This window comes from Cajanus cajan, chromosome 11 (genome assembly GCF_000230855.2).
Source record: "Cajanus cajan strain Asha chromosome 11, NIPB_CcT2T_4, whole genome shotgun sequence".
NCBI lineage: Eukaryota > Viridiplantae > Streptophyta > Magnoliopsida > Fabales > Fabaceae > Cajanus > Cajanus cajan.
In genome coordinates, this window is record NC_138527.1 from 7,705,802 (window position 1) to 7,777,890 (window position 72,089).

Consider the following 72,089-nt stretch of genomic DNA (forward strand, 5'->3'; position numbering starts at 1 on the left):
ACTCGATGGCACCTAAAAGAAAAACAATTAGTAAAATAAAGTCTTAAGAAAGTAAATTAAAGAAGCTTTGATACAAAAAATACCTCTTTGTTGATTATGGCATTAGCAATGAGAGGGTTAGACTCTTTAAGAAAGTGGGTGCGTGATGAGAAAAACTTGTTGAGCGAGAGATAGCGGTACACAAGGACGGCCAGTTGATTTGGATTCATCTTTTGATCCAAAGAATCGATGAGCAGAGTCCAGAGAGAGAGAGAATGATCAAAGACTCTTTTCTTTGCACTCCGCTCTGCTCATTTTATACGGATTCAGGGAAACGCCAAGCTTCTCTTTTCTTTTCAAAATCTCAATACCCTTCCTTAACTGGATAAGGAAATTAGTGGTATTTCCCGCTACAAATATTTATTAAATTTTTCATAAAACAAAAATATACCTAGCAAAATAATAATGATAAAAAATGTTCAATTTAAGATAGAAAACCTAGTAATTTATAGTTTTTTGTCCCCTTATATCTATTTAAATATAGGATATTTAAATGAGAATTAAGTGTTTGATAAATTTATTTCTCATTAAAGTGGCTAAATTTTTAAATTTATTTAATTTCAAATTAACGATGATTTAATTCAATATGAATGTTAAATAATATTATTGTTAGTTTATGCATATATTAAAATTTATTAGTATAAATCATTTATGGATCATCCAAAGGTTGATCAATTGTTTTTATAATTAATGAATATAATTATGTATAACTTATGTGTCACATTATTTATATATCCAAAGGTAATAGACAATTTTAATTGGTGCATGTTTAGTTGTTAAATAATGATTAAATTTTATTAGTATCATTATGTTTGTATGTTATTTTTAATATATCATCCAAAGGAAAACATCAATATACTATTAGTTATTGCTTGAATATATTATATGTGTAGAGTGTAGCATGTGATTTATGTTTCAAAACACTTATGTGAAATTTTATTATGTAATAATTGTTTCCACAACTCATTAAATTTTCATGTAGTGTATGTTCCGATTTTTAATAGGCTCAACTTCTCTGACTAGAATGAGCATGTAACACCCTATTTTCATAAAATAATATTTTATTAATATTATTATATTTTTATTACATTTTTGGGGTTAGAAATATTTGATTATTATTATTATTAAAGGAAAAACATTTTTGTATTAATATTTACATGTATTTTATTAAATTATTTTGAGAAAAAGGAGAAGCAGGTCGGGAAGGATAATGAGTTAGGCTGATTCGGCCTGAGGGAATGTAATAGTGTGTTTAGATGGAGAATTTAAATGGAATATTCAAAAATATTTTTAAAATTATTAAATATTATCTAATATTAATTTTTTAAATTATTAAATATTTAAAAATTAACTAATATTTATTTTTATAAAATTTAATTTAAAAATCTCAACATATAAATATATTTTTAAAATCAATTATATCATGGTGTAAAATTTAAGAAATTTCAATTTGACTTATCTAAACAAAATATTTTAAGAATGATAGAAATTTAAATCAAAGTAATTCAAATATCAAGAATTTAAAAATCCTTGAATTTATAAAATTCTTCATCCAAACACACCATAAAGGAAGGGGTTAGTAGGTTAACCCTCATTAGTCTCATTTTGACATTTTTGAAGGGGTAAGAGAAAGAGTAAGGAAAAGTAAAAGCTTTGAGTATGAGTGCTTAGGAAGAGATCAGGAATGACTTTCACTACACCAGGAATATTCCAATTAACACAATCAGGTACAAGGGAAAATGAGATCTTTATATGCAGAGTTACATGAGGGAATAGGTAGGGGAAGAGTTCCCTAGGATTTTTAGAAATTTTATATGTTTTTTGTTTGGATATTTAGTAATTTCAATAAGTTCTATGTGGGTTTTTGGCCATATTTTTTATATTGATTGTTGGAAAAGGATACAAGGGATGTGAGACAAAATGGTTTTGAAATGTGTCTGTAGGCTAGGGTTCAGAGAAATTGGGATCAGAATGATGCATGTTTTTGGATAATTATTGTATGTTGTTGTATTTTTGAGTAAGTATGATATGACCGATTAAAATGTAAAAAGGGTGATTGTATGATGAATATGGGGTTGGGTACGTGTTGTTCGTGTTTTCTGGGTTGTAGAAACTAATGATGGTGTCATGCCTAGTTCCTAGCACCAAGCGTACATTCATAGGATGAATGTAAATTTCTAGAATATTTACATCGGGCGAAATTAAGATTTCATCATGCACAATTCCTTAAAGAGGTCTCTGTCAGACTTGAACATCGGATGTGATCTCCTAGTACCGAGCGTAAGCAAGAGCAAGAGCTCTCGAGTTGAGTCTCATTGGGAAAAATTAGAATTTCGTCGAGTGTGAGCAAGAGCAGGAGCTCTCGGGTTGAGTCTCGTCAAGCAAAAACAGAATTTTGCCGAGCATGAGCGAGAACAGGAGCTCTCGGGTTGAGTCACGCCGAGCAAAATTGTAATTCTGTCGGGCGCAAGTCTGAATGGATATTATGGATTTATGATGTGTTTGCTGATTATTTTATGGGTTAATACGTGTGTTTTGGTGAATGTTGGATGTGATGTAAACTAGTTGTGAATTGCAAGATATGTGTATGATTCTTTTGGTTCATGTGGAATTGTTGGTTTGTGTATGAGATATTGGATTGAATTGTGAATGTGGTGTGGTGCTTTGGCATAGTCGTATGTGTGACATGGTACTAGATGTATAATGTATCGATACGTTTGTGTGCATGATACGATGCTAGTAATGGAATGCATTGACACAGTCATGTGCGTGACACAATGCTGGACGTGTGATGCGTCATCATGGGCATGTGTGTGATACGATGTTGGATGTGTGACACAATGTATATATGATTTGTGATGAGATAGTGGGATGGGTTGATTTAGAGTTGATGATGTTAAGCATGTTTGAATGATAGATATTGTGTTTGCATATTATATTAAATTGAGATTGGTTCATGGGAATTTTCTACTGTGTTTTTTATATAGATATCTTCTTTTCTCATTGTACATTTTGTGGTTGTTTTTAAGTGAGGAAGATCCGGACATGAGTGGTATTCAAGGTGCCATTAGCTAAGTCATGGGATTGCTCTGATAATATGACATCGGGACAAGGGATTTTAGAACGTTGATTTCATTGTTATTGGAGTTTATACTCCTTTATTAATTAAATTTATGAACTTATATTTTATAAATATTTGTTTTTAATTATTTGGATATTGAAAGTATTTTAATTGTGAACCATTTTATACTCCTTTGTTAATTATTTGGACTTGAATCTAGACTTTGATATATTGGAAGAGAAGCTTGTTGCTATTACTAACTCAAGTAGTGAAAAAGAGAAATTTCATTATAAAACTGAAAGTGCTATTGAATTTATGGGATTAGTGGAAGAATGCTCTCAAACAACTGATAAGTCTCTTGCTAGGACACTAATAAGTACACTGACCACCATGACATTTGATAGTTCACTTATTATCCTTAAGCATGTCATTAAGATGAAAAAGATTGCAACAAGACTTAAGTCCTTGGGAATGATTATGAATGAGAACTTTCTTATACAACTTATTCTTAACTCATTACCAATTAAGTATGGCCCATTTCAAATGAGGTATAATACCATGAGAAAATGGAATGTGCATGAATTGCACAATATAAGAGGAAACAAAGCTTAAAAATCAATGCAATCACTCAATTCATTATGTAAGTCACCAAATGAATCAATGAGCTAAAAATAAATTTGTAAAGAAACATGATAAAGGCACGGGGCCATTAAAAATTAATTAGGCATTTGCACAAATCCATAAGAAAGTATCAAAGAGTAATAATTACCATTTTTGTGGTAAATATGGACACTTACAAAAGAATTGTCAAAAACGTAAGGCGTGGTTTGAAAAAAAATGTAAATTTAATGCGTATATATGTTTTGAATCAAATTTAACTAAAGTACCCCATAATACATGGTAGATTGTAGGCATGGCAATAGGTCGGGTACAGGTTTCATGATACATGTTCTCGTGGTTCAAACACATCCTTATCCCCATCCCCATCCCTGTACCCGTTGGGTATATAATTTTTGTCTCATCCTCGTCTCTGTCGGGTATCGGGTATACATATACCCGTACCTGTATTTGTCAAAAATTAATTAATTTTTTATTTGCAAAAAAAAAACACATAGCATTTTTAACTTATCTTTTTATTATATTACAATTGTAATTGAGTTGTTTGTCTATCTCATATTTTAATAAAGAGACTTCTTAATAATTAAAAAAACCACAAATATTTCACATCATAATAAACAATCACACATAATTAAATATTAAAATTCTTTAAAACAAACAAATCGGGGACAAGGACGGGGACGAGTATTAAACCAGGGATGGGGACGAGGATAGGACAGGTCAGTATATACCCATTCCTGTCCCCGTCCCCGATTTAATATTTCGAGTTTTACCCATACTTGTACCCAGTTAAACCTGGTATTCTCCATCAAAGTCAGAATGGATTCAGATATTACCCACGGGTACGAGTTTATTTGTCATCCCTAGTAGATTGATTATGAATGTACAACTCATGTTTCTTTTGTACAATGTAGGGATTCATCATAACCCAAACCATAAGTCCAAATGAGAAGTTCATCTTCATAAAGAATAAAGTGAAAGCTGCAGTGGAAGCAATAACAACTTATTGTTTAATCTTTGACACTAGACATCACTTAGATTTATTGGGAAGTCTTTATGTGCCCAGTTTATTTAGGAATTCGGATTATCAAAATTTGATGTTATTGGATGCTCTTTTAATTTTGGTAATGAAATTTTCAGTTTATTTAAAAACTAATCATCTAATTGATATTGGTGTTCTTTGTGGTAGTTTATTTAAATTGAATTTATATGGTTTGTATGCTAGAAACCTCTTAACTTTGCATCATAACATTTGCACTATACATAGTTTAATAAATGGATGTTATGCTTTTTTATGGCATAAATGTTTGGGTCAAATTTCTAGCGAAAAAATGGAAATATAAATTAAGAATGAAATTATTTCAAATCTAGATTTTCATATCTAAATATTTGTATGGATTGTATTAAAGAAAAACAAAACAAAACACACAAAAAAATGAGCTACTAGAAGCATTCAATTTCTTGAAATTGTACATACCATATACGTGGATCTTTTGATGTCAATTTTTTCACAAAGGAAAAATATTTCATTATAAATGACTATTCTCATTGTAGTTATGTCTATTTACTACATGAGAAATCTCAAGTAGTAGATTCTTTGGAATTTTATTTGAATGAAGTAGAAAGACAATTAAACAGAAAGGTGAAAGTTGTTAGGTTTGATAGAAGTGGTGAGTATACTAAAGATATAATGAAACTAGACAACATCAAGGTCTATTCACTACACACCTTTAGAGATGTGTCATTTGAGCACAAAAAATAATGTCAAGTACACTACAACAAAATGGGTGTATCACAAAGACGTAATAGAATATTAATGGATATAATTAGTAATATGTTAAGTAATTCACCTTTATTCATGTACTTGGGGATGTATGCCTTTCAAATTGTCATGTATTTGTTAAACAAGATTCTTGGTAAGGCAAATTTAAAGGCACCTTTTGAACTATGGATTAGTAGGACACCTAGTTTAAGTCACCTGTATATTTGGGGTTGCCAAGCAAAAATAAGAATTTATAATCCACTAGGAAAGAAATTTGATACAAGAACAATTAGTGGATATTTCATTGGTTATCTAGAAAAATTAAAGGGATGTGTGTTTTATTGTCCTAATTGTAGTATGAGAATTATTAAAATTGAAAATGGTGAAATCAATGGGAGTACAATTTCACAAGAAGTGACAGTTAATGAAGTTAGAGTGCAAGTTTCTTTGACTTATACATCTAACAATAAAATGAGTGTTACTCTAATTGTTGTGTCAAAAAACTGTGAAAAATAGCAACACAATAATGAATTCATTATTCAAAATAAAGTTATTATAGAAGAACCGTAAGAAGTAACATTAAGGAGGTCTCAAAGAGAAAAGAGACTAATTATTTTGAACTATATGATATATCTACATGAGTTAGAAACTTACTTAAGCATTAATGATTATGATATAGTTTCATTTTCACAAGCTATAAGTTATCATAATTCTGAAAAGTGGTTAAATGTCATAAAAGAATAATTAAAATCCATGGAACAAAATGGTGTTTGGGACCTTGTAATAAAAAATATCACCTTATCTTGATCCACATCTTGTTAAAATACTCAAATATCATGTAAAGCTTGGTAAATGCTTAATGAAGATTGTAGAAGATTTGCATAACCCAAAAAATGAGAATGGAGGTGTATTCAGAGAAAAAAAGAATCACATCATTCTGTATTATTATAAAATGATTGACATTATAACTATGTTATCTCAATTTTAAATTTCATTTAAGAAAACATCTATCTAACAAAATAGTGTTCCTAGCTATATGAAGCCAGTGCTTCCAAATGGATTGTTATTATGTGGGTGAGAAACAGGAAATGCCCCGTATCCTGCATCCCCAAAGGGATTTGCTGGGTTCATCACCATATGTTGCTGCAGTGGCTGATATGGACCAAAGGGATTTACTTGCTGCTGAGGAGGAATGCTACTTGATAAAGCAAAAGGGTCTTGCACTTCAAATGGATTTTTGGCATATACCGCTTGCTGTGCAGATCTGTATGTTCCTTCATCATATAAGCTGTTAAGGGTGAGGGAATCCAATCCACCAGCCTGATATTCAATGATAAACACAGATGAAGCTAAAGTCACAAATGTTACTCAATTTAATTAAACAATCTAACATGTCAATAACCTAACAATTAACTCATGATTTTGTTTAACAACCATAAAAATAAGTGTTAATATGTCCACAAGGAAAGGAAACACCCGCAAATCACTTGATGGAACAAAGTGTGTTACTTATCAATATGACATGATATTAACTATTAAGCAGTACCAAGACAGTAGATCTTAACAACACCTTAACAACAGATAAAACCAAGTGTAACCTGATAAAATAATGTTATACAATAAAAGATAAACAGTAGATGTAGACCTAAACAATCTTAGTTAGCATTGATAAATAAAATATAGCGCTTAGTTCTTGCAGGTAATGCATATTTATGTCTCTCTCTCTCTTAAAACAGAACTACAAATCCTACACATCGCAAATGTAAGCAGTGCAGTGTACACTGCATTATAGTATACTTCGTATATGACCCACGGCAAATAATTTCCTGTAAATGTCATTTTCAATAATCCAAACTGTTGAATCATGAGACAACTAAAAACATGTTTGGAACTAAGTCAAATTAACTTTGATCCACGTCCTAGAGAAGCAAATTTTAGTAACTTTTGCATCTTTTATCAATTTTAACGTGATTTTTGGGTCTAATGCACATTAAAAAATCCACTCCAAAGGTGCTAAGTTGATCAACATAAATGCTAGCTTTTTTGAAAAAAATGAATATTCGACAGTATAAAATTCAAAATTCTAAACAGTAGTTTCAAAATCATATGACGCATAAGTTTCAAAGGAAAAGGATACTGATTGAAAAATTAACTTGAATGAATGAAAAAATGTAGGCAACCAGAAAATCATATATAGTCGTTGAAGAGTACTAGAAAAGCTATATTACAACTTGCATACAGAACAAGCTAACTAACCTACCGAAAGTGTAAGTGACAGGTCAGTTACAACCAAAACAGAGTACTACACATGAACATGATACCAACAGACTATTCATACAAACCAAATATTGAAACCGAAGACAGCAAAATAAAGAGTAAAACCCTATACTCTAATACAAACCAACAAAAAAAATATTTAAAATATAAAATTTCCTGAGTGTGGTTTATAATATCATCAGCTGTTTAATCCAACAACTGAATTTAGCAAATGCTGCTTATCAATTGCATAACTTTGAACTTACACTGATTATTTCTGAGAAATAAATTGTTTTTAAAGCTTTCATAGGAAGCTAGTAAAAAGTAAGCTGAACCACACACGCACTGAAAACGTTAGAAGGACCTACCAATTGTCTCTCGTTGACTGAAGAAATATTGGTACTTGGAATGGAGACCAAGGCAAGCTCCCATCCAGTTGGATCAAAATCTTTGGCCTGGGAAGCACTTGAATCTAAAGCACAAAACAGTCATGTATGAGAAACCATCTAGCAAACCTCACTAAATTTCAGAATGTTGAAAGCTGAGAAACAAAAACTCACCAGTTTCATTGGGGACTATGGCTAGAGCAAGGGCATTTCTTTCTTCTATCAAGGATACATCAGGTGTACTGTCATTCAATCCCTGCTACCAGGACAAAAAATGAAGATAGTAGAAAAAAATAATCTGACATAACTGAACCTAGGATCAATGTTTCACCAGTAAATCTCCAGTTTCAAAATTGTTGTCAGACAGTGGAGGAGGAGAAGCAGGCTCGGAATTTGAGACAACATCATCAACAGGCACTGATGGCTCCCCTTCAGATAATTTCTTATCTTCAATTGTAGGAACATCTTCTTGTCTGTAAGTCAATTGTAACTGTTGATACAGAAGATTAGTGATTTAGCCAAATCCAAAAGCTAAAAGTAAAAATAATGCATTGATGTCTAGATAATACTACCTCCATTCCTATATATAAGAAACAAGTAGTTAATTCATCAATACCAATAAAAGTAGTTCAATTAGTTAATTATAATTAACAATACCATAATTTGAAATTTTATTCTAAAAATACCCTTAGAATTAAATAGTATAGGTGGTAGTTATATTTAATAATACTACTCAAAAGTCAAATATAATTTTTCAACCAATGAGCATGAGTGGTAGTTGCCCAATAAATGTATTCACTTTCATGGAAAATGAGTAGAAAACTCATCAATAAACTCACAATAAATTAAGGGTATAAAAAACAATTACCAATTAATACATTTAGAAGTATACATGTTTCTTATAATTAGGACCAAAATAAAACTCTTGCTTGTTTCTCATATATAAGAACAGAAGTAGTACCAAACTATCAATTAAAATAAAAACAAACATAATAATAAAAAAATTGTGACAATTATTCTTTTACAAACAAATAATTATGGACTCACCAATGCCTCACTTGGAATTGTAACCACACTCGGTGCCTCCTTTACGTAGTCTTCCATGGTTTCAAGAAATGATTGTGGGGGCTAAAAAACATCAAAATGTAAGCAATGAGAAGAAATTAAAAATGAAACAGAAAACTTGTTACACCAAATTGATGCAACAACGTAGACACGTACCTCTCTTAAAACAGGAAAATGAAAATTCCTAGCAAGTTCCAACCCTTTGCATATTTCATAGAAATCAGAGAGACTTGCTGCCTGCAACCACTCAGGCATCTCAATACAAGCATCAAGAAAATATATTGCTAAAGTCTAGGGAGCCTACAAATAATCACCTGCTGACCCGCACGTTTATAGACATCAATGGCTTTGATAGCTTCATGTCTTGGCATCTCAAAAAACTACAAGGAAATCAAGAAACTATCTCTTACCAATTTTGCACAAAGATTTTATTCAAACCTGATAATGTAGCATAGGTAACATGTTCATTTACCTTATCAACAAGATTGATAATGCCGTCATTAATAGCACAATAAATTTTAAAGCTCTCTTTCAGAACCTAAAATAATTATAAGAACCGGATCAATAACAGCACTAATCAATTTAAAAAGCCAATCATATATGAATTTTGAAAAAAATATATAACTTGAATATAAATGAACAAATGGTACAAAAGAAAAATATATGACACTTTACCACTCAGGAGGGTGATCAGTTAAATTATAGAAATTTACAACTACCAAATGAGGGATAATTACAAAAAAAATTGTTAACATGATTGTTGTCCCCTTCCTAAAACAATGTATTAGATGAAGACGATAGAAAATCATTCTAACATTACCAAGGATCCAACACGGAGAAGAATTTTATCAGTCCCACTAAATTTTAAGGAAGTGGTAGATAGTCTAGATATGTGAATGTTCATTGGTCAATGCTTGAGTTCCACAGCCTAACAATTTAGTTTTACATTGTTGTAACCCACTTAAACAGAAACAAAAGAGGAAGTGTTTCACAACTTATAAGATCAATTGATCAACCAAATTAAGTTTCAGTCAACTGCAAAATAATCTATCATAATTTCCCATAGGCAGCCAAGCAAGTGCCATGTAAGATTACCAACAGGAATCTATCAGAAATATGACAAATTTGAAGAATGCTTTTACATATATAAACTAATTTTTTCCAACCTATCTGAAATTCGAAATGAATAGCTTGGCACAATACATACCAGAGCCAGAGCATATTGTATCAAATAGTTACTATTGGATGCTCCTTCTGGCTGAAAAGTTGCAGTACAATGTTAGCAATTATTTAAAAAAACATATAATTGATACAGCAATATTTGGAAGAGAGGAGAGGAAGATACAAAAAAAGAAAAAGACAATGAATATCCACAAGTTCCAGAATGTTACACGACAACCAACAAGTCGATAAAGTAGCTGCTGCAAAGCAGGCAATTGCTCCAATAGCTCCTCACTATTCAAATCCCTGGTCCTGCTGTACCCCTGCTTGGCAGAAAAAAACATGAAAAATGTTGTGAATAATATCATGATATTTAGTACTTATTGTATAGATACACAATATCTTATTTAGGGTAAACAAAATATTTCCTAATCATGTGTATTGAATGAATTGAGCACATATATAAAGCTGTTCTCTGAGGCACACGATGTCAGCTCATCTTTTATGCCTCTGCTCTTTACTCTCAACATGGTATTTAGAGCCTCACAGAAGTACACCCTTTTGACAGTATCTACCCAGCAGACCCACTGTTTCCCATGAACAAATTTTTTGGCAAACCATGTTCATCTCGAGTTCCCCTCTCTCACTCCTCATCGTTTGACCCTGTACTGGCGAATTTTTCCATGGCTACAGCTGGCTAGCTGGCTTTCCACATCCTACTAAGCCTGATGCTCCAATTTTCTCTCACTTTCTGTTATCTATTGAGAAATTGGATGGCTCTAATTATTTGACACAGGCTTCCGAAATTCCTACATCACCCTATGTAGCAGTTTGGGGTACCAAGATCACCTCACAAGTAGAGCTGAATTTGTTGTAGCGACTAACCAAGCACATTGTGACAAAATTGATGCCCAAATATGCAATGCTATCAAGAACACTCTCCACACCTCCATCAAACCGATTTTTCGGCCCAATATCAATCGTGAATTGGTTTGAGAAGCGGCACATGCTCTAATTCTAAATATTATTACTAAATAATATTATTGATACTAATTTACTAAATACTAGTATATAAATACTACTATAGAGTATTCTATATTCTATCAATCTATATATGGATAGATTTGATAAATTTGTCTAAATATTATTATATATTAATATTAATTGTAGAAAATAATAGGGAAAATTTTCATACATAATTATGCAGTAAAAGTACTGCCTACATAGAAATATTACATTAAAGACTATTCCTTGATTCACGGAATAATAAAAGGAAACAAATAAAAAACAATAATAACAAAGATCTTATTTTTAAAACAGAATAAATTAAAGCCTTATTTCTTCTAATAACTAAATCTACAGTATTTTAATTCCTATAACACCCCCCTCCCCTTTCAAGTTGATGCATAGATGTCTATCATACCCAACTTGCTTATCAAACATTCAAAAATGGATCTTGCTCGACTCTTGGTCAAGATGTTAGCTGTTTGTTGATTGGAAGGCCCAAATGGCAAGCAAATTATTCTAGCATCCAATGTTTCCTTTATAAAGTGACGACCAACCTCAATATGCTTTGTCTTATCTTGCTAAATAGGAATGTGAGCTATGCTTATTGCAGTCTTGCTGTCATAGTATAGCTTCAATGGTAGTTCAACTGTCATCTTCAGTTCTTCAAGGACTCTATAAATCCATAGACCTTCACAAATTCCTTGGGCCATTGCTCTAAATTTCGCTTCTACCCTGCTTCTAGTAACAACTCCTTGTTTCTTGCTTCTTCAAGTTACCAAATTTCCCCACACAGGTGCAATACCTTGAGGTAGATTTTTTGTGAGTAACAGACCCGACCCAATCTGCATCAGTGAAAACAACATTCTTTTCACTGTGGTTTTTGAAAAATAGACCTTTACCTTAGTTGCTTTTTAAGTTCCTCAAAATTTAATAGACTGCCTCAAGGTGTTCTTCATAAAAAGAGTGCATAACCTGATTTTACAACACTCAGAGAAAAAGCAATGTCAAGTCGGGTATGAGATAGGTAAATTAGTTTTCCAACCAACCTTTGGTATCTTCCAACATCAATGGGAACACTTCCTTTTTTCCAAAGTTTCACATTGGGATCTATGGGAGTATCTACTAGTCTACAACCACTCATTCATGTTTCCTCCAAGAGGTTCCAAATGCATTTCCATTTGGAAACAAGAATTCCCTTTTTGAGCGAGCAATCTACATGCCAAGAAAGTATCTCAAAGGTCCCAAGTCCTTGATCTCGAATTCTACTACCAAGCTCTTTTTCAACCTCTCTAATTTTACTTCATCATTTCCGGTGAGGATGATGTCGTCAACATAGACTATTAGTGCAACAACTTTTCCTTTAGAGGAAAATTTTGTAAATAAGGTGTAATCTGCTTGCCCTTGTCTTTTCCTTTAGAGTATCCTTGTCTTTTTACTGATTGAGTGAGCCTTTCAAACCATGCCCTTGGAGATTGTTTAAGTCCACATAGAGACATTTTTAGTTTACATACCTTTGACCCAAATTTGTCTTTGAAACCAGGAGGACTGTCCCTATATACCTCTTCCTCCAAGTTGTTGTTGAGGAAGGCATTTTTAACATCTAATTGATGCAATGACCAATCTAAGTTGGCTTCAAGAGATAAGATAATTCTAACAATGTTCAAATTTGCAACTGGGGAAAAGGTCTCTAAGTAGTCTATACCATAGGTCTGAGTGAATCCCTTAGCCACTAGTTGTGCCTTGTATCCTTCCACCGAACCATCATAATTTCATTTCATAGTGAAAACCCATTTATAGCCCACAGTTTCTTCCCAGCTAGTAATGGCACAATACTCCCAAGTATGATTCATCTCAAAGGCTTTCATCTCCTCAAAACCAGTGTCCATCCACTTTGGAACCTTTAGAGCTTCCTATACATTGTTTGGAATAACTACACTAGACAATTGAGGTAAATGCAACAAAGGATGAAGATAAATTTGAGTATGACTCAAATTTGGATAGGGGATGCTTAGTACAAGATCTAACACCTTTGTGAAGGGATAGGCATATTTATTTTGGAAGACTCGATTTGATTATTGGATTTAGGAGATTTACATGTACCAAGCTCATTGATTAAATTCTCCCTCAGTCTAGACTCATGGCAATGTTGGAGAGTTTGTCCATCTTCAATTTCCACATTTTTCTTTCTCATATAAACCTTTCCTTTCCAAATTCAGCCACAATTGTTTAACTCATTTCCTGTTTCTTTACAAGAATTATCATGTTGTTGCATTTAGGCTAGTTCTTCCTTATTTTCGATATTAGAGGGTTGTTTAGAACAATTTTGCTTTGAAGATGTAGCGCTAGATTCGTTGAGAACCTCAATCATTATGAGAGTAGGTTTAGAAAATGAATCTTGGCAATTTTGTTTTGGGGCATCGGTGCAAGTCTCAAAATTTTGTGAAATAAGCATGTCATTTGAAAGATTTATAGTTTCAAAATAATCTTCCTTTGAAGTCCCCCTGGAGATAAATGTCATGAAAACAAGATTGGTTTTCGAAGAAGGTGACATCCATAGTTACAAAATATCTTTTTGATTTTGGATCAAAACACTTGTATCCTTTTTGGGTGGGAGAGAAACCAATGAAAAAACATTTTATAGCACATGGGTCAAGTTTTCCAATTTCTTATGTTCATGAACTATTGGAAAAAACCCAAGTCCCACATCGACTAGAGATTAGGCAATTGAATAATATATAAGTGGAAAGCAACCCTCACCTTACAAGCCGGTTTTGTAGGGTTGAGTTAGGCTTAATCCACTATTCTAACATGGTATCAGAGCTTAGGTCTATTCTTTTAGATTTTTTTTTTTCTCTTCTTGCAGGGGCATTCACCGGCTGCCCACCACCGCCGGCCGACCACCGCCGCCGGCCGACCGCCGCCACCGTCCGACCGCCGCCGCCGTCCGACCGATCGCCGCCGACGTCCGACCGTTTGCCGCCGCTGTTTGCCGTCGACCGCCGCCGTTTGCCGCTGCCGCCGTCCGACCGATCGCCACCGACCGACCGCCGCCGCCGTCGACCGCCGCCGTTTGCCGCCGTTTGCCGCCGTCCAAGCCCAATAGTGCTGGACGTGAGGGGGTGTATTGGGAAAAACCCAAGTCCCACATCGACTAGAGATTAGGCAATTGAATAATATATAAGTGGAAAGCAACCCTCACCTTACAAGCCGGTTTTGTAGGGTTGAGTTAGGCTTAATCCACTATTCTAACATGGTATCAGAGCCATTTAGATCCACTTTAAAAATGGGCCACCCACCATTGATGCATGCCTCATAGGCATGAGGGGGTGTATAGGGAAAAACCCAAGTCCCGCCAATCCTAGATCATTAAAAAGGGCCACCCACCATTTATCCACGTACCAAGCCCAATAGTGCTGGACGTGAGGGGGTGTATTGGGAAAAACCCAAGTCCCACATCGACTAGAGATTAGGCAATTGAATAATATATAAGTGGAAAGCAACCCTCACCTTACAAGCCAGTTTTGTAGGGTTGAGTTAGGCTTAATCCACTATTATAACATGAACAAAAGTAGTACAACCAAATTTTTTTTTTAATGGTAAATCATTTGAAATACATTTCAAAGGAAAATGCTCTTCAAAAGTAGGAAAAGGAGTTTGAAATTGTAAAACCTTGGGTGGCATGTGGTTAATTAAATATGCAATAGTCAAAACAGCCTCAGCCCATAAATATTTAGGAACTTTAGTAGAGAAGAGTAAAGCTCTAGCCACTTCTAGAAGATGTTTATTTTTTCTCTCTGCAATCCCATTTTGTTAAAGTGTATTAGCACAAGAACTATGATGGACAACCCCATTTTCAAGAAAAAAATTTCCTAAGATTATTATAAAATACTCCATACCATTATCACTTTTGAAGACTTGTATATTTGTTTGAAACTGAATTTGTACCATTTTAAAGAAATTTTGTACAGCTTGTTCAACCTGAGATTTTTCTTTTAATAAGTACACCCAACAAAGTCTAGTGTGGCCATCTATAAAGTGATGAACCATTTTTTGTTGGTGAGTGTCCTTATTTTGTTAGGGTCCCAAACATCACTGTGAATAACAACAAATGGTTTTGATGGTTTATAAGATTGCAAAGGAAAAGAAGTGTGATGATGTTTTGCAAATTCACAAATTTCACAATGAAGCAAAGAGGGGTCTTTATTACCAAACAACTTAGGAAATAAGTGTTTTATATATCTAAAACTAGGGTGGCCTAACCAAAAATGTCATAACATGATATCCTCATTATTATTTGAAATAAAAATAGATTCAAAAGCAGGAACTAAATGTTTGGGTTTGCTATCTTGATTCAAGTCCATCTTCAAAAACGTAGAGTCCTCCACTCACCTTACCACTGCCAATTATCCTCCCCATGTTCAAATGCTTAAACTGACAATGAGATTGAAAGAAATGGACTTGACAATTTTTATCTTAACCAATTTACTAACTGACAATAGATTACAAGACAAGTTAGGAACATGCAAGACATTTTGGAGAGTTAATGAGGATAAGACAATAGAACCTTTTCCTACAATGGCTGAAAAAGAGCCATATGCAATCTTAATTTTTTGGCTACCTGAGCAAGGAGTATATGCAAAGAAAAAACTAGACTCTCCCATCATGTGATTGGAAGCACTTGAACCAATAATCCATGTACGATTGGAATTAACACTATGAAGGGTTGTTGTTAAGAAGTTACCTTTTTGAGCTATGGAGCAAGGAGTTTGCGACTCAAGGAGTTTGTCCAGTTGGTCTAATTGTTCCTTAGTGGATGGAAGTGAACTTGAGGGAGACTACTTCTCTTAATCAAAAATGCTAACATGGAGTGCACAATGATAGATCAATTTTTGTATATCTTTTTATGCATTATTTTTTGTTTATTTGACTTTTATTAGTATCATATTGTGATATTTTAGCTTTGATTTGTTTTAGTGAGTCATTTTGGTTTTAGTTGTAAATTCTAGTTAATTTTCATATTTTTCCCTATTTTGACATTGTTTCTTGTGCAAGCCATATCTAGAGCTCCCAACATCGGATTGGGACATTCTCGATGTCCTTGGAAAGATAAGAGAAAGTTCTACAACTTCTTTGTTGGGAGCAAAGGCTAGTTCGGATGTTAAGTGACCCAAAATTGCGTTGCAAAGTTACGGCCCTGCACAACAAATTTCTTTTTCTTTTTAGATTGTAATGTTAGGATTTGTTTAGTGATGTAATTAGTTAATTTAGTGGACTGGTTCTTTAATTACTCAGATTATTAGGCCCATTAGTGTAGTCTATGAATAAGTGTAACACATGTACTTGAAATCATATTCCTTATTTTTCAGATTTTGGAGTCGTTTCTTCTACAAGTATCTCAAAAATTCTCTCTCACTCTATCGGATTTTCTCTCTTACTTACACGAATTGGATTGCTGCAACATGATTATGATGCATGACTAATTCTTTAATCGATTCTAAGTTTCAAGAATTACGGTAAAATTCAAGTTCCCCATCTTTTTACCGTTCTCTGTTGCTCTTCTTTTCTATTCTAGGTTTTTCTTAATTTTTCATGATTATGAATTTCATTTTGGATGTAGATCAGAGATTGAAGATTAATTTTATATCTAAATTTATATTTAAATTTAGACCTAAAATAACCTAAATTGCCTAATTCAACCGTTCACTGTTCTTGAATTTTATTGAAATTGTGAGATCGTGATTATGTTTCATGTTTTGGTGAAATTCATAGATCTAGATTTAGATATACGTTTTTTATTAAGTTCGTGTTGAATTAGGTTGAGTGAGAATTCGGATTTATTGTTGAACTATTAAAATTTTGCCATACGGATTGAAACTTTGAATCGATATTTCTCTGATTGAATTTTTTATTCTTAATTCTTTGTTTTGTTGATTAAATACTGTGTTGAAATATTAAAAATCCCCTTGCTAATTGCGTGATAAATACGAATTAAATGTGCTTGTGTCTTTGTGAAGAATGACCTAGGTTGTTCTCTGTATAGCAAATTTTTAGGGTAAATCTAGTTTACTTTTGATAGTGACTTGGCAGGCTATCACATGACTCTCACTCCCTCCTTTATTTCCTCCAATTTGGGGGCTTCCCATGGATCTTCCAATAGGTTTCATGTGTATTCCACGGGCGTTTGCAATGATCACACCATGGCCTATCAGATTTTTTACCAAATCTCTTCCCTTCTTCATTATAATTCTTTGTAGCAAGAGTAGAACCGTCCACTTCTAAAACTGGGTTGACTTGTTCAAAATGATCCTTTGTCGTGCTTCTTCTCTCCTTATATCAGAGAAAAAACTTCACGAATTGTTGGCAAAGGTGTCTTCCCTAGAACTTTGCCCCTTACTTCATCAAGTTCTTTGTTTAGCTGAACAAGGAACAAAAATACTTGATCATTTTCTTGCCTTTTAACAAATTGAACACTATCCTTCATACACTTCCAGTTCTCCTCATAGTAGAGGTCTAGTTCCTACCGTAGAGTCATCAATTCATTATAGTAAGTAGTGACGTCCCTGTCACCCTATTTGGCATTCCATAATCTCGATTTCCATAACCTAAATTTTGGCTCAAGGAATTTTCAGATTTCCATAACCTAAAGTTATGTTCAAGCAATGATCAAGGAATTTTCAGATTTCCATAACCTAAATTTTGGATCCCCTTCACTAGGCTTAGGTACTTCTTTCGTAAGGAATCCAAATTTCCTAGTGCCTTTCAAAATTAGCCTAATAGTTGGGGACCATTCTGTGCAATTTTTTCCATTGAGACATTGTATAGTGACTTGAAGAGAGTTGGAAAAACCCTCTTGGTTGTTCAACGAAACATAGGGAATTCTACCTATGTCGTCACCTCTAGTTGTCTTGGTGTTGCCACTAATTGTTGTGGTGTCACTACTGGTTGTGCCAATTAGGGCAATCTTCCATGGGTCTGATAATGTTGCCATGAGGGAAGGAGAAGAAAATCCCTAGATTGGTAAACCTAGGGCTCTGATAACATGTAGAAAGTAATAGGGAAAACTTTCATATCTTACTCTAGAGTAAAAGTACTGCTTATATAGAAATACTACATTAAAGAGACTATTCCTTGATTCAAGGAATAATAAAAGGAAACAAATAAAAAGCAATAATAACAAAGATCTTATTTTTATAACAAAATAAATTAAATCCTTATTTCCTTTAATAATTAAATATGTAATATTTAAATTCCTACATTAATTAATCCTTATCTTGAAGTTATGTACTACGTTATGAACTAAATTAAATAAATATTAAATATTGGATTGAATACTCTTTATTTTTTTGTGTTCGTATTAATTTTAATCATCTAATAAATAGCTAACAATTACTAACTAAGATCCCAGCAGTTTATTAAATTCCAATACACATGCAATTTTGGTTATGTTCACCCACTTAGCTCAAATGTTAGAGCATCGCATTTGTAATGCGATGGTCATATGTTCGAATCCGATAGCCTTATGACCGCCTTTCTTGGTCAGGTTCATGCTACCCTCCATGGTTTTAATGAATTGTTATTGCCCACCACCTTCATCCCTGTTGAGGCTAAGAAAAAGCTAGAGGATTGTAGTGCTTTCCTTATGGTCCTTGCTCTGTATGGTTTGCCTCTAGAGTATGATGCTACTTGTGATCAAATTCTTGGATCACCCATGGTTCCAATGATGATGTTCTCACCTTTTGTCCTTCTTCGCATTCCACCTAAGGTTACTACTAAAACTCATGCTCCATCACCTGGGGGCACATTTTCTACCATCATCTTGAGCGTACCATTGACCGATATTGGAAATTGCATGGTAAACCACCATGCCCTACAAATGTGGCCCACACATCTCATGTGGATACCATTCAACCGGCAGAACAAACACAAGGTTACCCCTGCTACTTAAGAAGGTTTTGTCCAATGTTTTGATAGTCTCCAAAACTCTGATTCCACTGCTTCACTTGCACATAGTTGGAGATCCCATATTGACTAGTAGTATGCCAAAATAGAGTATATAAGTGAGTGTAATCCTCACCCTACAAGTTAATTTTGTTGTTGCACATAGTTGCAGGACTTGATATCTGTCGTTATTGAACCACCAACAGATATCAAGTCCTGCAAGCTTCATGCTTGAGATGTCCAATACTCAGCATGACAAGGGTGTGTTGGAGATCTCACATTAACTAGTGATATGGCCCAAAACATAGTATGGAAGTGAGAGTAATCATCACCTAACAAGTAATATTTTAGGGTTAATTTAGGCTCATGACCCACATTTCTTAAGAGGCATTGTTATGAGCTCTTCAATATTTTCTGATTTAATACTATAATTTTGACTATTCTCTCCTTTCCCTTCCTCATCCCTATCCTAATCTCTTCTTTCAATCCTCACATTTTTATTTATATTAATAGGTACTATAGCCTCCCTTGCACAGAAACCATTCACTAAATCAAAGTAACAAGACACAAACATTACTTGCTTATTTCTATACCATTCCATTTTTATAGTCTATAGTTTTGGTGTCCTAGCATTACTTTTCCTGCATCAGTTGCTAAAATCATAGCACTAATTATTCATTTAATAATAATAAAAACAAAATTCAAAAGGACTTAAACAATTAATTTCCTTGTCAAACACCGTGGTTCATGAATCAATTAAGTGTTAAAGCACAGAAAATGCAATAGAAAACAGTGAGTATAAAATAAATTACCATTGTTAGTTGTCAATTTTACTTGAATTTCACGAATATTATTGCGTAAAATGGCATGCTTTCACCCCTTTTTTTCCTTACAAATTGCCCCAAGGACGTGAATATTGTATATAGTTATATAATTATAATATAGAAATCCAATCCATTTAAATTATAGTAACTTTTGGTTAATTATGGTGGTTTTGTTTTGTAGGATAAGAGGAGAGAAATCAAAACAAGGAGAGAAAGAGAAAGGAATTGAAGTTGAGTAAGATTCATGCAAGAAAAGATGTTTATCTCTACCAACTAAAAAGGCTGGTGCCAAATTAGAACAGCTTAAGCTGATTCAAGAAAATGAGAAATCACATTTTGCCAAAAAAGGGCTTAAGCCAAATCAGAAGGGCTTAAACCATTTTAGAAAAATTGAAGATTGCAATATATGAGAGAAAGAATTCTTAAGGAGAATATTATTGAATAAGAGTGAATTTGACAAAAGTGATACATGAAAGGTATCACCTACATATATATAGACCTAACGGACTTAACTAACTCAAGAGTTAGTAAGTCAACAAGACTAACTAACCTAAGAGTGTTAACAGAATACAATCAGAAAATACATGTAAATAATACAACAAATAAAAGTATTTATTATCCTATTCTCTTCTCTAATACACCCCCTACAAGCTCAAGGGGGATGAAACATAGTAGATGGATCAGCAACATTGAGCTTGGAGCGAAGAAGAAGAAATCGCTTGGGAGACAAGGCCTTGGTCAGGACATCCGCAAACTGATGTTGGGCAGGAATATGCGAAACAATGAGGGACTTGTTGAGCACCTTTTCACGAACAAAAAAGATATCAAGCTCCATATGCTTAGATCGTGAATGTAAGACAGGATTGTGCGAGAGTGCAACAGTACTTTGATTGTCACAAAGTACAGTAGGAGTGTTTAGGGGAATCTTTAATTCTTTCAGAAGTGACTGAATCCACAAGACCTCAGTTACAGCTTGAGCTAAGGCTCTATATTCAGCTTCAGTGCTGGATCGGGCAACAAGTAGTTGTTTCTTGGACTACCAAGACACAAGATTAGGACCAAGATAGAGACATGCCACTGAAGTTGATCTTCGATCATTCGGATCAGACGCCCAATCAGCATCAGTAAATGCAGTGAGATTGAAGGAAGCAGTGTGCTTTGCAGGCGAGAACACAAGTCCATGACCGACAGTTCCTTTTAGGTATCTAAGAATTCGTTTGACAACTTTCAAATGTTCTTCCATGGGAGAGCACATGAACTGACTTACCTTGTTAACACTGAAGGCAATTTCAGGTCGCGTAATTGTGGCATACTGTAATGCACCAACTACGGACCTGTACAAAGTAGGATCATCAAATATATCTTTAGCAAGCTGTTGACCACCAATCATAGGAGTGGAGATGCCTTTTGAATCTTCCATTTTGACCTTAGTAAGAAGATCAGTGATATACTTATCTTGGGAGAGTAGCAACTTTCCGTGAGAGAGGGATTTAACTTCAATGCCCAAGAAGTAATCCAGAGTACCGAGATCTTTAAGAGAAAAAATAGCATTAAGTTGGGTAACAAATTTTTGTAACAAGGAAGGAGAATTTCCACTGAGAATGATATCGTCAACATAGACAAGCATAAAAACAGTGGCATCTGATGTGGAGGAAATGAAGAGGCTGGGATCACACTTGCTTTTGCTAAAGCCAAGCATGAGTAACACAGACGTGAGTTTGTCAAAACATGCGCGAGGAGCCTATTTTAGGCCATAAAGAGATTTGTGTAATTTGCAAACAAAATGTTTATTGGCAGAGTCAACAAAGCCAGGGGGCTGAGACGTGTAAATATCCTCCTCAAGCATGCCATTGAGAAAGGCATTATTAATATCAAGCTGTCGAAGGGGCCACCAAAAGGAGACAGCAAGAGAAAGAACAACGCGAATGGTCACGGGTTTCACAACAGGAGAAAAGGTTTCAGAAAAATCCAAACTAGGTTGTTGATGAAAGCCTTTGGCAACGAGTCGAGCCTTATATTTATTTATGGAGCCATCAGGATTCTCCTTGACACGAAAAACCCATTTGCAGCCAATGGGTTTTCTGCCAGGAGGCAGGGTAGATAAGGTCCAGGTGTTATTGTTATGTAGGGCTGTGATTTCAGCTTGCATGGCAGCAAGCCAATGAGAATCAGCTAAAGCAATTTTGACTGTCTTAGGCACAACATGTGAAAGAAGAAGTGTGGGGTTTAGTCTTGGTTGAACAATACCATGTTTGGAGCGTGTGGTCATTGGATGAAGGTTAAGAGGTCTGGCCGGTTCTGAGGCTAAAGCAGAGGCAGCAGAGGTGTTGGATGATGAAATAGGTGAGGGAAGTCGAGAATCAACAGAGGCAGATTGAGAACGTGGGAAACTATCATCTGAAGAAGCAGAGCTCTCGGGTAGAGCAGGTGGAGGTGGGTTAAAGGAGGAGAAATTGGGATTGATGAGAGATGGAATGGTGGAGACAGAGGTGGTAGGGGCAGACGAGATAGATTTAGAGACAAAAAGATCCTTGTATGGAAATCTGTCTTCATTAAACACTACATCTTTGCTGATGTAGATGCAACCAGACTTGCTTAAGCACTTGTAGCCTTTGTGAGTAGGAGAGTAGCCCAAGAAGAGGCACTCCTCTGACCGAGGTTGAATTTTATGCTAATTGTTTTGTCTGAGTAATGGAAAATAGGAGCAGCCAAAGACTTTTAGAAATTGATAATCAGGTTCTTTGTGATGAATCAGTTTATAAGGTGAATGATGATCAATAGATGAAGAGGGGAGCCGATTAATAAGATAGACAGCAGTCAGAAAAGCATGATCCCAGAATTTGAGTGGTAACGAAGCATGATGAAGCATAGCCAAGCCCAGTTCAACGATATCATGATGGCGTCTTTCAACCATGCCATTTTGATGATGAGTGTACGGACAGGTAAGTCGATGAACTATGCCTTCTTTTTGTAAAAACGGAACTAAGGGACGAAACTCACCACCACCATCAGTTTGAACCGCCTTAATTGGAGTTTGAAATTGTTTTTCAGCAAGTGCTTTGAAGTTGAGAAAGTGAGAGAGCACTTCGGACTTTAGGTGAAGAAGATAAATCCATACATATCTAGTGCAAGCATCAACACACGTCAAAAAATACAAATAACCGCAACTGGAGTCTAATGATGCAGGTCCCCAAACATCAAGAAAAACAAGTTCAAGAGATTTAGAATAAACAGTGGTTGAGGTTTTAGAAGGGAGTTTATGAGATTTAGCCACGCAACATGAGTCACAAAAGTTGGAAATTTTATTAACATGAGGAATGCGAATGTTACACAATTGTAGAGCTTTGATTAGTGCATCATGATGAGGATGCCCTAATCGTAAATGCCACTGTTTGTAAGTATTGGAAACAACATTTTTACATTGTTCAGAAACAAAAATACAGGGTGCAGAATTAAGAAAAGCAAGATGCTTGGGTATGCCGCCAGAGTTGGTGTTACTCTTTGCAAGAATTGGATGAAAATGATAGAGACCATCTTCACCAAGCTTGCCCTCAAGAAGAGTCTCGTTCAAATCCTGTGATTTGACAAAGCATGAATGAGGATAGAACACAAAATAGACATTATTATCTTTGGCAAATTTAGAGACACTAATCAGATTTTTCGTTAAGGTAGGGACAAGTAATAGATCTTTAAGGCAGAGAACTGTGGAAGGATGAAAGGGGGACCTAAACACATTAGAGCCAATAGAAGTAATAGATGTACCTTGGCCATTGGCCATAGCAATGTGCTCAGCTCCGGTAAACTGAGCACTTTGTTGAGGATCCGGAGTGGCATGGTGAGATGCACCAGAATCAGGGATCCAAGCTGTGGCAGTGTTCAGAGTTGGCGCTGCCCGTGGAACAGAGGAATTAGCACCAGAATAGCCTTGCTGAGTAGGTGATGACGTAGGAAGAGTGAAGCCAGGTGGTGGAAGATAGAAACCAGAAAGAGTAGACCCAAAGGAGCCACCCACGGTGTAGGTAGGCCACGAAGCTTGACCAGAGAAACCAAGCATATTTGTAGTGCCAAACTGTGGAACAGCACCAGTACGAGGAGGATAGACGGAACCTGAGCCAAAGGAGGATAAGATGCAAGCATTGGAGTAAACCGCTGATAACACGTGGAAGCTTCATGACCACGTTTGTGACAAATTTGACATTGAACCAGAGAACCACGATTCCGACCACCACGGCGACCACGACCACCTTCTCTGGTCTGAGCAGGGAAATTCTGAAACGTGTTAGGTTGAGGGTGAGTCAGCTGAGGTTGTTGGAAGGCTAGGTTGGCACTAGGAGGCACTTGAGGAACAGAAACAGTCTGGGCAAGATTGATTGTTACAGGTTCTTAAAAGAACAGCGATCTTTGCTTGGTCAAGACAAGCTTCTTGAGCAAGAATGACGTTCTCAAGTTCTGCAGGGAAAAAAGTGTCATCCCTGCTAGCAAAGGCAGTAACTGTGGAAATCAGCAAGTCATACTCAGGTGGAAGACCACCAATGATGCATTCAGCATGCTCACGAGGTGAAACAGGATTACCAATTGAAGCCAGCATTTCAATGATGGTACTGATGCGAAGGAGATATTCAGAGTACGGTCGTGTCCCTTTCTTGATCGTGCGAAGCTCAAGACGCAGTTGAGCGGCTTTAATCTTGGTGAGAGTGAAAATGTTGAAATACAAGGTCCCAAATCTGATAAGAATGTCGACAGGAGACGACACGAGCCTAAATGGATTTTGAAAGTGTTGAAAGCAGCCAAGAAAAGAGCAAAGAATCTTTGCGGTCCCAGACAGTATACTCAGGATTGATGGTGTTTGAGTCACAATCTTCAGCAGTCAAGAACTTGAGCGGAATCTTTGGATTAACAACGAAACGTTCAAGGTCATGGGCGCGAATCACAGCAGTGACCTGTTGTTGCCAGGTCATGAAATTTTTGTCATCCAATTTGCACGTAACGGATTGAGAAAAGGTATGCGAAGCAGAATGATCAGAAGAAGAAGAAGCCATTGGATCAATACAGACAAGAAATTGCGTAACAATCAGAGGCGCGAGCGAAGAGAACAACGAGACGCGACAAACGCGTAAGCAACAACCACGGTGAGGCGCAATAATCGCGCGAGCAACAGCAAGGGAATCGCGCGAGAAACGCAAACAATGAGGCACGACAATCGCGCAAGCAATGGCGAAGAGAAAAACGCGATGAACACGAGCAGCGCGAGGGCCAGGCACGACGGAGATGATGACCAGACACGACGGCGATTTGGGCAGAGAAACGGAACGAACCGTGCTCACGATGATACCATATGAGAGAAAGAATTCTTAAGGAGAATATTATTGAATAAGAGTGAATTTGACAAAAGTGATACATGAAAGGTATCACCTACATATATATAGACCTAACGGACTTAACTAACTCAAAAGTTAGTAAGTCAACAAGACTAACTAACCTAAGAGTGTTAACAGAATACAATCAGAAAATACATGTAAATAATACAACAAATAAAAGTATTTATTATCCTATTCTCTTCTCTAATACAATATGTCAAAAGAAAGGCTTAAGCCATTTCTACTTTCTTTAGGGTGAAGTATTCCTAAAGGACTTAACCAATTTGTGGTAGCAAATAATCTCCTATTACAAATTAGAACATATTAAAAGGGAAAAAGGAGAACCCAAGATAACTCTCTATACTTTTACACCTCGCCTATCACTATTAGTCTCTATCCTCGAAGACCATCCATGTTGAAGATTTCATGACGACTTCGACGGTTCGGGAACGACAGCAATTTCTACTAGATTTTTCTTCCCTTCTTTTGTTAGTTGGCCCTCATGGAAATGAATAGCTAAGCTTTTCCTTATGGAATTGAATGTAACTTATTGTACTTTATGTGACTCTTAATCTTTATATGTGTTATGATCTTTTCATTATTTTATGGTTTCATTTCAGTTCTTAAAGCATTTACGTTTTGATCATTCGTAAATTGACTTTAGATTTGGAATTAAACTATAAAATGTTTTCTAAATCAAGACTTGAAATAAAATGCCTACCAACCCAAGTTGCTAGGAATAAAGCTTAGATTCGTAGTTTAAAAAGAGTTTTTCTTAATGCAAGTTTCTCTCTTGAATATGCAAGGGATTGGTATTCAATAGAGAAATCTTCTAATCTCTTTATCAAGGAATTGATATTGAGTGAATTTAATCCTAATCAAAATAGTGAAAGAGTGATTAACATATATATAGTTTCAAGATCACAAAGAGGTATAATAAGCGAAATCCAATCACAAGCTTCTTGAATGTGAATTTCCTTACTACTTGAACATTAGCTTGTCAGTCCTTTTAAGTTTTATCAATTTGAACTTTTAGTTTAATGAATCAAACAATGAAATTGAGTAAATATAGTGTATATATTTATTTCCTGCTTATCTAAACTAGTTGAGAATCAATCAATCAACCCAGACCCTGAAGAAAGGACCTTATTCATCAATGTTACAAGTCAACTTTAGTATACTTGCCACAGGATCAACAACCATCATATGCAGCAGGATAACCATGTCTCATGTAAGAATTCTATGTTGCTAAATAACTAATGGCAAATACCTATAAATTTTCCCAGAAAGCTACAACAACATACAACACCAACAAAACAAAGTTTTCTATATATATATATATAAACAGTCATGCAGGTCTGAGAACTTAAAGAAAAAAAAATAAAATGCATAAAATAATCTACACTTATGAAGCTTAATGAAATTACCTTCCCATTCACTCCATCAAAATAAAACTCTTATTTTATCGCAGAGAGAGAGAGAGAGAGAGAGAGAATCACCTTGTCCTGCCCGGCAACAGGCTTAGGTAGACGCTCAGCTTCAATATCATACTTCAGAATCCAGAAACATTCAAGTCTTTCTTCCAAATATAAGGCATATGTACGTAACCAAGCAGAACAATCCCAAGCTACAAGAAAATGACATCATACAGTCAAATTAAACAACTCAATTATTGAACCAAAAACATCAATCTATGAGTCCCTTTAATTTCTGGGGATTTCCTATAAGGTACTTATATTTTCAAAGTTGGTAATTGGGTCATCAAAATTCCATAAACTTATAATGGGGTACCTTCCATTCAAGAACTGTTAATTGTAAGCTGAATACAAGGACCCATTTAAAATTGATGAAACTAAAGGACCCAACCATAAATTTACTGGATCCCTGTAATTTAAAAGTTTTCTAATTGGGTCATGAAATCTTGCTTTCCATTAGAAACTTCTAATGATAACAAGGAACCTGTCAAGGACCAACTTTCCAGAAACTCAAACTGTTAAGACTCATGAATGATTTTACAACTCAAACACCCTTCACCTAAGAGCCATTTGATCTTGAAGTGTGGACTATGCACAGGTCAGGCCAACCTGTTAAAATTTCACTTTCTACTAGAATGAAGGGCCTGTTGGAATATCTAGATCTCAGAATATGCTGGTTGTGTCAAAAGTTTTTAGAGTATTGCATATGATAGAGATTTAGTGGTTTCATCATATTTCATTATATTTCTTAGCTTGGTTCTTTATTTGATTGAATTAGGGAGAGGAGTCTAGTACTAGTATAAATAGGGTTCAGAACTTTGTATTTTGCACAACGTCAATAACACAATATCATATTATTCAAAGTCTCTTTACTCTCTTCTCTCTTTTCCACCTTCCCTGCCTAAACCCTTTATTTTGAACATGGTATCATTATCAGAGTGGTACCATTCTTTAGCAACTGTCTTCTGCTTCACTGTTAATTGTTGATAAATTCCAGCAGCAAAAATCCTAGAGTTTCTTCCACCGATGTCACCTCTGTCCTGTTCATCTCTATCATGTTGGGAAAAACTGCACAGGCTAATGGATCTTAGACGAAACACACAAAACACACCACATATAGAAATAGAAAAAGGTACAAATTTAACAATATTTGGAACCTCTTACCTACATCCAAGTAAACATCTCAACAATATTTACTATCTCAAAAGAAGAATTACAAGTTTTATGGACAAACTTAAAAAAACCCTCCCCAAAGAATGTATCACCCCTACAAACCCGAGTCTCCCACTCAAAAAATACAAGGAAAGATAACACCCTTGTCACAAGAGATCTTCTCACATCTCTTTGTTCACATCTCTCCTGTTTGGAATTCTCCTCCCTTCACATGATCCCCCTTCTTCTTGGAGTGGTGCCACTTCTTTTCAAATGGATTCTTATATACCAAGGGTTCATGAATGTGACTTGGTGGACTTTAAGTGTCCCACCTCTCCACATAGCCTCTCATAACTGATAGTGGAGTTCTCCAAGAATCAAGATACATTCCACTACCTCTAGGATTGCAACTTTTAAATGTTCACCCACTTGCATTTTGATAGGGGACCTGTGGTTAAACAGGTCTATGTTAGGAGGGAAAAGGGGGGTAGTTAGTTATTTTTGTAACTAACTGATGACAGTCGGGTAGGGACTGTTAAATTGTATAAATAGGAGGGAATAAGGGGGAGGAAGGCATTTGGGAAGTATTGTATTATGGGAGAGATAGGCACTCTCGAATTGCCTAGTTCACTGTATTGTGTCCTTCTGGTTGTGTTGACAGCAAGGACTCAAGAGCAATAATACCACAACCTTTCGTTATTTTCCAATTCTCTCTTAATATCCAATTGAGACCTATCAACTGGCATCAGAGCTGGTTGCGAACCTGAGGCGATCAAGAATGGAGAAGAAAATGGAGATTCGGTTGGAACAGGTGGAAAGGGGCTTGCAAGACATACACAAGCGTGCAGCGGAAGAAACTGAATGGCGACGCAACATAGAGGGGGCGATGCGCGAGATGCTGGAACAGTTGAAGGAATTGCGCGTGACGATTGGGACAGCGGGAAAAAATGGCAGAGAGGGTGACGAAATTCCATTGGTAACAGGAACGGAAAAGAACGGGTGGAAATGGCGAAACCTAGAACTTCCTCTATTTCAGGGGGATGAAGTGATGGGCTGGGTGGGAAAGATGGAGAGATATTTCAGGTTGAAAGGCGTCTTGGAGGACGAGAAGGTGGAGGTGGCAATGGTGGCGCTGCAAGGGAAGGCGCTGGCGTGGTTTCAGTGGTGGGAAAGTAGAAATCAAAATCCCTCATGGATGGATTTCAAAGGTTCGTTGCTGAGAAGATTTCAGCCCGTGCTGTTGGGCCTTAAGCAGGAAGGAAGCGTGGCTAAGTATAGGGAGAAATTTGAGACCAATTCGGGACCTCTCAAGATTGGGGATGCAAATTATTTGAAGGGCATTTTCTTGAATGGTCTCAAGGAGGAGGTTAAAGCGGAATTGAGGTTGCATCAACCTAATTCGTTGGAGGAAATTATGGACTTGGCTCTTTTGATAGAATCTCGAAATTCAATTTTGAAGAAGGAAGTGGGGGAATCGTCGATGACCATTCACAAGGGAGGATGGAGCAGGAACATCTATGGCAATCGGAGGGACGAAGAGAAGAAAAGAAATGATGAAACCACTGAAACGGAAAGGGAGGAGAGTAGGAAAGGGGAAGGAAAGCTGAATTGGAAAAATATGACGGATGCGGAGTACCAAGAAAGGAGGAGAAAGGGAATTTGTTTCAGATGTGAAGAAAAATACTCTCCTGGGCATGTGTGTAAAATCAAGCAAATTAGAATAATGTTGCTTGAAGAGGGCGTGGAAGAGACGGAGGAAGAAGAGGAGATCCAATGGAGTGGTAAGTCTTCCACCACGACACTAGATTTTCGTAGTATGGTGGGAATGACTTCCAAACATTCGTTCAAATTTTGGGGAAAGATAGGGGATAATTCAATCTTGATTTTGATTGATTGTGGAGCTTCCCACAATTTCATTGCTGAATCGGTGGTGAAGAAATTGGGGCTGAGGGTGGAGAAAACAGAACAGTATTGGGTGAAAGTAGGGGATGGTCATAGTGTGAGGGCGCAGGGAATGTGCGCAGGGGTGGAGTTGGAGGTGCAGGGGGTGTCCGTGAGGAAAAATTTTTATTTGTTCGCCTTAGAGGGAGTCGACGTGATATTGGGAATGGAATGGTTGAGGGGACTGGGAGAAATCAAGGCTAATTTTGATAAATTAACCTTGAAAATCAGGCTAGGGGGAGAAGTTTATCAGATCAAGGGAGATTCTTCCTTGAGTATAGCAGAAGCGCCATTGAAAGGTACCCTCAAGCAATTGAAGGAGGAGGAAGAAATCTACTGGGTGGAGTGTTGTGTGGCAGAAACAGGACCGGGGGAGAAGATGAGAGTAGTTCCAGAAAGCATAAAACAAATATTGGAGGAGTTTAAGGAGGTTTTCCGGGAACCCCAGGGGCTGCCTCCTTCAAGAGGGCAAGATCATGCTATCAATTTGAAGGAAGGGGCAGAGATTCCTAACCTCAGACCCTATAGGTACCCTTATTACCAGAAAAATGAGATTGAAAAATTGGTGCAAGATATGCTGAGAACCGGAATAATCAGACCTAGCATCAGCCCTTATGCTAGTCCTATTATTTTGGTAAAAAAGAAGGACGAAAGTTGGCGGGTTTGTGTGGATTACAGAGCATTGAATAAGGTAACCATACCAGATAAATTCCCAATTCCAGTTATTGATGAACTGTTGGATGAACTGTCTGGGGCCACCGTATTTTCTAAATTGGATTTGAAATCAGGCTATCATCAAATTCGAATGAGAGAAGAGGATATTCACAAGACTGCTTTTAGAACACATGAGGGGCACTATGAATATTTGGTAATGCCTTTCGGCCTTACCAATGCTCCTTCAACATTCCAAGGGTTAATGAACGAAGTATTACGGCCATTTTTAAGGAAGTTTGTGTTAGTATTTTTTGATGACATTCTGGTGTATAGCAGGGACGAGGAAGAACATCAACACCATTTACGACAAGTGCTGACACGTCTGCGGGAAAATTCGTTAGTGGCTAATGGGAAGAAGTGTGAGTTTGCAAGGTCTCATATGGAGTATTTGGGTCATGTCATTTCGGCCGAAGGAGTAGCAGCAGACCTTTCTAAGGTAGAAGCCATGCTCAAGTGGCCTCAACCCACGAACCTCAAGGGTTTGAGGGGGTTTTTGGGTCTTACGGGCTACTACAGGAGGTTTGTTCGTGGTTATGGGGAGACATCTAGACCTCTAACAGAATTGTTGAAGAAAGACGCTTTTGTGTGGAATAGGGAAGCTACCAAAGCTTTTGAGACACTTAAACAGGCCATGGCAGCATTACCTATACTGGCAGTACCGAACTTTTCCAAGCAGTTTGTAGTGGAGTCTGACGCTTCTAGCAGAGGAATAGGGGTAGTGTTGTTACAAGAGGGCAGACCATTAGCCTTTATGAGTAAAGCATTATCTGAAAAGGCACAGAAGAAATCAGTTTATGAAAGGGAATTAATGGCAATTGTGTTGGCTGTCCAGAAATGGAGACATTACTTGATGGGTAGGAAATTCATTATAAAAACCGACCAGAGAAGCCTTAAATTTCTTACTGAGCAGAAATTGTTGGGAGAGGAGCATCACAAGTGGACCACCAAACTGTTGGGATTTGATTTTGAAATCCACTACAAGCCTGGTTATGAGAATAAGGCTGCAGATGGGCTTTCAAGGCAGATGATGTATGCTGCCATATCAAGGGTGGAAATGGAGGAGTGGCAGAAATGGGAAAAGGAGTTCTTGGAGGATGCTGAAATGCAAACTTTAATACAAAAATTGATCATTGACCCTGACAGGTTGAAGGAGTATGAACTGAAGGAGGGAAAATTATTCTTTAAGGGCAAGTTGGTTTTGCCCAGGAATTCTACCAGAATTCCTCTTATCATTCAGGAGTTTCATGAGACGGCTAAGGGGGGACATGCTGGAGTGTTCAGAACCTTCAAGAGGGTGTCGGCTGTATTTTTCTGGAAGGGAATGAAGAAGGATATCACTAAATTCGTGACTGAATGTCACATCTGCCAGACTAATAAATATCAAACATTGGCTCCAGGGGGATTGCTGCAACCCTTACCAATCCCTACCCAAATTTGGACTGACCTTTCCATGGATTTCATTGGTGGACTCCCAAGAGCTTCGGGCAAGGATACAGTTTTGGTGGTAGTAGACAGGTTATCTAAGTATGCCCACTTCTTACCCCTATCCCATCCTTTTTCAGCACAGGAGGTAGCCCAAATGTTCATTCGGGAAGTAGTGCGACTGCATGGGTTTCCCGAGTCCATTGTCACGGATAGGGACAAGTTATTTTTGAGTCAATTCTGGTCAGAATTGTTTAAATCAGCAGGCACTAAATTGAAATATACTTCGGCCTATCATCCCCAATCGGACGGACAAACGGAAGTGGTTAATAAGTGCTTGGAGGATTATTTGAGGTGCTTCGTGGGCGATAAACCCAAGCAATGGCCTAGGTGGCTAGCTTGGGCAGAATTTTGTTTCAACACACATTATAATCAGTCGGCGGGTATGACTCCATTCAAGGCGGTGTATGGAAGGGATCCCCCAGCGATTTTTAAGGCTCCAACCTTTCCGTCCAAAGTGGAATCCGTGAATGTAATGGCAGAAGAGAGAGATGGAGTTTTGGAGGAGTTAAAGGCGAACATTGGTAAGGCACAGCATAGGATGAAACAGCAAGCAGATAGGAAGAGAAGAGATGTTAACTTTGAGGTGGGCGATTGGGTTTATCTCAAAGCCCAACCTTATAGACTCAAATCGTTAGCGAAAAGGAGAAATGAGAAATTAGGCCCGAGATACTATGGTCCTTTTCGGGTGTTGGCTAAGGTTGGTGTTGTGGCTTACAAGTTGCAATTACCGGAGAGCAGTAGAATTCATCCAGTCTTCCACGTCAGTAAATTAAAGAAGGCCGTCCCGCTGGAGAAGCAAGTACAGTCCCTTCCGGAGGAAATTTCTGTAGATTGGGAATTGCAGCCACAGCCTGCAGAACTCTTATCTTACAGGTACAGCAGAACTGGAGAACTGGAGGTGCTCATTCAGTGGCACAACCTACCGGACTGTGAGAATTCGTGGGAGACAGCAACCAAGATGCAGACTGCATTTCCACAATTCCACCTTGAGGACAAGGTGATTGCTCGAGGGGGGAGTATTGATAGGGGACCTGTGGTTAAACAGGTCTATGTTAGGAGGGAAAAGGGGGGTAGTTAGTTATTTTTGTAACTAACTGATGACAGTCGGGTAGGGACTGTTAAATTGTATAAATAGGAGGGAATAAGGGGGAGGAAGGCATTTGGGAAGTATTGTATTCTGGGAGAGATAGGCACTCTCGAATTGCCTAGTTCACTGTATTCTGTCCTTCTGGTTGTGTTGACAGCAAGGACTCAAGAGCAATAATACTACAACCTTTCGTTATTTTCCAATTCTCTCTTAATATCCAGTTGAGACCTATCACATTTATCTGTAAATTTGAATTGTTCTCTCAACCTATTAATGGTGAATTGCCTTCATCAATAGCATTTTCACCTCACTGCCTCTACTTTTAGACATTTCACGGGCCTACAAGCAACATTTAAAGGTCACTACCCCAATGCTCAAACTGTCAAACATGTCCTTTTACAACAATCTCACTTCTAAAACTGGTCTCACCCAGAATCTCTCGTTTTGCTGTTACTGATTTAGATTTACACATCTTTTTTTCTGCTACATGGGAGTGTGTGCTCCCCATTTTCTTATCATTTTTACTCCATCTGTTTTCCATAGTCATTCCACTCTCCAGTCAAATTTAGTCCCCCTTGCCCTTGTTCACAGCCTTCCATGCTGCTAGGTGACAGCTCTTGAGTCATGAATGATTTTATATTTAGCAGACCTAATTAGAAATTTCTTGCTCTATGGACCCAATTACAAACTTTAAAATATAGAGACCAAACCAAAGCTTTCCAGACACTAATGGGACCTATAGATTAATTAAACCTAAAAATATAAAGACAAGGTTATAAAATTAACCAATTGGGCTGGAATCATCTTTGAAATTAGAAAGGTGGAGGATGCGCCCTCTCTGTGAGAAATTAACAAATTCTTCTCTATGAGTAGGATCACCCTCCCTCAACAACCGATGAATGACTATCAATGTTTTCAATGCCACCTGTTAACAACACAAAAAAAAAGTGAAACATGAGCTTACCTAACCATTGGAATAAGCCATATAATTAGGCTCAAGCAGGCAACAATTGAAAATTTATGAAAAAAGAAATCATAAGAACAAAGTGAGCAATAAAGGTAATATTAGATACTATATTAAGATATAAAGAATTCAAAACTCCTTTAGCAAAAATAATAAATATTCTAATACTTCAATAGTACAAATTTGATGCAATATTCAATTGATTTTGAGTTTAACAATTAAGTCATGGAAAAACAAGCTGATCATGTTCTATACCCTAAGAGTGGTGTTTAGCAAAATTTGACACATCATACATAGGCTTTAATTATTAAGAAATATATAATTGAAAGAATTTATTTGATTTTGTTTCATTTTATTTTTTTTATTTTTTATTTTATTTTATTTTATTTTATCTCTTCCTTTTACATTTTATGGTCTCATGTATTTTCAGGCATAATCTTGACAATTTATGACCAATTCAGACAAATTTTACCAAAAAAAACTTAAAAAGGAATTTATCGAAAACCAGATTGATCCAAAGCTAAAAGATTCTGATTGAGATTCAAATCCTAATAAATATTTAAGAAATTGGAGATCTAGGAAAAAATGAATGCCAAAACAAGAAACTAAGACTTTAGGTCCAGTTTGACTTTGACAACCTAGGCCTTTAACATAGGGAAAAGGCTGTCACAGAAGGAATTCATACTTAAATATAGAGAAAGACAACAAAAGAGCACACGATAAGACCAAAGGCAGAGCAGAAGAAAATCGCAGAAGTTTTACAACTACGTTTAATCTTTACTTTCTTATTCATTTCCTTTATTTGTCTTCTACGGGGATTCACATGGTTTCTAGCATGTGAAAATAGGTAGAGGGAGACCAATAGGAACATCAAGAAAATTATTAAAAGGGATCTCATGGTAAATAATATCCCTAAGAATCTGGTTTTTGACTGAGTCCAATGGTGTCGGGTGATCGATGTAGCCAACCTCACCTAGTTGATGATGATGTTATTTACCATGAATCTATACGGGATAAATCCTAGATTTATCAACGCATTACTTACTCGACAATATACACTTGTGAAATTTCCCTATCAAAAATATTAAAGTAGGAATGGAACATTTTTGGGTGGCAAGAGTGACAGACACTAAAGAGGTTTATTCTTTAAAGCACGAACACGCGACACGACACAAACATGCACACATGTATGTAAATAACATAGAATCAAGATACCCTTAATCTCCCCATTAACCATTAGGCATCATGATGGATAACAAAAGGCATAAGAGTACCGTCCAGTTTCGCGTCTTGGCCAATCGACGTGCGAGCGCATGAATGCAGTAAGCAACATCGGCTCGAGGCCGCGACGCAGAAGTTCCCAACAAAATTTCTACAGACAACAAACGCAATTTCATCGTTTATATAATATAAGTAAAATAAAATAAAATAAAATAAAAAGGATTCTGATTTGTGAGTGACAGTGACTTCTAAGGTGTCTCTCTTTGGGAGGACACTCGACGTGGTTGGTGGCTTTGACTACGGCAACGTCCAAGTCCTAACAATAAAGATGATATTTAGAATCAAAGGAAAAGTAAAATGAAATGGAAAATGGAAATGAGAATGAGAATGAGATTAGGGAGTGACCGCGTAATCGCTGTTGACATGAGCGAGACCGACTTTGGTGGAGTCTTTGAGAGCGCCGTAGGCTCTTCTCCATGACTCGAGAGTGCCCATTGTTTCTGTTATTCTATTCTTCAAACCCTCTTCTTCGTATTCTTCTATGATCAAAAACGGAAAGAAAGAAGGTTTGTTTGTTTGTTGGAATAAGGAATGTTGTTTTGTTTCGTACTGGGTGGCGTTTGGCGGCCATCACTAGGCACTAGCTCTGCCCCTGCGTCACACTCACTAATTTAATTTAATAATTTTGATCGTGTTTGATTTCACGTTTGAAACGTGAAAAATTACATTTAACGTGAAAGTTATAATTAATTTTCACGTTAAACGTGATTTTTTTTTAAACCAAACACAGACTCTATTCTGTAATCTATCACAACATTAAAAAAGTTAATATAGATTTTTTTCTTTTTATAAGAAATGCAGCAAACAAATTCTTTTGTTACACTCTTTTAAATATATTTTCTATTAATCAAAATTTATAAATTAAAAAAAAAATTAAAAGTTGGATAGTGTCATACCTGTTAGTAACTTTCTCACCTAATTTTAAAATTTTTAATAAAATTTAATCAACAAAAGATAAAAAAAACTTATGTATAATTATTAAGATATAATTAATGTTATTTTCTTATTAAAGTTAGACTTTTATTTCAATAATATATATATATATATAATGTATATTAATAAAATCTACATTAAATATAAATACATAATATCAAAGTAAAAGTTCAACTTTAATATTATAACAACGCTAAACATACCTAGCATGGAATACATTTCCAAATGTGTAACTATTCCAATTCAACAAGGCTTTTTTCATATGATCAACTTTGTGGTTTCAATTTTGTTCAACATGCCATTCTCGTTGCATAAGACCTTGAAAGGTTTCATGGATCATCCACACAGCTTCAAATCGAAATGGTCTCTTTCTTCTTCTCAGATTCTCATCTAAGCCAAAACGAAGTAAAATGGGAGAGTGTTATGATTTGAAAGGATTGAGATGAATGAGAGACGCATCAGGGAAGCTAATATGCCAATCGTAAGAGACTAAGGATCAACCAAGACGTTCATAAAGAAGACCTCTATGCCAAGTGAAGGGAGCACCCTGATAGCCAATATCTATAAGGTTACAATGGTTAACAAACTCTCGAAAAGCATTGTCACCCCGAATTGACAAACCAGGCGAGCCACCCTGACGCTCATAAGAATGCAGAACAACATTAAAATCTCCAATCAGGTTCCATGGGCCATCCACCTAAGTAGCAATCGTACAAAGATCCTTCCAAAGTTGAACACGTCCCTGGATGTGGGGACTAGCATAGACCATGGTACAGTACCATGAATTGCTTCCATTGAGAATCTTCAAATGGATATATTGTGAAGAATGATTCAAAATGTCCAACAGCCATTGGTTTTTGTCTCATAAGCACTAAATCCCACCCGCTTAACCTTGAGCATGGACCAAGAAGAATGAGTCAAGGGAAATCCCATGGACAACATACGTTGCATTAACACCGCTAATGTGTGTTTCTAACAGGCAAAGAACACCTACCTTATGCTCTTTAATAATGTCATTCATCAAGGTAGTAAAGCCTTTACTACCCGCCCCCCTACTGTTAGATATTTGATTTTGTCTTGCACACGTAGCAGTTTTATTTAGTTTTATTTAGTTTTATTTAGTTTTATTTTAGTTTTATTTACTTTTCTTATTGTTTTGAATTAGTCCTAGACTTTAGGAGAAAGTAACCACTTAGTCCTAGTGACCCTAGATTTTAGGAGAAAGTAACCACGTTACTTTAGTTAGTTTCTTTTTTTCTGCAAGGCATTATAAATGTATTGGCAGTCAAAATAGTAGAATTGAATTCCCATTATTTTCATTCTAGAGATAATATATTCATCTTCATACTTTGTTTCTTCTCTCTCTCGTTGTGCTCTGTTTTTGTTTTTGTTGCTGCACTTGTCTCTCAAAACCAACAACTGGTATCTAGAGCCCCATTCTTACGGACCTGTGAGCCCTATTCTTACTGACCTGCGAACCATTTTTCGTGCGGACTTGTGAAAATGGAAGCCGAATCAAATTTCTCTCAAATTGCACCTTCGATCTTCAACGGAGAAAATTATGATCTTTGGGCTGTCAAAATGGAGGCTTACCTAAAGGCTTTGGATCTTTGGGAAGCTATAGAAGAGGATTACGAAGTTCTTCCGCTGCCGGATAATCCCACCGTTGCCCAGATCAGAAGCCACAAGGAGAGAAAAATACGAAAGGCAAAAGCAAAGTCATGCCTTTTTGCAGGTGTTTCTCAAACAATCTTTACAAGAGTCATGGCTCTCAAATCGGCAAAATCAATATGGGATTATTTGAAGGAGGAGTATGCTGGAGATGAAAGAATTCGAAGCATGCAGGTACTTAATTTAATGCGGGAATTTGAGTTGTAAAGGATGAAAGAATCCGAGACAATCAAGGAATACTCTGACAAATTGTTAGGTATTGCCAACAAGGTGAGGTTGCTGGGCAGCGATTTTGCAGATTCCAGAATTGTCGAGAAAATTCTGGTGACGGTGCCGGAGAGGTACGAAGCATCTATAGCTTCGTTGGAGAACACAAAGGATTTGTCTAAAATCACTTTGGCTGAAGTGTTACATGCCTTGCAAGCCCAAGAGCAGCGAAGACTGATGAGACAAAATCATGTTGTAGAAGGTGCTTTGCCGGCCAAGCATCATGAAGTTGAGCAGAGCAAAAAGAAACATTTCAAGAAGAATCAAGCATCAAGCAATCAAAGTCCAATAAGAAACCAAATGAAAGGCAAAGGAGGTAAGAAAAACTATCCACCTTGTCAACACTGTGGCAGAAAAGGTCATCCACCTTTCAAATGCTGGAGACGACCTGAAGCAAAATGCAGCAAATGCAACCAAATGGGGCATGAAGCTATAATTTGCAAAAACAAAAATTGTCATGATGAAGGAGCTCAAATTGCTGATCAGCAGGAGGAGGACCAACTGTTTGTGGCTACTTGTTTCCTGAGTAGTGAATCAAATGAAAGTTGGCTAATTGATAGTGGGTGTACCAACCACATGACCTTTGACGAGGCACTCTTTAAAGATTTGAGGCCAACCAATATCACTAAAGTCAGAATAGGAAATGGTGATTATATCACAGTCAAAGGAAAGGGGACAGTTGCAATCACAAGCTGTGTAGGCACAAAATTCATTCCTGATGTTCTTCTTGTTCCTCAACTTGACCAAAACTTGTTGAGTGTTGGTCAACTGATTGAAAGAGGATTTAAGGTTATTTTTGAAGACAAATACTGCTTGATTCAAGATGCAGCCGGACAAGATATGTTCAAGGTAAAAATGAAAGGCAAAAGCTTTGCTCTAAATCCATTGGAGGAGGAGCAAGCTGCCTTCTCACTTAAGGAAAATATCACAGAAATCTGGCACAAAAGGCTTGGACATTATCATCACCAGGGGTTGTTACAGTTGAGTGAAAAAGGATTGGCACGTGATGTTCCTGAGCTTCAAGATCGAATTTCAAATTGCAAAGCTTGTCAATTTGGCAAGAAAAATAGAAAGCCTTTCTCAAGGACAACATGGAGAGCTTCAAAGAAGCTGCAATTAATTCACACAGATGTTGCTGGACCTCAAAGAACACCTTCTTTGAAAGGTAACCTTTATTATATTCTCTTTATTGATGACTTTACCAGAATGTGTTGGATTTTTTTCTTCAAGAATAAATCAGAGGTGGCTGAAATTTTCTGGAAGTTCAAAGCCAAGATTGAGAATGAAACTGGTTCCAAAATTCAGATTCTGAGGTCAGACAATGGCACTGAGTACACATTTGAAAAATTCAATCAATTTTGTGCGAATTCCGGCATTGAACATCAGCTGACTACTCTTTATACCCCACAACAAAATGGGGTCAGCGAGAGGAGAAATCGATATATCTTGGAAATGACGAGATGCATGTTGTATGAGAAGAACTTGCCAAAGGAATATTGGGCAGAGGCAGCAAGTACAGTTGTTTTTCTTCAGAATAGACTTCCCACCAAAGCACTAAACGATCAAACACCATTTGAGGTCTGGTATGGTTACAAACCATCTCTTAAATTTCTCAAAATATTTGGTTGTTTGTGCTTTACTCATGTTCCACAGAGCAAGCGAGATAAGCTAAACAAGAGAGCTTCACCTGGTATCTTCATAGGCTACAGCACTGTCAGCAAAGCCTATAAAATATTTCAGCCACAAACAGGGAAGATAGTTATCAGCAGGGATGTTCACTTTGTGGAAGATGAAGAATGGAATTGGGATGATAAAGGGAAGACAGATATGACCTCTCTAAATGTGAAGCTCAAGACTCCATTCTCAACCACACAGAATGAAGATGAAAACTGGCAAAATGAATTGGTGGATGATGTTCCAACACGAGGTACCAGATTACTCTCTGAAATTTATGAAAGATGCAACATTTCTGTATGTGAACCTACAGATTATGAAGAAGCAAAGAAAAATCCAAATTGGGTAGCTGCAATGAAAGAGGAGTTATCAATGATCGAGAAAAACCAAACTTGGATTTTTATGGAAAAACCTCAAGGCAGAAAAGTAATTGGGGTCAAGTGGGTATATAGAACTAAGCTAAATGCTGACGGTTCTATCAACAAACACAAGGCAAGACTCGTGGTGAAAGGTTATGCACAGATTTTTGGTGTGGACTACTCAGATACATTTGCACCAGTTGCTTGATTGGAAACCATAAGGTTGTTACTTGCTATAGCTGCGCAAAAGAATTGGAAGGTTTATCAACTTGATGTTAAATCAGCCTTTTTAAATGGTTTCTTACAAGAAGAAATCTATGTTGAACAACCTCAAGGCTTTGTGAAGGAAGGAGAAGAAGACAAGGTTTACTTACTTAAAAAGGCTCTTTATGGGCTAAAACAAGCCCCACGATCCTGGTATAGCAGAATTGATGATCATTTGCTGAACTTGGGATTTGTCAAAAGCTTAGCTGAATCAACATTGTATGTTAAGCATAATAGAGCTAATATTCTTATCATCTCACTCTATGTCGATGACCTTCTTGTAACAGGAAGCGACACAAGACTTGTAGAGAAGCTTAAGAAAGAAATGATGGAGGTATTTGAAATGACAGACCTTGGCTTAATGACATTTTTTCTTGGCATGGGATCAAACAAGGAGAACATGAAGTCTTTATTTTTCAAAATAAATATGCCAAGGAGATTTTGAAGAAGTTCAAACTTGATGAATGCAAAGAAATGAGCACTCCAATGAATCAAAAGGAGAAGCTGAGCAAGGAAGATGGAACTGAGAAAATAGATCAAGCATATTTCAGAAGCATGATTGGGTTTCTGATGTACCTTACAGCAACCCGTCCTGACATTTTAAATTTTGTAAGCATTTTATCCCGATTTATGCATTGTCCAAGTGAAATGCACCTCAAGGCTGCAAAGAGGGTGATTAGATATGTCAAAGGCACTTGCAATTTTGGCATCAAGTACAAGTGGACTGAAGAATTCAAGTTAACAGGTTTCTCAGATAGTGATTGGGGTGGCTCAATTGATGATATGAGAAGTACTTTTGGATATTGTTTTAGCTCTGGATCAGGTGTGTTCTCTTGGAGCTCAAAGAAACAAGCAACTGTTGCTCAATTTACAGTAGAAGCAGAATTTGTTGCTGCTACAGCTGCTGTTAACCAAGTCTTGTGGTTGAGGAAAATTTTAATTGATCTTAACATGGAGCAGAAGGTAAGCACAGAGGTTTTTGTTGACAACCAAGCAGCAATAGCTATTTCTCATAATTCGGTCTTTCATGGGAAGAGTAAGCACTTCAACATTAAGCTATTTTTCTTAAGGGAAGTACAGAGAGATGGAGCTGTTGACCTTGTTTATTGCAAGACAGAAGACCAAGCTGCAGATTTATTCACCAAGCCACTTTCAATCAGCAAGTTTGAGTTCTTAAGAAAGAAGATTGGGGTTTGCACATCCAAAATCAAGGAGGAGTGTTAGATATTTGATTTTGTCTTGCACACGTAGCAGTTTTATTTAGTTTTATTTTAGTTTTATTTACTTTTCTTATTGTTTTGAATTAGTCCTAGACTTTAGGAGAAAGTAACCACTTAGTCCTAGTGACCCTAGACTTTAGGAGAAAGTAACCACGTTACTTTAGTTAGTTTCTTTTTTTCTGCAAGGCATTATAAATGTATTGGCAGTCAGAATAGTAGAATTGAATTCCCATTATTTTCATTCCAGAGATAATATATTCATCTTCATACTTTGTTTCTTCTCTCTCTCGTTGTGCTCTGTTTTTGTTTTTGTTGCTGCACTTGTCTCTCAAAACCAACACCTACAGTTCTAACATAAAAAATTCATTGGAGAATATTAGAGGGTTGAGACTTAGAAGTCCGAGTATTGTCATGTTGTACCACCACAACCATTTCATGGTCACCATTAGGAGAAGTAAACTGGTTATCTTAAGAGAAATTAAAATGATCTTGCAGGGCATTAGCTAAAGCCAAGGTTTCTGGATATGGAGTTTCTACATGAGTTGTTAGGCGTTCCAGAAGATGTAAATGACGTCTAGAGGTTTGAACGTCACGTAGCCCATGAAGAACTCTTCTTGAATTATCATGAGAGTTTTCTATTACAACCTCCCTTGGTATAGAAGTTGTCTTGACAGGGCCATTGGATGAGCCTAACTTTTGATTTTGGGCTTCTGATGGACTTATTTTTTGACCTCCTTTTTTCTTGGGCAATGAAAAACCAGATGTCATATCCTTCCCACGTGTCGATTAAGGATTTTTCCCTCCTAAGGTATTACGAATTTTATTTTAGGTCTTTGGAACTTGCATGCTGTGAATAGTGTGCATGGGTTGCACGTGGGCCGTATCATGTGACGTCATTATCTAAGGCAAGGAGCCATAATTAGAATCTTGGTAACCCAAATCATGGATCGCATCAAGGCCCTTACTATGGGTAGTTTATCCTGATATTTGATAATGAATCATTAGGAATATATCCATAAGCTTTTTTAGGTTGAATAGGATTACGATTTGATTTCTTTCCTTTTTTCACCAACATCCATGGCCCATAGCACTTTGCCAATTCTGGGGTAGAAGTTGTTACAGTTAGAGTCGTTGTTTTGGACCCATCTTAATTAGGGTTCACTTTCGAAAGCCCTACCGTCAGTGTACCTCCCTGAGCACTACCATCAACCTCCATGTCTCCGCCAATAGCGTTTAAAGTGAGGACTGAAGGATCACCACAAACATCTTGATAATGACCATATTTTCCACATCTAAAGAGGATGGAATGAAGCCCTTCATATTCCAACTTAATGACATGTCCCATAACATTAATCATTGAAACCAGTTTCCGTCCAAGATTAACTTCTGATAGATTTAGAAAAAATGTATAATGAGGTGGAATTAGTTGAAAAATAGTTAAGTAAAAGAAGAAAGGATATTTGAAGGAACAGGGCACAGATTTTGTATTAAGTTGAAAAATAGTGTAAAATGTAAGATTTGATAGATAGGTGAATGACACTTAGGATGTATTATATTTTGGAAGTACACTCAATGCACGAAAGCTATGCCTATTTATAGGCTTTGAACCACCAACTATCAAAAGGTGATTTTGAGTTTTTTATTATTTACTTCATTCTAGACATTTGGTTCTAGAATTATCTAACCTTTTCTTACATTATATATGGATAGCTTCCGGTGCTTCTCCCCATTTCTATACGTTTCTAGAATTTTATTTTTTTTTAAATTTGCAGCATTTTAACACTCCTCCTTGATTTAAATTTCTATAACACCAAGCATAGTTCATAGTTGTTCAAACTTCGCTCGTGGTAGTGCCTTTGTAAATATGTCTGCAACTTGATTTTCTGTTGAGCAGTATTCAAGTTGAATTTGCTTAGTTTTTTCTGCTTCTCTGATGAAGTGATATTTGATGGCTATGTGTTTCGTCCTTTGATGATGAATTGGATTCTTTGTCATTGCTATTGTTGATTTGTTGTCACAGTATATAACAGTCGGTCCATCTTGTTGTTCACTCATTTCTTCAAGTATTCTCCGTAGCCATATTGCTTGACTTGTAGTTTCAGCAGCTGCTATATACTCTACTTTTGTTGTTGATTGTGCAATTGTTGCTTGCTTCTTTGACGCCCAAGAGAAAAATCATGTTCCTAGTGAGAAGGCATATCATGATGTACTCTTCAAGTCGTTTATTGATCCTACCCAATCACTATGGGTATAGCCAATCATCCTTGATTTGGTCATGGTTTTATACCATATACCAAACTCCCTTGTGCCTTGTAGATATCTCAATATTCTTTTTCCTGTTCCATAGTGAATTTGACTTGGCTTTTGCATGAATCTTGATAGAAGACTTGCAACGAACATGATGTCTGGTCGTGTAGCTGTCAAATAAAGTAAACTTCCAACTAGGCTCCTATATCAGGATGCATCAGCTTCTGGTGCTCCATCCACCTTCTGTAGTTTCTCATTCGTCACTAGCGGTGTACTTACAGGTTTGCATCCGTAAATATTAAATTTCTCTAACTTACCTCTATACCGAGGAAGTAACTCATCAAGCCAAGATCAATCATCTCAAAGGTTTTCATCATGTCTTCTTTAAACTCCATCATCATCTTTGTATTGTTTCTGTCGCAACCCGAAAATTTCTGATCTCGCGACTAATGGTTTAGACATCCTTTTAAAAGTCTCATTAATTAAGGAATGCCCGGACACCAGACTAATCCTTAATTAATGGTTTTGAAAATAGGTTCATGGAGTCGCCACCAATATTTTACTCAAAACATTGGAAAAAGAAAAGGTTTTTTTAAGATCCAATAATGGTCTTGATAACCAAAATTGGGTTCGGGGGTCGGTTACGTGTAAGGAAGGTATTAAGCACCCCTACAACGCCCTCAATTGGTACCCTATGATGAAGTTAACGTGATAAAAATTAATAAATTAAATATTAAATCCCCTTTATTAATATTTATTTACATATTGAAAAATTAAATTATACGACTAACCTTAAAATATCTACATAATTGCATTTATTATAGTAATATGTAAAATAAAAGGAAGAGAAAGATAAAACAAGAGATTAATGAGTAATACCTCGTAACAAGCTTTATTGGATCTTCAACTATGGAGGTTTTAGGTGCTTTGTGGCAACCTTTCACACTACAATAAGTCTCACAAAACTCAAGAAGTATAATAGGAGAGAGAGAGGAAAAAAAGGGAGAAATTTCGAGCTCTATGGAGCTTTGGACGAAATTTTGGAGGTCTCCTAACTGTTGGTCGAGATTTTCTATTTATAGGCATCAGATGTGGGCCGGAACGGCCCGTTCTGGATTCGGAACGGCCCGTTCTGAATCCGAACGTTATGCTATATATTTGTACCCTAGAACGGCCCATTCTGAAATCAGAATGGCCCGTTCCGGTGAACCAGAACGGCCCGTTCTAATTTCAGAACGGCCCGTTCCGGGGTACAGATTTTAGGCCATTTGTTTAGTTTGGAATGACCCGTTCTGGTCTAGAACGGCCCGTTCCAGCTAACAATTTTTAGGCCATTGAGAAGCCTCGGAACGACCCGTTCCAATTCGAGAACAGCCCGTTCCGGACTTGGGAACGGCCCGTTCCAATTTTGGAACAGCCCGTTCCGATTTTGGAACGGCCCGTTCCAGGCCACTAAAAAAAGTTAATTTGGGTTTTTGGGCCCTCTGATGTCCTATCTTGTTTGTATGCCCCCCGGACGAAATTGGGTGTCTACAGTTTCCAGTGTAAATAAGATCATCTACATATAAGCAGAGTATGAGAGTATGTTGACCTTGAGTCTTGATGTATATTGTAGACTCACTCTTACTCCTCCTGAATTTATGATCAGTGAAGTACTGGTCGATCTTGTTATACCATGCTCGAGGAGCTTGCTTCAGGCCATATAAAGCTTTCTTCAGTCTCAACACTTTGCCTTCATGGCCTTTCATCACGAATCCTGGTGGTTGCTCCACATAGATCTCTTATTCGAGTACGCCATTGAGGAATGCAGACATAACATCCAGTTGATAGATGTTCCATCCTTTATGTGCTACAAGAGTTATTATAGCTCTTATTGTGTCTAAGCGTGCTACTGGAGCAAATGTCTCATTGTAGTCCACTCCTAGTTGTTGTGAGTAGCCCTTAGAGACCAATGTTACTTTGTGCTTTTGTATAGTTCCATCAGGATTAAGCTTTGTTTTATATACCCATTTTACTCCAATGATATCTTTTCCATGAGGGCAATCTACGAGCTCCCATGTATTATTCTTCTCAATCATTTTAATCTCTTCTTCCATAGCCTTGACCCATACTTCTTGGTTTGCTACCTCTTTAAAGCTTTTTGGTTCAAGTATGGCCAAGTTGCAGGTTTCATATATATCTACCAATGATCTAACTTGTCTCGGAGTAGACTCAGGTTATGATTCTTCTTGTTCTGGAATTATTCTTGGAGAGATAACAATGTCTTGATTGTTGTCTTCTAGACTTGATGTAGTTGGTTGATTGATGGGCATGTATATAGTCTTCTTCTCAATTCATTCTTCTTCCCAGTTCCAAGTAGCATTTTCATCTACTTCAATGTCTCTACTGATTGTTAGCTTCTTTGTCTGAAGATTGTATACTCGGTAGCCTTTTGATTGTGAACTGTATCCCAACAATATGCCTCGTACGGTCTTGTCTTCTGACTTATGCCTTTTTTCATCTGGCACATGAATGTAGCAGATAGATCCAAAGAACCTTAGGTGCTTAGCTGATGGCTTCTTCCCGCTCCAAGCTTCTATTGGAGTCTTATCCTGAACTACCTTAGTAAGACATCTGTTGAGTAGGTAGACTGTAGTGTAGATTGCTTCAGCCCAGAATGTATTTGGCAGTCCTTTCTCCTTTAGCATCGATCTTGTCATTTCCATGACAGTATGATTCTTTCTCTCTAACACGCCATTTTGTTGTGGAGTATATGCGACTGTAAGTTATCGCTCTATGCCTTCATCTTCGCAAAACTTGTCAAACTCACAAGATGTATACTCCTTGCCACTTCTAAGTACTTTTATCTGTTTTCCACTTTGCTTTTCGACAAGGGCCTTGAATTTCTTGAATATTCCAAAGACTTTTGACTTTGTCTTCAGAAAATAGACCCACGTCATTCTAGAAAAATCATCAATGAAGAGGATGAAATACCTATTGTTGGTGTGTGATGGTTTCCTCATCAGTCCACAAACATCTGTATGAATTAACTCCAATAAGTTTTTTGCTCTCCATGCTTTGCTTGTCGAGAACGCCAATTGGTGTTGTTTGCCGAGGAGACATCCTTCACAAGCTTCATTATTTTCCTTTAGGCTGGGTAGATCTCTCATCATACCTTTCTGATGTAGAAGCTTTAAGGCATGAATATTGAAATGGCCAAATCTCCGATGCCAAAGCCATGAGTCGTCAACTTCTATCTTCATGGCAATATTAGTTCCAGGTTTGAAGCTTATAGGAAAGCTTCTATTTCTCTTCTCCATTTTTACTTGGCCAACCTCTAACCTTTAACTATCATAAATTTTGCTTATATCTCTTTCAAAGTGAAGAGAATACCCATTTTCCATCATCTAACCAATGCTTAAAAGATTTTCTTTAAGATTGGGGACTAGTAAAACGTCCTTGATGAGTCTCATACCTTTCTTTGTCTCCACCATGACAGTGTCTTTGCCTTGAGACTCCACCATGGTGCCTTTTCCCAGTCGAAATTTCACTTTGAGGGAGTTATCAATGTCTTTGAAGATGCTTTGGTCCTTGGCCATGTGATTGCTGCATCCACTATCCAAGTACTAGCTTTCTTCTATGCTAGGATATTCTTCGTTAGCATAGAATAGATGTTGCTCCTGATTACGCTCTTCGGCAAAGTTTTCTTGATGCTTATTTTTATTACAACAATACTTCTCCACGTGGCTTCCCACAATGCCAACAGTCTTTTTCTGCATGTCCTGGCTACTTGCAAATACCACACGAAGAATATTTATCTTTGTTGTTTCCAGAGAAATTTCTAAAATTTTTATTTCTAGAATATTCTCTGGCATTTTTCTTTCCTCCATCTTCTTTATTTCTAGACTGTAATTTGAGCTTTGATTGAAATGCATTTTCAATTGAATTTGTATTGACACGACTATTTAATCTTGCTTCGTGCGCTCCGAGAAGACCAATTAATTTATTCACCGATAGAGAAGATGGATCCGAGGAAGTTTCTATGGAAGCTACAATGGATTCATATTTTTCCGTGAGAGTGATAAGAATTTTTTCTACCACTCTCTTCTCCTTAATTTCTTTTCCATATAATTTCATTTTATTAAATATTTCTTTTATTCTTCCATAGTATTCTTCAATGGTCTCGGATTCCTTCATTTTAATGGTCTCAAATTCTCTTCTTAGATAGTGTAGCTTGACGGAGTGTACCTGTTCATTGCCTTCAAATTCTTCTTCCAAAATATCCCATGCCTTTTTTGCAGTATCTGCGTCCATGATCCTTCTAGCGATAGTTTCTCCCGCAACTTGTTGAAGAACAAACAATGCTTGGGCATCCTTTTGTTCACAATCTTCTAACTTCTTCTGCTCCTCCTTAGACAGAGTGATAGTATTATCTGGTTTTTTATAACCAGATTGAACAATATCCCACAATTTTTGTGAGATAAAATATGTCTTTAGTTTGAGCTTCCAAAGATCAAAATTTTCTCCAGTAAAAACTGGTAAAGGAACAGATGAAAAATTAACGGTATTGGAGGCCATAGATCAAAGAAAAATGTTTATAAGTATATAAGTGAATTTTAGAAGTAGTTAGGTGATTTTTCTACGCCCAGTAGATGACCGAACGTAGCTCTGATACCACTTATACATTTGTTCTAAATCTATCAACTTCAACACAGATTCTAGCAAATTTTCCTTGAGAGTGTATCGAGGGTAAACGATCAATCTTAAGCATGGAGTCTAGCTTGCTCCAAACCCGCCATAGGAAGCGGTCATTATATAACTCTATGGGTAATCCTGGTATGTGAATCCAAGCAGTAACCTTCCGAGCTTGAGAAGCCGTAATTGTAAAATAGGGTCTCCAACGTTGCACCAGAATGTAGTGGTCAGGAATCATCCAGGGCTCTCCATATAAAGCATGGCGATAATCTTCTTCTTTTGAGAATTGAACCAAAAAATAATCATATGGCATATCAATAATGCGAACAGAACCAGTCTTAACCCAGTCACGATTAATCTGAGCTTTTAAGGCTTTGAATGAAACCTTCTTCCCCAGTACGTTGATAACTAAGGCCTTTTTCCAAGGATTGCACCATTCTTCAAATTCTTCCCAGGTAACATTGATTGTAGGACAGGGGTCCAACTCTATATCTGTATCATTCAACGAAATATTGTCCTCATTGATAATCTCCTGAAACTCATCCAGAGACAGATGCACGTAGTGGCTTGTGGGGGCAGTGGCCCCTAGTAACTTTTCAGATTTTTTTTAATAATATATATAATATTATATTATCTTTATTTAAAATCTAAAAATAGAAGAAAAAAATATAAAATTAAAACTGAATTTGAGTCTTGTTGCGGTTATCTTTATGTGATAAAGAAGATTTAAAAAATATACATTTTAATATGATAAAAATTAACAACAAATTACATGTTTTAGAAGAATAAAAAGTTGTTATGCATTTAAATTGTAAATCAAGATAAAAAAATTATAAATTAATAATGTATGTATTTTAAGTTTAAAAAAACCATAAGTTGTTATTAACCTCTTTTTGAATATTTTATATCTTTTTTATTTTATTTTCTTTTTCCAATTATTTTTATATTTTGAGGTTCCCATTTACCTCTAACATATTTTAAAGTGTAGAAGAGTGAAATTGGAGGGAAAAAAAAAAAAAAAACAAACAAACAAACCTCTTCTTCCTTCTCTACTCCTTCTTGTTTGAATAGCTAAACTATACATTTAAAGTGATCTTTGAGGTTAGTATATTTAAAGTTATTATTTTTACATTACTTTATTTGAATTAATCTTTTTTATTTTCAATGAGAAATTCAGTATTTTAATTTTTATTTACTCATTCTATTTTTATGTTTAGAAAAAACATTATATGTTATGAACATTACATTAATTAAAATTATATTGTTTTTAGTTGTAGCAATGGAAAGGTATTTTAAAAAAAAATCATCTTCAGAGCAAGCATCTTCTCCTCAAATACATGTTGAAAAGGAAGTCAAATTGGGTCCACCAACCAAAAAAAGATTTTTAGAATGTGATTTGGAAAGGCTTCCTGACGATCCTTGTCTAAGGCCAAAATTTTCATATTATCATCCAAGTGATAGAGATAAAGTTAGAAGATATTATTTGCAAAAGGGTTCTTGTCAACCAAAAGAGATAAATTTTCCACAAAGACAATTTGGAGATACCATTCGTAAATTTAATCCGAATTGGTATTTAAAATATGGAAGTTGGTTAGAATATAGTCAAAAGGAGGATGCAACATATTGTTTATATTGTTATCTTATGAGATCACATGTTGGGGAACATAAAGGTAGTGGTGATGTATTCATAACAGAAGGTTTTACAAATTGGAAAAAAAGTGAGAGATTTCAAGTTCATGTTGGAGGTCTAAATAGTTTTCATAATCAAGCATGGAGGAATTGTCAATTTTGATGAAACAAAAGCAACATATTGAAGTTACAATGTGTAAGCAGTCTGATCAAACTAAAAATGAATATCAAATTCATTTGACTGCAATAGTTGATTGCATTCGATTCTTATTACGCCAAGAATTAGCTTTCCGTGGTAATGATGAGTCAATGTCATCAAGTAATAAGGGAAATTTCTTGACCTTTTAGATTTTCTTGCTAACCACAATGAAGTTATTCATAAAGTGATAAAAAATGCTCGTGGAAATCTTAAGTTGATAGCTCCTACAATACAAAAAGATATTGTTAGATCTGCTGCTAGTGAAACTACTAAAGCTATACTTGATGATCTAGGAGATAATTTGTTTGCTATTTTGATTGATGAATCTCGAGATATCTCAGTGAAAGAGCAAATGGTTGTGGTTTTACGTTATGTTAATAAAAAGGGACAAGTTATAGAGCGTTTTCTTGGTCTTGTTCATGTTTCTAATACTAATGCTTTATCATTGAAAATAGCTTTGGAGTCATTATTTTCAAAATATGGATTAAGTTTATCAAGATTGTGTGGACAAGGATATGATGGAGCAAGTAATATGAAAGGTGAATTTAATGGTCTCAAAAGCTTGATATTAAAAGAGAATTGTTCCGCGTTTTATATTCATTGTTTTGTCCATCAACTTCAATTAGCTCTTGTTACAATGACAAAAAAACATGTTGGAGTTGCATTATTTTTTAACTTGGTTGCAAAAAGGAGAAATCTCTAGTGGACATGGCTTGAATCAAGAAACTACAATCAAGAAGGAGGGAAATACTAGATGGAGCTCACATTATGATATATTACTTAGTCTGTTTTCCTTGTTCTCTTCCATGATTGATGTGCTTGAAATAGTTGAGGAAGATGGCATAAGTTTAGCGCAAAAAGGTGAAGCATGCACTTTATTGAATTCTATGCAAACTTTTGAATTTGTTTTCACCTTGCACTTGATGAACAATATTTTAGGGATTACTCATGAGTTATCTCAAGCATTGCAAAGAAGTGATCAAGATATTGTAAATGCTATGAAATTAGTTTCAGTGTCCAAACAAAAATTACAAGCAATGAGAGATGATGGTTAGTCTTCTTTGCTCAATAATGTTTCACCATTTTGTGAAAACCATAACATTGTGGTTCTAAATATGAATGACACTTTTCAAACACAAGGAAGGTCAAGGCGTAGGGTAGAGCAAGTTTCTAATCTACATCATTTTCAAGTTGAATTATTTTTTCAAGTGATTGATCAACAACTTCAAGAGTTAAACAACCGTTTCACAGAAGCAAATATTGAGTTGCTTCTTTGTGTAGCATGTTTAAATCCAAGAGATTCATTTTCTACATTTGATAAGGAGAAGTTGATTCGTTTTGCTCAATTTTATTCTTTTGAATTTTCTCCGGTTGAACTTTTGGCATTAGATAATCAACTTGAAAATTATTTCATAGATGTATGTTTTGACAATGCTTTTTCAAAATTAGAAGGGATTGGTGATCTTTCTATGAAGTTTGTGGAGACAAGAAAACATGTATTGGTGTATTTGCTTTTAGAGCTAGCCTTGATACTACCAGTGGCAACTGCATCAATTGAAAGAGCTTTTTCTGCTATGAATATCATCAATAATCGGATGCGAAATCGTATGGGAGATGAATGGTTAAGTGATTGTTTAGTTACTTATATAGAGAGAGGTTTTTGATAGTATTGAAAATGAGCAGATCATTCAATGTTTTCAAACTACGAAAACTCATAGAGAACAATTATGATATGTATTTGTTTTTATACAAATTTATTTTTTATTTTGACAAATTTATGTATTTAAATATTGCCCCCACTACTTAAAATTTATGGATCCATCATTGAACTCATCCATCTCTTTTAAGAGACTATTATAATCATTAAAGATTCATCCACCTCCCATTGAAAGAACACTGTCAACGTAAGAACGTTTAGTACCAGAAGGCCCTGGATCAGTATCTGAATGATCGACCATGGTAGCATCAACCCCTCCATCAACAGATTTCGTCTTTACTTTCTTGGTGCAAAGTTGACTCGAATTTTCTTCCTTTAGGATAGAAACCCTAACAAAGCTCTCCATCTTTTTTAAGTATTATTGACATTTCATTAGAATTTTATCTATTCAATAACTTGTTTTATTAGACAATTCCTTCATTTTGTGATCATTATTTTAATTCTATGTATTCAATTTGTTTTCATTCATTATTTTGTCTAGGTAAATAAAAGAAAATTCAAATTTATCTTAAAAAAAAGATAAACTTTTATTCAATTTGGTCCTATTACTTTTAAAATATTCAATTTGTTTTTACTATTTTAAAAACATTCAATTTGGTTCTATAATTTATTAAAAAATATTCAATTATGTCATTTTATCTAATTTTATTAATGTTATTAGTGTCAGTTTAGATGAAAAGATAACATTAAAATTATTTTAAAAATTACATAATTAAATTAAATCTTTTAAAATAGCGAGACTAAATTAAATCTTAAAAATAAATAAATAAACTACAAATATAATTTAACTTAAATTATATTATTGAAGATATAGATTATGGTTGGGAAATATCTTTGCTTCATTAAAAAAAACACCAATAACCAATTGGCAATAATGGAACAACTTAAACTTATCTAAATTATTAATCACATTATTAATAAATAATTTATACTATTAATAAAAAATTATTTTATTTAGTATTCACATTTTTTTATAATCTTACTTTCATAATTACCTTTTTATAAAAACTAACAATTTATTTATTTATTATTATTTTTTGGAAATTCACTCTATAATTATCTGTATGTATAATAATCACCCATTATTATATAATTCTTCTTATTTATTATTTTTAAAAATAATTTAAGAAGATACAAAATACCTTTTATATGCTATTACTATTAATAAAAGTGATTATCCCATATTTTTGAATAATTTTATCTTTATAACTACTTTTTACAAATTATAATTTTTTTATTATTTTGTAATCACCTATATTTTTTTAGTAAAGATAGGAAAGATTACAAAGATGGTCGTAATGAAGATTGAACCTAGGTCTTCATGCTTCTAACTACCCTAACCTCTCCCCACCTAACCACTAGGCTAACCCTAGTGGTTTAATCACCTATGTTTTTAATAACCACTCACTTATATAATTTTATTATTTACTATTTTATAAAAAATAAGAGTTAATCACCTATACACTGTCAGTGTAAAAAATTTTTACACTGACAACCAATCATATATTTTAATAATGACATGTCAGTTACTTATTTAATGAAGTAATAATAAAATAAAATAATTTAAAAGATATGATTGGTTGCCAGTATAAAAGACTTTACACTGGTAGTGTATGGATGATTAACTCTAAAAATAATTAATACAGACTTGAAGTAATTATTTCTAATGAGGCAGTGTGTATTCATTGGTGAATCTGATTGAAGAAGGTAGTGATAGGGCTGTTGAAGCAAGCTTGGCAATACTGTATAATCTGAGTATGGACCCAGAGAACCATTCAGCACTTGTGGCTGCTGGAGCAGTGCAGGTCTTGAAAAGAATTGTTCTATCAAACAGACCACACTGGGAACGGGCACTTCTTTTACTCAGGATTTTGCAACCATGATGAGTTCAAGGGTGCAAATCTTTAAACATTTTTCATATTGTACAATCTACTTAAAATGTGTAAAAGAAAATCTTTACCCTTTCTTATAGATAAAACATATTTGATTCTTTAGAAGTATTTCGAGTTTTGCTATCTTAAATTTGATAATGCATGGTTTTTTCTTGATCAATGCATTTGTTTGTTTGTTTTTTTTTTCTTTTTAAATCATTGCATTAAATAAAAATATATCATTGTTTTATTTTATTTTTATTTTTGTCGATTTGTAATTATATCACTGTGTCTATGCCACCTCCCAAACCAACATAAAATATTTAAATTAATTAATGTAGAATGCCTCAACCACAATAGTAACTCCACACCCACAAACATGGTCATGATGATGCCTTAATAAAAAGAACCCAAAGTTCTAATTAAACAACCAAGTATATAGTTCTATGGAAATCTACAAGTATTTGTAGACCAATAAAATATCTATACACTGTTACCACAAAAAGAAAAAAATAACATACATACATAAATTGTTATATTATTGAATATCCTTCAAAACTTTGAGTAATTTCCACGTTGCATAAAGCTATTGACCTTTGCTCACAAGATGAGATCGTCAAGAAAAGGGTTGTTGAAGGGTAACTTGATGACTCCAAAGGCTACAAGGAGTAATATAGCCCAAACAGGTAGCATCCATTGTAACATAAACATTAGAATTCCTTTTCCTGCAACAATTTAAATAAATATAAATAAAAGAGCGTAATTAAAAGAGTTAATCATTTATATACTGTCAGTATAAAAGTTTTTACACTAATAACCAATCATATCTTTTAAATTATTTTATTTTATTTTTGTTTCATTAAATAAGCAGCTCCCATAGTGTGACGGCGGTGTGTACAAGTTCCGGGAATGAATTCACCGCCGTATGACTGACCGGCGATTACTAGCGATTCCGGCTTCATACAGGGGAGTTACAGCCTACAATCCGAACTGAGGACGGATTTTTGGAATTAGCTCACCCTCACAAGATCGCAATCCTTTGTCCCGTCCATTGTAGCACGTGTCGCCCAGGGCATAAAGGGACATGAAACTTTATTATGTATAAAAAGTGACTAAAATGAAGATGTAAGTACTAAAAAGAAAGGAATTGCAAATAGTTACTTTTGGAGTGAATTTGAGGCTCAACATTGGTGGCGAGCCACTCTCCAGTTTGCCTCATCTTCTTCTGCAGGTCTCCTTCAATTGCTTGGCCCAAGAAGAGGTCCATCACAGTCTTCCGCATGTCCACATTCAGAGGAGGGGGTTCCGCGTCCCTGAAGCTTCCCGCGCCAACCATGCGTTCCACTTGCATTACCGAAAGCTTCGGTGCCCCCTTCCCAACCCTAACCCTCCTTCTCACACCACCCTTCCTCTGCTCTGAATTTGAATCGCTGTTCTCGGAAACCGTCGCATTCGCCATGATGGGTTTCGTTACCATACAAAAGTTAGCTAAGCAAATCGCTGCCATGCTTCACGGCTGCTCTAAACGCCTCACCTGTAAGTAAATGGATAAGACCACGCCACTCTCACTCTCAAAATATCAGCACCACTTCAAATATCTTTCACACTTCTTTCAACTTTATTATTATGTGCCTTCAAAAATATTAGTATATTAAAAAAAAATGAGTGATTATTATTTGTTATGTTATCATTTATTTGTATGAAATATATTTCGTACAATAATGTAAATTATTTATTTTAAATCAAAATTATAATTTATATGTTTAAAAGTATTTATTTATATTAATTTTAAATATAATCAATATAAATTTATCATACACAAAAATAATTAATATTTTTTTAGTAATTTTAACTTTATATTTAATTTAATTTTTATTTTATCAAATTGTATTTATAATCTTTATATTTTTATTGATCTATAATTTTAATTTTTTATTTTAAAATAAATAATTTAGTTCTTCTAATTTTAAAAATACAAAATTTTAATTTTTTTATCCAATTAACATTTATTGATTATAAAATTTTAATATTTATTTATACTTAATTGATGTAATGTTTAGTAATAAGACATTTAAAAATAAATAAAAAATTAGGCAAAAATCTTATTTTGGTCTCTTATATTAATTGTTTGTTTCAATTTAGTCCCACTTTTATTTTTTGTCTCAATTTGGTCCCAAACTAATTAATTGGTTTTAATTTAGTCCCAAATTAATTAATTAGTTTCAATGTGGGACTTCTGTCCAAATTATTTAAACGAAGTTAGCTTTTGGTCACGTGGATGCCACGTGGATGACAATTTTTTTGAAAACACCTGGATCCAGAACGGCCCGTTCTGACACCAGAACGGGCCGTTCTGGTTTCACTTTTGGTGTGTTAATTTTGCAACTGAAACGGGCCGTTCCAGATGCAAAATTAACACACCACCAGTGCAACAAAACGGGCCGTTCTGGTTTCAGAACGGGCCGTTCTAAATTCAGAACGGCCCGTTCCAAAATTGAGAATATAATATTCTTGACTTAATTGTGTTTTTGATCGCTCAAGTATTATAATTATGCAATTTTGATCCCTAAGGTTTTAATTGACTAATTTCTGTCCTTAAAAGATTACAGTTGTGTAATTTTAGTCTCACAATTTTTAATTGAACAATTTTAATCTCTCAAATATCATAATTGTGCAATTTTAGTCTTTCTCATTAAAAATTTAATAATTTTAAAATTTTAATATATATATATAATGTTTTAAAACTATATAATTGTTTGCTTATTTAAATTAACGTATATTATAATTTTTTTTAATGTATCAAATGATATATATTTATTATTACTAAATAAATAAAATTTATATATTATTAGTATTTTATTATTATTGATAAATTAATATCAATAATATTTTTACTATATTTATAAATAAACTAATAATTTGATAAATATAACTTAATATATATTAATATACTTTTACAAAAATATAAATATATAAGATCAGATATATATTTCTAATTAATATACTTATATTTTTGTAAAAGTATATTAATATATAACAAGCTATATTTATCAAATTATTAGTTTATCTATAAATATATTAATAATATTATTGATATAATATCGAAAATTATAATATACGTTAATTTGAATAGATAAATAATTGTTTAATTTTAAAACATTATATATATATATATATTAAAATTATTAATTTTTAATGGGAGAAACTAAAATCGTACTATTATGATATTTGAGGGACAAAAATTGTTCTATTAAAAATTGAAGGACCAAAATCGCGCAATTGTAATTCTTTAAAGACTAAAATTACCCAATTAAAATCTTAGGGATCAAAACTGCACAATTGTAATACTTGAGGGATAAAAAATGCAATTAAACCAATATTATTTATTAATTTTATTAAAAAAATATAATAATTTTGAAAAATATTTTTTTATGGTAAAAATTTTAAAATTACTTATTTTTATAAAATACAATTGTCTTATAAATAGAGTAATAAATTTTTCTTTTTCTCTTTTTGTTTGAAGAAATATTTAAGTATCACTTTATAATTTTTTGCAACTTATTTAAAATTAGAGAAATAAAATGATAAAAATTAATAAGATAAACATAATAAAATAAAATATAAAAAAAATATAATATATTTATTTTATTAGATATAACAACATAATTAAAATATAATTAATAATATATATTTTATAAAATTATTAATATTTTATATATAAAAAAAAGGATAAAACCGGAACGACTCGTTCTGAAACCGGAACGGACCTTTCTGGTTGTACTTTTGGTGTGTTAATTTCGCACCTGGAACGGGCCGTTCCGGATGCTAAATTAACGCACCAAAAGTGAAACTAGAACGACCCGTTCCGATTTCAGAACGAGCCTTTCTGGATCTAGGTGTTTTCAAAAAAATTGTCACATCCACGTATGCATCTACGTGGCATCCACGTGGCCAAAAGTTAATTCCGTTTAAATAATTTAGACGAAAGTCCCACATTGAAACCAATTAATTAATTTGGGACTAAATTGAAACTAATTAATTAGTTTGGGACCAAATTGAAACCAAAAATAAAAGTGAGACTAAATTGAAACAAATAATTAATATAAAGGACCAAAATAGAGTTTTAGCCAAAAAATTATTATAAAACATAAATAAAATTTTTATTAATAAAATAGGCATCAATCACTCGTAAATATAAAAAATAAAATAAAATAAAAACACAAATGAAGAACTTTTTTTTATCCTTATATATTACATTATTAAATAATACATTTAACTATCATCAAATAATAAATTGATGTAAAATCAAAATTTAATATTTTAAAAAATAAGGAAACTAAATGTTTTTATCAAAATTACGAATCGAGAAAAATAAAAATTAAAAAATTAAAAATATAATTTAACTTAAATAATTTATTAAAAATAATGATAAAAAAGTACTGGTAACATTATTTTTTAATAAAAGAATTATACTTTTAATTCCTTAAACATTTTATCTTTAGGGCAATGTTTAACAAAACTGATAATATTTATCGTAAAGATATCACATGATATTAAATTATATTTTTTCATTTAAATTAGACATAAATAAAGTAATGATATATTTTTATTTAATGCAATGATTTAAAAAGGAAAAAAAAACAAACAAACAAACAAATGCATTGATTAAGAAAAAGCCATGCATTATCAAATTTAAGATAGCAAAACTCGAAATACTTCTAAAGAATCAAATATGTTTTATCTATAAGAAAGGGTAAAGATTTTCTTTTACACGTTTTAAGTAGATTGTACAATATGAAAAATGTTTAAAGATTTGCACCCTTGAACTCATCATGGTTGCAAAATCCTGAGTAAAAGAAGTGCCCGTTCCCAGTGTGGTCTGTTTGATAGAACAATTCTTTTCAAGACCTGCACTGCTCCAGCAGCCACAAGTGCTGAATGGTTCTCTGGGTCCATACTCAGATTATACAGTATTGCCAAGCTTGCTTCAACAGCCCTATCACTACCTTCTTCAATCAGATTCACTAATGAATATACTGCCTCATCAGAAACAATTGCTTCTGTGGAATCTACCACTCCTTCGGATATTATTCTGTTAAGTTCTACAACAGCAGTTTCCTGTGTCTCTGGGGAAAATGAAGTTTTGATCTGTTCTAGAAGTCTTGGAATTGTCTCATAAAGAGTAACTTCCATATTGATGGGATAGAGACTTGTGATGGAGCCAGAGAAAGAACTTAGTTTAACTAGACAAGCAGCTACCCAATCTTTGTTGTGGAGGGGAATGCTGGACCTGAGGATTCCACGAAGCAAATCAATGAAATGCGAGAAATTTATTTTGTGGCGGAACTGCTCATAGTCGAGTAGCCTTGTCAGTAACCGGGATGCTGCAGATATTGCAAGACCAGCTTCTTCAAATTCAATTGCATATGCTTCAGAAAACTGATCTTCCACGTCAGATTCCATGTCCGCTGCATAAACATAAATTGTGAGCGACATTTTGATCTACAGACAGTATAAGCTGAAGAAGGTTAGTGACAAATACTTGTATTAGAGATCAACATATATATGTTTGCACGGACCTAGTATAACATATATAAGTATGATATATGAACTCCATCTTGAGGGCAGTTTTGAGATATTGAGGAAATATTGTGGAGAAATTTGGTATAATTAGGGAGTATTGACCACTTATGTAATCAGAGAAAATATGCTATCTTTCCATTATTTCTTTAGATAGATTGATTCTAGTCTCTAAATTTATGATAATTCTTTCAGCCTTGTATAGTACATAAATATGGTATTGCTATCATGGAATAAACACATCATTCTCTAGTCTCAATTCTAAAACAATATACATCATTCCTTCTTATAAAATTGGACTATTATGTAGACCATTTATATAATATACAAAAACTAATACGAGACCTTTACAAGCACAAGGCAATGCAGTACGCAGCTCTAACGAGCAAGATAGTAAGATGAGACTTCCTGCATTTGCATCTAATTTGAATAGTTTGATTCTCTCTCTTTTGTTTTACAAATTATTGATTCAAATTGGCATCCAATTATGTTCCCATTTTTTACTTGGTTCATATTTTTCTTCCAGCTCAAATCCTATCTGATCTACAACCTATTGTTATACTGTTAAATATAAGCTACCTTCAATTAATTAGTGAAAAATGAGACCTTATTGATATTTTTCTTTGTTTGGGAGTTTACTGATATGGGTTTACACTTGTGCTAATTACACTGATTTGTCACAGAAATTCCCAAAGTCATCCAATCAATCTGTAATGATGCAGTCAATCTCAAAACCGCTGTTGCGAGATAGAGAATTGCAGGATAACCACTAATGTAAAATTTTAGATACAGGTTAAATAATTTGTCTCTGTGTGTGTGTAAATATACCCAAATATAAAAAATAACCCAAAATAAGATATTCATGAGCTGGCAATAGAGAACAGAGATGAAATCATGAAAGACCTGAGGGAGAGAGAAATGAAAGCCCTAACCAATCTCTAAGAAAGAGCAGGGAACAGTGAGAGTGAATTGAATAGAAATAACATAACAGAATGACCTCAAGCTTCTAAACCCATATAAATAAACTTCCAAACAAAGAAAAACATCAATAAGGTCTCATTTTTCACTAATTAATTGAAGGTGGCTTATATTTAACAATATAACAATAGGTTTTAGATCAGATAGGATTTGAGCTAGAAGAAAAAATATGAACCAAGAAAAAAAAAATGGGAACATAATTGGATGCCAATTTGAATCAACAAACAATGGCAAATGGCCTTGGTAATTCACCAGCTGATCAAACACGAGTTATTGTTGGAGATAATTAAATAATAAAAGCAGTTAAATGGAGAGTCAATTCCATCTCTTGCCCTGCCTTCACATCTCTCAAAAACCACATATCTATTGAAACCCAAATAATGGTGTTTAGTCATTTTGATGTACTTATTATGCATCCACACCCAAAAATAAAAAACAAACCAAACAAATGAAAATAATTACCACTTAAAAAAAATCACAAATTACATAACAGCTTTACCTGAAATTTTCAAAATTTTTTGCTGAAAAACAGAATTGAGACCAGATTCAATATCGGAAAGTGTACTTAGGGCCAGAGTTGGGTCAGTCAATGCCACAAACTCAAGCACAGATGCAGCTTTTTCTTGTAAACTGGGAGGAGAGGACTTCAGAATCTCAACAAGGTGTGCAATGAAAACAGAATCCAGTATATCATTCCTGAAAGATTTACCAAATAAAAAGTCAATGCTAACTTCCACTGTGTAGAGCACTCATAGATTTGCTTGATCAAACAATAAGATCTATTGGAGCTCAATAATTAAACTTCAACAAATCCAGGGCCCTTCAAGGTACTCTGGTTCAGGTCCTTTTAGCTAACCTTGTGTATGATTTTAATACCACTTGTTTGGTGCTACTATCCCCGGTTGAAAACCTATCACTTTTTACTCCACCAAATGCCTTTTCAGATCCATCAGCTGGTCCATCATAAAACTGAAAAGAATCAATGTACTTGACAATCAATGAGAAAAAAATCAGCTCTAAGTTATCTGCAAGATGTGCAATACGTACCTTCAATTGCATTTCTTTACTGGGGTCTAGTATCCGAGCAAGTATGTTCAAAGACTGTAGAGGTACATCATATCATCAGTTAAACCTTGTTCAGCTCTTATCCTTTTTAATTTTCTGAAACCTTGCCATAATTAATTAACATAAAATAAATAATAATACCTTTTCCACAATGGTTCCAGCTATCCCTGAGCTTTTCAAAATACTAACTAAAGGACCTAAAACCCCCTCAGCTTCAATTACCCGGCAAACAATGTTGCTGCATCAAAATAAGCAAAGAAATATGACAATTCAAAAACTATGATCACACAATCTTAAACTATTTAAACAATTCATATTATACATCAACCAAGGCTTATCCCACTCAAAGCCATGTTTTTCTCTTATAACAAAACATTATTCGTATGATGTAACTTTGGGCTTTCCTATATTTTCTTCTTTTTTATGTATATTTTCCTACATGATATATCAGAAAATATATACTTATCACATGGTCTATCTTTCACGTTCTAGGTGATACCTTACACTGAAATTCAATATTTGACTACACATTTTCAATCTTTAATAGAATGATACTTTTTAAATATAAGTTATATTTATATAACAATCATATCCTGAATTTCTTGATTTACAGTGGAAGATAGTCTTTAAAGCTCTCTTAGTATGAAATTTCTAAAATATCCTCTAATTTTAAATAGAAATTAACTGATTTATATTTTAGAAAAGAAATAGCAGTTCTCAATATCAAGAACAAAAATTTAATGCTGCAATTATAAAACTATAAACTATATTTTTGTGATTTGAGATTACCTAACAGACAGCCTTTCCAAAGCTTGTGTTGCCGCCAACTGGACTGCATCATCCTCACAACTCAAAAGCCTTACTAAATGCTTAATTGCTCCAGCCTCCCTGAATGCAATACGTAGATGTTCATTGATACACGCAATAGCAATTGACTCAGCAGCCTTTATAATTGCAGACTTATCGTCCAGTTCTAGTATCAGTACTAAACGAGCAACACCATCCATCCACGGTAAAAGTGTAAACCTCTGATCATTTGAGCATTCAGAATGAGGCATAGTCTTTTCTTCCATTTCTAAAGCCCCAACACGGGCAAGGAATTGCTGTTGTGTTCGTCCAACAATTGCGTTGACTTTTGCTTCATCTAAGTTAGCATTCTTGTCGTCAATATTTAGTCCAACAAGTAATTCCGAAGCACCATATCTGGATGGCTGTCTAGAAGTCCTTTCAATTTCTGTACCATCAGGTAATGTGGGCCACATCTGTAAGCCTGGGGTGAATGACTTAAAGGCTGCAGCACCAACTAATGGCACAGGAACCAGACCTTCCTCAATAACAAGAATTCTAAAATAGTTGTCCTTAACAAGTTCCAGCAATGCATTCCTTGCTTCCTTCCTAATAACTTTGGATCCTTCCAAGTTAGATGTTAAGAACTTTGCCTGAGATAAGGTTAAAGATAATCACATTCTTGACTGTTATAAGCATCAAGAGAAAGGACCATTGGCATGTACAATGGAAATTAAAATATCAGTAAGTTTCAGAATGCCATTCCTTCTAATTCTTCCTTCTTTTCCAGACAACTTTTATTGTAAGGCATTAATGCTAATGCTTATGTTGAAATCTATGGATTATATGGAAAAGACCAAAAAAAAAAAACAGTTAACAGTATAAACTTTATTGTACTCGTGAGAAACTGAATAGCTGTAATTATTTAGTGTTCACAAAATTTTTGAGCTGTCCTTTTTGTCTCTGGTACAATTAAATAATTTCCAAACACGAATCCTCTTTTTGTAGGCCAAAAATTCTTGCGCAAAATAATCCACATACAAGGTAACTTGTGTCTTTCTTTCTCTAAAAAATACAGTGTCATGTTTTTGAGGAACACTAGAGGATCCATGGTGACATGAAATGGAACTCCTAATCATTTCTTCAAAGAGACTTTGATGCCAATGACTATATCAACCTTAAATCCTAGTGCAAACCCAGGAATGATTGTTTATCCCTAGAAGAATTCATCTTACCAATAATTACACACAGCTCATTGATCAGTTGAGGATCCAGGGTGACATGGAATGGGACTCCTCACCACTTGGCCAAAGAAGCTACCATGTCAAGAGCTGTATCATCCGGGATCTTAGTGTTTTAGGTGCAAACCATGGAATGGTTGTTTATCTCTAGCAGATTTCGTCTTAAAAGGAATTACATATAGTTCACAGATCAGCATTTAAACCAGTACAGCATGCAGAAAAATATTTTTTATTGCAGAAGTAACCACCTTCCAATTACAAAACTCGAAGGAAGTCTCACCAATTTTGGTATAACACCTGCTTCAACCATGATGTTGTGGTTAACACGGCTCAATGCTAAATTTGCCAATATGCCCCCTGCAGCCTCCTTCACTTTTATATCCTCGTCGTCAAGGTACTTAATAGCTAACGGCAGAATATCAGTATTTGAAATTTTAATGCAGAGCTTCTCATCAACAGATAAATTCCACAGTGTACTCAAACTCTGCTCCTTTACCTGCAAACAAGAGTTGCAAATATTCTCAATTTTCTACATCAAAGAAACATGTGCACATGAGCCCAAGTTGGTGTAGACCAATTCCCATACCTCAGGAGCCAAGGAAGATTGCCTCATCAATCTGTTCATCTCTTCTATTGCTCCACTATCAGCTACAGAATTTCTATATAGATTGACTGAAGATAGTGATCGTAGAAGGCCTGCAGCTGCCTCACATGCTGAACTAGACTCTGATCTGAGGAGATTCACAACAAGATTAATACAACCAGGAAACTGCATTAAAGTGTCTATACACTTCTTCCCACCGAGCGAATATTTCCAGAGAGCCATTATAGCTTGTTCTCTATCCAAAGGATCCCGATCTAAGCCTAACATACGAACAAACAAGGCCACATAACCATCACCCAGGTCAGAAGATGTACTTGTTGCTGCATCAATGCCCTGAAAGCAAAATTCAAGCATGATATGTTACATGAAATGAATTAAAAAATAAAGAGAAGGGACGTGGTGTGGGAGTGTGACATACAGGGGGGGAGGTGGCGTCACGGCCGTTACCAGTGGCCCTGGCGGAGAAGGCGAGTTTGGATTTGGATTTGGAAGAGATAGCGAGGGTGCTTGGTGGGAGAGTCTGTGCGACGGTGATGGGTGGGAGGAAGTGCGAAGGGTTGAGGTTGGAGGGCGTTAAGAGTGTATAACCCAACATGGTTTGGCTTTTGGCCTCACTGGATAACGCTCATACACTGCCAACAAGAGACAAATATATGCAATTGCAGAGTGGAAAGTGGAAACTCACTTGGCCTTCGAGGTGCCCTCCACACAAACAAAATAGATTTTTCTAGATTTCTCTCACAATATATTCTTTAAACAATAAACTTTGGTCCGTTAAATTTTGAAGTCAGCTATCTCACCTTTTGAGGTGTTTAAAGAGAAAATTAGTCACTACTATTTCAGGTACGAACAAAAAAATAATAAACTGTTATTGTTTAGTGGAACCAGACTCAATTAAAAAAAAATAAGATTAAATAATAGAGATATTTTGGTTCAATTAGACTTATAATTTGTTTTTTAATATAAGATTTTAGGTTTGGTAAAAAATATTAATTTTTTTTATTTTTAATAATAAAAAATATAATATTAAAGTGATTATTAAAAAAAGTATTTCTTTTATATATTAGCATAGACTAGTGTAAAAAATTACTTCATGTCTTTATGAATTATTTTTATAAAATAGTAAATAATAAAATTATATAAGTGAGTGGTTATTAAAAACATAGGTGATTAGAAAAAGAATAAAAAAAATTATAATTTGTAAAAAAAGTATTTATAAAGATAAAATTATTAAAAAATATGGGATAATCACTTTTATTAATAGTATTAACATATAAAAGGTATTTTGTATCTTCTTAAATTATTTTTAAAAATGATAAATAATAAGAATTATATAATTATAGATAATTATTATACATATAGATAATTATAGAGTGAATTTTCAAAAATAAATACAAATAATTATAGAATAAATTTTAAAAATAAATAAATTGTCAGTATTTATAAAAAGATAATCATGATTGTTAAAAAATGTGACAGATTCAGCAATAGATTAATGATTGACTAATGTTAGCTTATAATTAAAAAAAAAAGTAATTATAAAAATAAAATTATTCAACAATGCGGACATCAAATAAGACAATCATTTGTATCAAGACTACTAGCATATAAAAGGTACTTTGTATCTTCTTAAATTATTTTAAAAAATGATAAATAATAAGAATTATATAATAATGGATGATTCTTATACATACAGATAATTATAGAGTGAATTTCCAAAAAAAAAAAAGATAAATAAATTGTTAGTTTTCATAAAAAGGTAGTCATTAAAGTAAGATTGTCAAAAAAAAAATGTCAACACTAAATAAAATAATTTTTTTATTAATAGTATAAATTATTTATTAATAATGTGATTAATAGTTTAGATAAGTTTAAGTTGTTTCATTATTGCCAATTGGTTGTTGGTGTTGTTTTTTTTTAATGAAGCAAAGATATTTCCCAACCACAATTTATATCTTCAGTAATATAATTTAAATTAAATTATATTTATAGTTTATTTATTTATTTTTAAGATTTAATTTAGTCTAACTATTTTTAAAAGATTTGATTTAATTATTTAATTTTTTAAATATTTTTAATGTTATTTTTTCATCTGACACTAATAACATTAATGAAATTAGATAAAATAACATAATTGAATATTTTTTAAGAAATTATAGAACCAAAATTGAATGTTTTAAAAATAGTGAAAACATGGAGAATCTTCAACAACATCTCAATCATGGGAACTGCGCAACATTTGGTAACATTTTCTAAAAGAAAAAGAGACTTAACAGTGTTGCTGCAAAATTATCTCATATCAGTAACCCTTTTCTTGATAAACTCTCTCATGACCTATGGAGTGAATATGAACAAGTTTTGGTTCAAAAAGAGCTATTGTGATTCCAAAAATCCCGCTGTAAATAGCTAGAACTTGGTGAATGTAACACAAAATATTTCCATGGAACCACGTTGATTAGGAGGAGGAAAAATAGGATGATTAAACTACAAAATGAGTTAGAGGTTTGGGTTGAGGATAAAGAGGAGCTTGAAGAAATGGCAACAAGTTTTTATAAGGATTTATTTGAAAAACTTGGCAAGCATGAACCGTTTTGTTTACAAAATTCATTTCTAGAACTCAAACAAGATGATATAGAGAAGCTAGAAGAACCTTTGTCTCAACAGGAAATCCAAGTTTCTCTTAAACATATGGGGGGTTTAAAAGCCCTTGGTCTGGATGGCTTTCGTGCATTATTTTACCAGTCCTAGGGGCCTATAGTGACACCATCTCTTTGTGAGTTGATTCTCTCCATCTATGAGGAACCAAAAAAGGTTGCAGAGATAAACAAAACATTTATTACCCTCATTCCTAAGGTCGACAATGTCATTTCTCTGAAGCATATGAGACCTATAACTTTATGTAATGTATCCTACAAGATACTTACAAAGATGGTGGCTATTCACTTGAGAAGTATTATGGAAGATATAGTGGGTCCTAACCAAAGTAGCTTTGTACCTAATCGACAAACTATAGACAACATTATCATAACTCAAGAAGTGATTCACTCTATGAAACATAAATCAGGGAAGAAATGATGGATGGCCATAAAGATTGATCTAGAAAAGGTTTACGATAGACTAAACTGGGATTTCATTAGAGAAACTTTATCCAATATTGGACTCCCGCAAAAAATGATTGAGTTAATATGGTTTTGTATCTCTTATCCGTCTATGCAGTTATATGGAATGGGGAGGCATTAGAGGTTTTCAATCCTTCTCGTTGCATCTGACAAGGGGATCCCTTGTCCCCATATATTTTCGTGCTATGCATGGAAAGCTTATTTCATCTAATCAATATAGCTGAACAACAAAAGCTATGAAAACCAATCAAATTATAAAAATAAAAAAATGTACATCGTTATCCTACTTACCATTTGTTGATGATCTTATTCTTTTCTCTGAAGCATCCCTAGAACAAGTTGAAATTATTAAAGTTTGTCTGGAGACATTCTGTAACAGCTCGAGCATGAAGGTGAGCTAGGAAAAGACAAGAGTTGCTTCTTCAAAAATGTGGGATGGAATGTAAAGAATGAAATAAGTTCCCCGCTTGGTTTTCAACATACCGATGAATTGGGTAAATATCTTAGTGTCCAACTTCATCATAAATGTGTGAGTAAATGAAAACTCCAAATAGTAATGAATCATATCAACAGAAGATTAAACTCTTGGAAAAGTAAGTCCCTTTCATTCCCAGGTCTCCTTACCTTATCTAAAATGGTCCTTACTGCTTTACCTTTGTAAATAATGCAGACAATTTTCTTCCCTAAACAATTGTGTGATGATATTGATAAATCTAGTAGATCTTTCATTTGGGGGGAGGATGGCCACAATCGACGTATCCATGCTCTTGCATGGGAAACTCTTTGTAAACCTAAAGATGGTGGTTGTTTAGGTTTAAGGGAGGCACGTAAGGTTAATCTATCATTTATGATGAAGAACTGTTGGGCTCTATGTTCCCAGCCTAATAAGCTTTGGGTTCAGGTGGTGCAATCTAAGTATGTGTGTGGAGAAGATATTATTTCGGTGATCCATAAGAAACCAACATCTAACCTTTGGAGAGGAATCTGTGAAGTGTGGGACAAGGTTGTGCATAATATAGCATGGAACATAGGAAATGGTAAATCTACTAAATTCTGATCTGATCGTTGCCTTCCATCCAACAAGATTCTTAGTGAGGTGGCTATTCAGACAGTACCAATGGAGATACAAAGTAGAAAAGTTGCTAATTTTGTTGATGCGAACGAGAACTAGAAGCTTGATGAGGTGCCCTCTACATTCCTAGACAACACTGGCAAGAGATACAAGGTTTGGCACCCACCCTTCTCCTGAAAATGATGAAGATTGTATATTTTGGGGTGGTTTTAGGACTGTAAATTTTTTTATTAAAGCTACATATGAATCCTTAAGAGCTTCGCCTTCTACAGAGTCATGATTTCTTTTTAATTTAATTTGGAAATGGCCTGACGCTGAAAAAAAATTAGATGTCTTTTTGTGAAGAATTGCACACAATAGTCTTTGCACAAATGATTAGAGTAATTAATGTTTTATAACTATAGTTACAACTTGCGCACGCTGTCATGCAGGTCGTGAAACATGTTTACATGCCCATAACGTGGATCAAGGGTTTTTTCTCTTTCCTTTAAATGATTGTTTATTGGCCAATCTAAATGTTTCCAATCCCAAATGATCCCAAATGTTTGATATCACCCTAGACTCCATTTGGAAGGCCCGTAATAATTTAATATTTTGCCAGACGGATGTGAGTCCTACTCAAGTAGCTTGCGAGGTCAAAGGCCAGATACAAGTTTTAACAAAAATACTGCACGAGTAGCCTAATGTTTCATCTCAAAATAATTCACACAAATCCACCTCCTCCTGGTATACTGAAACTTAACTATGATGAAGCCGTTTCTAATAAATCTTTGGCTTCTTGTGGTGGTGTATTGAGAGACAGTAATGGAACTCTTACTAGCATTTTCTGAAATGATTGGGAGTTGATCTGTTGTACAAGTTGAGCTTTGGGCTATTTTTCATGAACTACGGGTTATTAAGGATAGATTCTTACATTCTCACATTATAATAGAATCTGGCTCCTCTTTTGTTGTTCAATTCTTAAATGATGGATGTCCCCGAATACATCCATGTTACTCTCTTCTCAACCAGGTTGTTAGGATATCAGGAGATTTTTTTGAATTAGATTATGTTCATGTCCTCTGAGAAGCAAATCAAGTAGTTGATAATTTTGCTAAGTTAGGATTAACTCTCCCTGAGGGAGTGCATTGTTTTAACTTTCTGCCAAGTTGGGTGCATTTTTTATTACTAACTGATAAGTTTGCTATTTTTTTTCCTCGTGAATTCTAGTTTATTGTTGAACTTTTAAGCCCCTTTACTAATAAAAAAAAATAGTGAAAACAAATTAAACATTTTAAAAGTAATAGGACCAAATTGAATAAAAATTTATCTTTTCTTTAAAAGATAAATTTGAATTTTCTTTTATTTACCTTAACAAAATAATGAATGAAAACAAATTGAATACATGGAATTAAATAATGATCACAAAATGAAGGAATTGTCTAATAAAATAAGTCATTAAATAGATAAAATTCTAGACAAGACAATGTTAGATAATTTTTTGTTCAATTTAGTTCTTATATTTATAAAATATTCAATTTGGTCCTATTATTTTTAAATGATTATATTTGATCATCTAATTTTTAAATAATATTCAATGTTGTTTTTTGTCTGATTTCATTAATGTTAATAGTATGAATGTGGATAGAAGGATAACATTGAATTTTCAAAAAATTAGAGGATAAAATTGAACATTTTAAAATTAGTGGGACCAAATTGAATTTTAAAATAAATAAAGAAACAAAAAGTATAACTTAACCTATAATTTAATTACAATTTCTTATGTGTAGTTAATATTGTTCTTCAATCAAAATTAGAGACTTATCTCGATCATGTGCACTTGCATTTAATATAAATCTTATTAATATACATTTATGTATATTGTAACACCCCAGTTTTTAAAAAGATTATTATTAATATTTGTTAGTCCCTTAGCCTCGTATAACTTAAGAGGGGGGTGAATTAAGTTTTCTAAATTTTCCTCTTATAAAAACTTTTCCAATTACTTTCTTATCACTTTATTTCCTTAGACAAATTTGCATGTAAAGAATGATGATGAAGAACAACTCAAACACAATTAAATAACAAATAAATAAAAGTGTAGGGAAGAAGAATTACAAACTTGATTTTATACTGGTTCGGCCAATCCTGCCTACATCCAGTCCTCAAGTCTCCCACTTGAGAATTCCACTACTCTTGTAAACCTTACAAGAAAATGAATCCTCCAACACCTCGGAACTCCCTTTCCTTGTGTTGAGATTCAAACACCAACAAGGAGAAAAACCCTTTCTCCTTTACAGATCCAATGATCAATTAAGTAATACAGAATGACTCTCTTGAAGAGTGGATATTACACTTTCATGATCTTTGATGAACTCTTTAGAGATTTTGCAAATGATTTTGGCCAAGTGATTTGTAAAGATAATTTTTCACAATTGAGTTCGTTTTTCTTTTCTCTAAAAAATTATAGGTATTTATAGACAATTGTATCTTGAGTTATGTCTTTTCATGAAGAGTTGTAACTCTCTATAATTTTTCAGAAAATAGGCTCTGGTAATCGATTACAAGACGTGTAATCGATTACAACGGTTTAAGTTCAAAATGTTTGAAACGTTGTATAATTCAAATTCGAAATTTTTGAAAATTTCTCTTCTGGTAATCGATTACAATCACTGGTAATCGATTACCAGAGAGCATTTTAACATTTTGAAAGGTTTTCTTTCTCTGGTAATCGATTACAGCAAGTGGTAATCGATTACCAGAAACATGTCACTTGTTTTGGCTTATGAAAACTTAAGATATAAAGAGCTTCTATTTTTCAGTTAAAAATATTTTTGTTTAATCTTTTGAATACTTTTTTTGCTTTCTTTTCAAACAACTTATTCTTATATTCAAAAGTATTAAGTTTAGGTTTTCTTGAAATTCTTATTTTAATGGCCAAGTGAAATTTGCAAATTCTAAAAGTTCATTTTACATACTAAGCTAAGCAGTCAAGACTTATCTAGTTATTACTTGAGATCTTGCTTCTTGATTAGCTTGCTTTAACTTGACCTTTATTTTCTTCAATGCTTTGGCATCATCAAAACTTTGTGCATATTTTCTTCCACATTCTCCCCCTTTTTGATGATGACAATTCACTGTAAAGGGAAAGAAAATAAAACAATATATTTCGATCACTCCCCCTTAAACTCCCCCTTAGTAAAGCATTTATTGAAGTTCCTTTTATTTTATAAAAGGAGTTGCACTTATGTTTTGAAAAAGATTATAGAGATCAATGTTTATATTTTTAAAACATAAGTGTCAAGTTGGGCATCAAGAATATTTTTGTCAAAATATTTTAGACAAACTTAGCCCACAGTAATGTTA

General features: G+C 34.6%; 5 protein-coding genes and 1 pseudogene across 5 annotated transcripts; 2 read left to right on the forward strand and 4 right to left on the reverse strand.

The window, feature by feature from the left end:
* Window positions 1-6,362: 6,362 nt before the first annotated feature.
* Window positions 6,363-36,151, reverse strand: LOC109810670 (putative clathrin assembly protein At2g01600). Its single transcript, XM_020374184.3, has 15 exons — window positions 35,920-36,151; window positions 35,761-35,830; window positions 35,568-35,665; window positions 34,116-34,254; window positions 26,975-27,102; window positions 10,579-10,671; window positions 10,395-10,445; window positions 9,660-9,725; window positions 9,502-9,567; window positions 9,344-9,424; window positions 9,170-9,250; window positions 8,454-8,612; window positions 8,297-8,378; window positions 8,105-8,208; window positions 6,363-6,800 (listed from the first exon to the last, which is right to left on the reverse strand). The coding sequence occupies exons 1-15, from the start codon at window positions 36,007-36,009 to the stop codon at window positions 6,513-6,515; spliced, it is 1,596 nt and encodes a 531-aa protein (XP_020229773.2). The 5' UTR covers window positions 36,010-36,151; the 3' UTR covers window positions 6,363-6,512.
* A 12,715-nt stretch (window positions 36,152-48,866) lies between these two features.
* On the reverse strand, window positions 48,867-49,967 carry LOC145953324 (uncharacterized). The gene is made up of 2 exons (XM_083067264.1): window positions 49,919-49,967; window positions 48,867-49,375 (listed from the first exon to the last, which is right to left on the reverse strand). Exons 1-2 carry the CDS (start codon window positions 49,965-49,967, stop codon window positions 48,867-48,869), a joined length of 558 nt encoding a protein of 185 aa, XP_082923390.1.
* Window positions 49,968-50,369: 402 nt separating this feature from the next.
* On the forward strand, window positions 50,370-52,269 carry LOC109815211 (uncharacterized; annotated as a pseudogene).
* Window positions 51,518-52,375, forward strand: LOC145953325 (uncharacterized). The gene is made up of 2 exons (XM_083067265.1): window positions 51,518-51,761; window positions 51,921-52,375. Exons 1-2 carry the CDS (start codon window positions 51,518-51,520, stop codon window positions 52,373-52,375), a joined length of 699 nt encoding a protein of 232 aa, XP_082923391.1.
* A 2,288-nt stretch (window positions 52,376-54,663) lies between these two features.
* On the reverse strand, window positions 54,664-55,907 carry CRR3 (chlororespiratory reduction 3). The gene is made up of 2 exons (XM_020379873.3): window positions 55,461-55,907; window positions 54,664-55,024 (listed from the first exon to the last, which is right to left on the reverse strand). The coding sequence occupies exons 1-2, from the start codon at window positions 55,804-55,806 to the stop codon at window positions 54,900-54,902; spliced, it is 471 nt and encodes a 156-aa protein (XP_020235462.1). The 5' UTR covers window positions 55,807-55,907; the 3' UTR covers window positions 54,664-54,899.
* A 3,108-nt stretch (window positions 55,908-59,015) lies between these two features.
* LOC109815219 (ARM repeat superfamily protein) lies at window positions 59,016-65,238 on the reverse strand. The gene is made up of 9 exons (XM_020379867.3): window positions 64,972-65,238; window positions 64,536-64,886; window positions 64,230-64,445; window positions 62,712-63,361; window positions 62,064-62,160; window positions 61,905-61,958; window positions 61,714-61,826; window positions 61,357-61,553; window positions 59,016-59,767 (listed from the first exon to the last, which is right to left on the reverse strand). The coding sequence occupies exons 1-9, from the start codon at window positions 65,146-65,148 to the stop codon at window positions 59,130-59,132; spliced, it is 2,493 nt and encodes an 830-aa protein (XP_020235456.2). The 5' UTR covers window positions 65,149-65,238; the 3' UTR covers window positions 59,016-59,129.
* Between the last annotated feature and the right edge of the window lie 6,851 nt (window positions 65,239-72,089).

Coding starts and splice junctions, on each gene's coding strand:
- LOC109810670 (XM_020374184.3), bottom strand. CDS start 36,009: ATGGGCACTCTCGAGTCATGGAGAAGAGCCTACGGCGCTCTCAAAGAC. Junction 10,446..10,578: donor ATCGACTTGTTGGTTGTCGT/GTAACATTCTGG, acceptor GCAACTTTTCAG/CCAGAAGGAGCATCCAATAG. Junction 8,613..9,169: donor CAATTCCAAGTGAGGCATTG/GTGAGTCCATAA, acceptor CTGTATCAACAG/TTACAATTGACTTACAGACA.
- LOC145953324 (XM_083067264.1), bottom strand. CDS start 49,967: ATGTATAGTTTAGCTATTCAAACAAGAAGGAGTAGAGAAGGAAGAAGA. Junction 49,376..49,918: donor GAGTAGAGAAGGAAGAAGAG/GTTTGTTTGTTT, acceptor TGAATGATACAG/ATATAGAGTTGGACCCCTGT.
- LOC145953325 (XM_083067265.1), top strand. CDS start 51,518: ATGATTGATGTGCTTGAAATAGTTGAGGAAGATGGCATAAGTTTAGCG. Junction 51,762..51,920: donor ACAAGCAATGAGAGATGATG/GTTAGTCTTCTT, acceptor TATTTTTTCAAG/TGATTGATCAACAACTTCAA.
- CRR3 (XM_020379873.3), bottom strand. CDS start 55,806: ATGGCAGCGATTTGCTTAGCTAACTTTTGTATGGTAACGAAACCCATC. Junction 55,025..55,460: donor GCCTCAAATTCACTCCAAAA/GTAACTATTTGC, acceptor AAATTGTTGCAG/GAAAAGGAATTCTAATGTTT.
- LOC109815219 (XM_020379867.3), bottom strand. CDS start 65,148: ATGTTGGGTTATACACTCTTAACGCCCTCCAACCTCAACCCTTCGCAC. Junction 64,887..64,971: donor GTGACGCCACCTCCCCCCCT/GTATGTCACACT, acceptor TTTTGCTTTCAG/GGCATTGATGCAGCAACAAG. Junction 61,959..62,063: donor CTGGAACCATTGTGGAAAAG/GTATTATTATTT, acceptor GTACCTCTACAG/TCTTTGAACATACTTGCTCG.